At 48.0% G+C, this 69,948-nt stretch overlaps 3 protein-coding genes across 6 annotated transcripts; 1 reads left to right on the top strand and 2 right to left on the bottom strand.

The window, feature by feature from the left end:
• Positions 1–20,784: 20,784 nt before the first annotated feature.
• Positions 20,785–25,996, bottom strand: c47h2orf68 (chromosome 47 C2orf68 homolog). The gene is made up of 4 exons (XM_068023294.1): positions 25,560–25,996; positions 24,243–24,358; positions 22,617–22,783; positions 20,785–22,312 (listed from the first exon to the last, which is right to left on the bottom strand). Exons 1-4 carry the CDS (start codon positions 25,670–25,672, stop codon positions 22,184–22,186), a joined length of 525 nt encoding a protein of 174 aa, XP_067879395.1. The 5' UTR covers positions 25,673–25,996; the 3' UTR covers positions 20,785–22,183.
• A 2,109-nt stretch (positions 25,997–28,105) lies between these two features.
• On the top strand, positions 28,106–46,946 carry usp39 (ubiquitin specific peptidase 39). 3 transcript variants are annotated; one of them, XM_068023289.1, is made up of 13 exons: positions 28,168–28,497; positions 31,016–31,097; positions 31,678–31,772; positions 32,301–32,437; positions 33,444–33,596; positions 36,497–36,722; positions 37,375–37,449; positions 37,915–37,982; positions 39,253–39,441; positions 41,734–41,876; positions 42,403–42,538; positions 43,805–43,891; positions 44,479–46,946. In XM_068023289.1, exons 1-13 carry the CDS (start codon positions 28,440–28,442, stop codon positions 44,533–44,535), a joined length of 1,506 nt encoding a protein of 501 aa, XP_067879390.1. In that variant the 5' UTR covers positions 28,168–28,439; the 3' UTR covers positions 44,536–46,946. The 3 variants fall into 3 exon arrangements, with proteins under 3 accessions (XP_067879391.1, XP_067879390.1, XP_067879389.1); XM_068023288.1 differs by having other exon boundaries at positions 31,013–31,097; XM_068023290.1 differs by lacking the exon at positions 31,678–31,772 and having other exon boundaries at positions 28,106–28,497.
• LOC137357177 (prosaposin-like) lies at positions 45,890–60,709 on the bottom strand. 2 transcript variants are annotated; one of them, XM_068023292.1, is made up of 11 exons: positions 60,511–60,709; positions 57,240–57,373; positions 54,067–54,141; positions 53,665–53,790; positions 52,425–52,574; positions 51,940–52,032; positions 51,242–51,425; positions 50,402–50,550; positions 48,230–48,310; positions 47,735–47,845; positions 45,890–47,030 (listed from the first exon to the last, which is right to left on the bottom strand). In XM_068023292.1, the coding sequence occupies exons 1-11, from the start codon at positions 60,692–60,694 to the stop codon at positions 46,995–46,997; spliced, it is 1,323 nt and encodes a 440-aa protein (XP_067879393.1). In that variant the 5' UTR covers positions 60,695–60,709; the 3' UTR covers positions 45,890–46,994. The 2 variants fall into 2 exon arrangements, with proteins under 2 accessions (XP_067879393.1, XP_067879394.1); XM_068023293.1 differs by having other exon boundaries at positions 51,940–52,029.
• Between the last annotated feature and the right edge of the window lie 9,239 nt (positions 60,710–69,948).

The raw sequence follows: 69,948 nt of genomic DNA, 5'->3' as shown, positions 1-69,948 counted from the left end.
TGTTCTTGGTGGTACTGGTTGAAGGAGAGGAATTTTGCCTCAGGCATGGGAAAAACTCCCTGCTTTTCTTCGTGAAGTGCCATGGGATCTTCTCGGGTAGAGGACGGCTCGTCCGGCAAAGCAGCACTCGGAGTGTCGGCTAAATTTATGTGCCCAAGTGCTGCAGTGGAGCTTCAAACCACAATTACCGGAATAACTGAGGGGTGTGCCAACTGAGTTGAGCTGGCACTGTACATTTTTCAGACTTACCTCTGTTAATCTGTTCATTGTGTGTCGATGGTTTGATTATATGCGGGTGAAGGGTGTGAATTTGGAGTCTTAGTTGAACACTGAGAAGCAGACACTCACTGAGACTGGTGGTGGGTTTGGGTGAGGAGCTACGTGTTAGTAATCCTTTTACTCTGCACAATAAATGTGAAACTGAGTAAATATAGGCTCCAGCATTATCCTTCCATCACAAGCTTTCTGGAACTTAACAGCCTCCGTCTCGCACGATGAGGAGAGACCAGCTCACATATTGGCAGGTTGCATAACCTGGGAACTTACACGGCGGCCGGTGTCTCAGTTGTCTCCATTTCTTTCCAGCCTTCTTCCCGTTCAAAAAACCGCAGGCAGAGCCGAGCAGAAGGAGCTAAGTGTGCAGTGTGCACCCTCGCAACTGAACAATCTGCTTTGTGCCGATACAGATGAGCGCATGGAAAATGTGCTGTGGTGTAAGATAGAAAAACTTCAAACCAAGCTGCTTTCAGTTTCAGTGTGAGTAGAGTTTAAGGTTGCTCTTCGAGTTGCCGAGACGCGTCTTTAGTGCGAAATAAATGGATGCCAGGATGAATCAGATTCAACACCCTCTGAGTGAAGAAATTCCTCCTCATCTCAGTCTTAAACGGCCTGCCCCTTATTCTGAGACTGTGTCCCTTGGTTCTAGAGACACCAGCCAGGGGAAACATCCTGTCTACATCCACCCTGTCACGCCCTGTAAGAAGTTTGTAAGTTTCAATGAGATCGCCTCTCGTTCTTCCAATACAGACCCAGTTTCTGCAGTTTCTCCTCATGATACAATCCCGCCATCCCAGGGATTAGTCTGGTGAACCTCCATTGCACTCCCTCCATGGCAAGTATACCCTTCCTTGGATGAGGAGACCAGAACTGTACACAATACTCCCGGTGCGGTCTCACCAAGGCTCTATACAGCAATGCACATAGAAGAGGGGTGTTCAACCCTGCTCCTGAGCCCTGGCTTTTGAAGCCTAGGTATCTCATTCCTAGTTGTTTGTATGGAGGTTTTGGAAAGGGCTGTTACACTCCTAGATACAGCACAGAAGTCATCTCCTTGAAAGAGGCATCCGCTCCGTTGTTAATTACCCACAGCCTGCAAGTTTTCCCCATTCAAGAAGTTCCCTACATGGCAGCAGGACATCCAAGAGAAGTAGACGTGCAGGGCTTATTTGTTCATGGGATGTGGGCGTCGCTGGCTAGGGCAGAATTATTGTCCATTCCTAATTGCCCTTGAGAAGGTGGTGGTGAGCTGCCTTCTTGAACTGCTGCAGTCCATATGGTGTAGGTACACCCACAGTGCTGTTAGGAAGGGAGTTCCAGGATTTTGACCCAGCGACAGTGAAGGAACGGGCGATACAGTTCCAAGTCATGATGGTGTGTGACTTGGAGGGGAACTTGCAGGTGCTGGTGTTCCCATGCGCCTGCTGCCCTTGTCCTTCTAGTTGGTAGAGGTCGCGGGTTTGGAAGGTGTTATCTAAGGAGCCTTGGTGCATTGCTGCGGTGCATCTTGTGGATGGTACACACTGCTGCCACTGTGTGTCGGTGGTGGAGGGAGTGAATGTTTGTGGATGGGGTGTCAGTCAAGTGGGTTACTTTGTCCTGGATGGTGTCGAGCTTCTTGAGTGTTGTTGGACCTGCATCCATCCAGGCAAGTGGAGAGTATTCCATCACACTCCTGACTTGTGCCATGTAGATGGTGGACAGGCTTTGGGGAGTCAGGAGGTGAGTTACTCGCCTCAGGATTCCTAGCCACTGACCTACTCTTGTAGCCACAGTATTTATATGGCGACTCCAGTTTAGTTTCTGGTCAATGGTGACCCCTAGGATGTTGATAGTGGGGGATTCAGCAATCGTAATGCCATTGAATGTCAAGGGGAGATGGTTAGATTCTCTCTTGTTGAAGATGGTCATTGTCTGGCACTTGTGTGGCCCGAATGTTACTTGCCTCTTATCAGCCCAAGCCTGGATATTGTCCAGGTCTTGCTGCATATGGACACGGGCTGCTTCAGTATCTGAGGAGTCGCGAATGGTGCTGAACATTGTGCAATCATCAGCGAACATCCCCACTTCTGACATTATGATGGAGGGAAAGTCATTGATGAAGCAGCTGAAGATGGTTGGGCCTAGGACACTACCCTGAGAAACTCCTGCAGTGATGTCCTGAAGCTCAGATGATTGACCTCCAACAACCACAACCATCTTCCTTTGTGCTAGGTATGACTCCAGCCAGTGGAGGGTTTTCCCTCTGAGCCCCATTGCACTGGAGAGGGTGCAGAGGAGATTCACCAGGATGTTGCCTGGGCTGGAGCAAATCAGCTATGAAGAGAGACTGGATAGGCTAGGGTTGTTTTCCTTAGAGCAGAGAAGGCTGAGGGGGGACCTGATTGAGGTATACAAAATTATGAGGGGCATTGATAGGATAGATAGGAAGAAACATTTTCCTTAGCGGAGGGATCAATAACCAGGGGGCATAGATTTAAGGTAAGGGACAGGAGGTTCAGAGGGGATTTGAGGAAAACATTTTTCACCCAGAGGGTGGTTGGAATCTGGAACGCATTGCCTGAAGGGGTGATAGAGGCAGGAACCCTCACAACATTTAGATGAGCACTTGAAACACCATAGCATACAAGGCTACGGGCCAAGTGGAGGATTGTGGGATTAGAATAGTTGGGTGCTGTATGGCCGGCATGGACACGATGGGCCGAAGGGCCTGTTTCTGTGCTGTATAACTCTATGATTCTACGACTCTAGAAGAAGTCGTTAATGGGGAATGACGGAATGGAGTTTTTGCAATGTGTACAGTACTACTTTCTAATCCAGTGTGCAAGAAGTACAATAAGGGAGCATTTGCTACTGGATTTGGGAATAGGAAATTAACCAGCGCAGACAAGAGAAGTAAAAATAGAGGAACATCTAGGCATTAGTGACCATAATATCACATAATATGGTTTCGGATAATAATTGAGTAGGACATAATTATGCCAAAGAGGAGAGTAATAGATCGGAGAAAAGCTTGAGGAGCTGAGAATAAAACTTGGGAAAACTAAAACAACCTCTGTCAAATCTGCACTTAATTTTTCTCTGCTCTAAGGAGAACACTCCCAGGTTTAAAGTACTCCAGAGCACTGTTGACCATCCTGGTACCTCAATGGAACCGGGAAGTGTAGACCTGTCACTGGGGCTGGGCTTCTTCTTAGATGCTGACTGGCAGTTTCCCCGGGCTGGTGACTCTCGAACTAGGGATCAGAGTCTCAGAGGAAGGGGTCGGACGTTTGGGACTGAGATGAGGAGAAACTTCTTCACTCGGAGGGTTGCGAATCTTTGGAATTTTCAATCCCAGAGGGCTGTGATTGCTCAGTCATTGAGTCTAAATCAAGACAGGGAGACCCTTAAACGCAATGGTAGATCAGCACTTGTTACCCATCCCTCATCGCCCTTGACAGCCATTTCAGAGGGCCGTTAAGAGTCAACCCCGTCGCGGCGGGGTCTGGAGTCACATGCAGGCCAGACCCAGTAAGGATGGCAGATTTCCTTCCCGAAAGGACATTCGTGAGCCAGATGGGTTTTCGTGACAATCGACAATGGTTTTGTGGTCACCATCACTGAGACTAACTTGCTATTCCAAATTGTTTTTTCAATTAACTGAACTTATTCATTCATCGAATTTAAATTCCACCAGTCCTGTCTAACCTCAAGGCCATTTGAGCTGGCTGCCTCGAAAATGAAGCTAATAGCCTGAGCTTTTCAAAGTACAAATCACTGCATTCACTTCTGCCTCATTATTATCTACATCGTTAATCTTTCATTAACAAACCACAGACGTCCTCCGCCCTTATCCCACTCCCTGTTCCACCCTATCCTTTTCCAGATCCTGCTTCGGACTTGGCAGCAGCTGAAAGGCAGGTCAGTCAGGGATAAACTGTAATGGTGAATTTCTATGGGTTTCAGTTTTTTAATTCAAATATTCAGACCACGTATGGTTCCCCCCCCCCCCACCCTCACTCCAGGGAGATCGCGCCCAATGTCCCACCACGCACACGCCCAGCTTTGCGACCCGGACGTTGTCGGGCTCAGAGCTTGCAGGGGAAAACTCAGCCCACGGATTCAGATCCTGGCCGCGTCGGGGGCAGATGTGAAAGCTCAGAACAATTCTGCCTTTTACGATCACAAAGAACATGAGCTGCTTTTTCTGTCCGGGGACACTGTGTCCTGTGATAGCAACATGCCAGCAGCCTGTGTACTGCTGACTGGATTTCGTCTGGCAGGTACATTTAGCGATACAGCTCATTGCCCCTGCGCTGCGCCTGGCAGTCATCTCAGACTGGATTGTGAAGTTTAATGTTCCAGAAAGGTCACAGTTGCAAAGAAAGATTGCAGTCAGAAAACAGGACAAAGTGATAATGTATTTAGAAACATGCACTTTCATCAAGCACGGAGGTGGGGTGGAAATTGGATAAGGCAAGTAATCGGGCGCAGGGATTGCTATATTCCCCAATATTAACTGGGATAGTCTTAGTGAAAAAGACTTAAAGGGGGCGGAATTCTTAAAGTGCATACAGGAGAGCTTTTTGAGCCAGCACGTAGAAAGTCCGACAAGCGAAGGGGCAGTACTGGACCTAATCCTAGGGAATGAAGTCGAACAAGTAGTAGAAGTGTCAGTGGGGGAGCATTGCGGGGATAGTGACCATAACTCTGTAAGATTTACGGTAGTTATGGAAAAGGACAAAGATGGACTAGAAATAAAGGGACTGAATTGGGGGAAGGCCGATTTCAATATGATAAAACAGCATCTGGCCAAAGTGGACTGGGAGCAGCTACTTGTAGGAAAGTCTACATCAGACCAGTGGGAATCATTCAAAAAGGAAATAGCGAGAGTTCAGGGCCAACATGTTCCCGTAAAGGTGAAGGGTAGAGCCGATAAGTCCAGGGAACCCTGGATGTCAAGGGATATAGAGGATTGCATCAGGAGAAAAAAGGAGGTTTATGGCAGATTCATAGGGCTGAAAACAGCGGAGGCACTAGAGCAGTATAGGAAGTGTAGGGGGGGGGGGGTACTTAAAAAAGTAATTAGGAGAGCGAAGAGGGGACATGAAAAAACATTGGCGGTCAAGATAAAGGAAAGTCCCAAGGCATTTTATAAGTATATTAAAGGCAAGATGATCACCGGGGAAAGAGTAGGGCCCATTAGGGACCAAAGTGGCAATCTGTGTGTGGAGCCGGAGGACATAGGTGAGGTTTTAAATGATTATTTTTCAATTGTGTTCACAATGGAGAAGGACGATGTAGGTGTAGAGATCAGGGAGGGGGATTGTGATCTACTTGAACAAATTAGGGATAAACCAGGTAATTACAGACCTGCGAGTCTAACATCAGTGGTAAGGAAACTATTGGAAAAAATTCTGAGGGACAGGATTAATCTCCACTTGGAGAGGCAGGGATTAATCAGGGATAGTCAGCACGGCTTTGATGGGGGCAATCATGTCTAACAAATTTGATTGAATTTTTCAAGGAGGTGACGAGGTGAGTAAATGAGGGTAAAGCAGTTGATGTAGTCTAGATGGACTTCAGTAAGGATTTTGATAAGGTCCTGCATGGGAGATTGGTCAAGAAGGTCAGAGCCCATGGGATCCAGGGAAATTTGGCAAATTGGATCCAAAATTGGCTTAGTGGCAGGAGGCAGAGGGTGATGGCCGAGGGCTGTTTTTGCGCGTGGAAGCCTGTGACCAGTGGTGTACCGCAGGGATCGGTGCTGGGACCTTTGCTGTTTGTAGTGTACATTAATGATTTAGATGTGAATATAGGAGGTATGATCAGTAAGTTCGCAGATGACACGAAAATTGGTGTCATAAATAGTGAGGAGGAAAGCCTTAGATTACAGACGATATAGATGGGCTGGTAAGATGGGCAGAGCAGTGGCAAATGGAATTTAATCCTGAGAAGTGTGAGGTGATGCATTTTGGGAGGACTAACAAGGCAAGGGAATATACAATGGATGGTAGGACCCTAGGAAATACAGAGTGTCAGCGGGATCTTGGTGTACTTGTCTATAGATCACTGAAGGCAGCAGCACAGGTAGATAAGGTGGTTAGGAAGGCATACTTGCCTTTATTAGCAGAGGCATAGAATATAAGAGCAGGGAGGTTATGATGGAGCTGTATAAAACGCTAGTTAGGCCACAGCTGGAGTACTACATACAGTTCTGGTCGCCACACTATAGGAAGGATGTGATTGCACTGGAGAGGGTGCTGAGGAGATTCACCAGGATGTTGCCTGGGCTGGAGCATTTCAGCTATGAAGAGAGACTGTATAGGCTAGGGTTGTTTTCCTTAGAGCAGAGAAGGCTGAGGGGGGACCTGATTGAGGTATACAAAATTATGAGGGGCATAGATAGGAGGAAACTTTTTCCCTTAGCGGAGGGGTCAATAACCAGGGGGCATAGATTTAAGGTAAGGGGCAAGAGGTTTAGAGGGGATTTGAGGGAATTTTTTTTTCACTCAGAGGGTGGTTGGAATCTGGAACACATTGCCTGAAGGGGTGGTAGAGGCAGGAACCCTCACAACATTTAAGAAATATTTAGATGAGCACTTGAAACGCCATAGCATACAAGGCTACGGGCCAAGTGCTGGAAAATGGGATTAGAATAGATAGGTGCTTGATGGCTGGCATGGACACAATGGGCTGAAGGGCCTGTTTCTGTGCTGTATAACTCTGTGACATGTGATTAACCCGCACCTTTTCATAGCAAAGCGAGCAGCAATGCAACCTTTGAGCTGTGTGCTATTGCAGCTCATTGATAAGCATGACGCTGAGTGGAAATTGCACAACAGCCCAGAGAGTGGGCTCCACAGTCTTCCGATCTCGCACTGGAGGCCTTGGTGCAGGAGGTAGACAAGAGGAAAGAGGGGGCCGGGGGCCTTTCAGGAAGACATCACAAAGTTGGCAGGAGCAGGTGGCCGCCATGATTAATGCCGGCAGTCTAGTTCTGAGAATCTGGATGCAGTGCCGCAATGAGTTCAATGACCTCGCACGAGGCATCAAGGTCAGTGAATGCATCTTCACATGTATCCTTACAAATGAGCCTCACACACTGCTCCATTCACCTCACCACCCCCCTCACTCACTCACCCACCACTAGTCTCCGTCAAGCACAACTCATGGCCTCACCTCGCCCTTTGAGGGTGCGGGGCAGTTCAGAATTTGGCTGGCACCCGACATCATGGGGAGGCCCGCTACCCTGGCGAAGCCATCTGCGCCCTCCTCCGTGCTGCGGCTGCCTTCGCGCCCACCCCCCCCCCCTCTCGTGCTGTAGCCCAAAGGGGAACTACAACTGTACCTCCCATGACTGGGAGCAGGTGGTGTGCCCAGAGACCTTGCAGTCATAACCAAGGCTTTCTGCACGTCCAGCACAACCCCTTGCGGCCTTCACCAATTTTATTCAACTCCTCAAGACATCTATTACCTCCACAAACTCCAGATCTCCCATCTGGTTCCTTTAGGGAAGGAAATCTGCCGTCCTTACCTGGTCTGGCCTACATGTGACTCCAGGCCCACAGCAATGTGGTTGATTGACTCTTAACTGCCCTCTGAAATGGCCTAGCAAGCCACTCAACTGTCTCGTTCAACAAATGCTGGCATTGCCAGTCACGCCCGCATCCCATGAAAGAATAGGACAAAAAATTTAAATCATAAATTTCACGGTGTTGCAACAAGCCATTTAAACCGAAAACAAAAGGGAGGTATCTGGTTTCAAAAGACATTTATTGTACACTCAAAAACTATTGTAAAAAGCTGACTATGAACAGGCCACATTCTTTACTCACTGACGTTAGTGATTCAATGTGAGCATGGAGAGTCACATGCCTTAATCTGAGACATCATCTCCTCACAATGTGTCACTAAAACCTTCAGTAGGTCGTCCCGTCATAGTTTATTTTCACTTATCAAGCATCACCATCACCAAGCATTATGTTGAATGAATGTTTTTCAGATTGGAGGCCGGTGACCAGTGGTGTGCCGCAGGGATCGGTGCTGGGCCCTCTGTTGTTTGTCATATACATTAATGACTTGGATGTGAATGTAGGGGGCATGATTAGTAAGTTTGCAGGTGACACCAAAATTGGCGGTATAGTGGACAGTGAAGAAGGTTGTCTAAGGTTACAACAGGATATAGATCAACTGGGAAAGTGGGCAAGGGATTGGCAAATGGAATTTAATGCAGACAAGTGCGAAGTGATGCATTTTGGGAAGTTAAACCAGGGCAGGACATATACAGTGAATGGCAGGGCCCTGGGGAGTGTTGTTGAGCAGAGAGACCTTGGGGTGCTTGTACATAGTTCCCTGAAAGTGGCAACACAGGTAGACAGGGTGTTGAAGAAGGCATAATATGGCCTTCATCGGCCGAGGCATAGAGTATAAAATGGATACAGAACTGGCTCGGTCACAGAAGACAGAGGGTAACAGTGGATGGGTGTTTTTCTGAATGGAGGGATGTGACTAGTGGTGTTCCGCAGGGATCAGTGCTGGGACCTTTGCTGTTTGTAGTATATATAAATGATTTGGAGGAAAATGTAGCTGGTCTGATTAATAAGTTTGCAGACCACACAAAGGTTGGTGGAGTTGCGGATAATGATGAGGATTGTCAGAGGATACAGCAGGATATAGATCGGTTGGAGACTTGGGCGGAGAAATGGCAGATGGAGTTTAATCCGGACAAATGTGAGGTAATGCATTTTGGAAGATCTAATGCAGGTGGGAGGTATACAGTAAATGACAGAACCCTTAGGAGTATTGACAGGCAGAGAGATCTGGGCGTACAGGTACACAGGTCACTGAAAGTGGCAACGCAGGTGGATAAGGTAGTCAAGAAGGCATACGGCATGCTTGCCTTCATCGGTCGGGGCATAGAGTATAAAAATTGGCAAGTCATGTTGCAGCTGTACAGAACCTTAGTTATGCCACACTTAGAATATTGCGTGCAATTCTGGTCGCCACACTACCAGAAGGACGTGGAGGCTTTGGAGAGGGTACAGAAGAGGTTTACCAGGATGTTGCCTGGTCTGGAGGGCATTAGCTATGAGGAGAGGTTGGATAAACTCGGATTGTTTTCACTGGAACGACGGAGGCGGAGGGGCGACATGATAGAGGTTTACAAAGTTATGAGCGGCATGGACAGAGTGGATAGTCAGAAGCTTTTTCCCAGGGTGGAAGAGTCAGTTACTAGGGGACATAGGTTTAAGTTGCGAGGGGCAAAGTTTAGAGGGGATGTGCGAGGCAAGTTTTTTACACAGAGGGTGGTGAGTGCCTGGAACTTGCTGCCAGGGGAGGTGGTGGAAGCAGATACGATAGTGACGTTTAAGAGACATCTTGACAAATATATGAATAGGAAGGGAATAGAGGGATACGGACCCCGGAAGTGCAGAAGGTGTTAGTTTCGGCAGGCATCAAGATCGGCGTAGGCTTGGAGGGCCGAATGGCCTGTTCCTGTGCTGTACTGTTCTTTGTTCTTTGAGGCATTGAGTACGAGAGTTGGGACGTCATGTTACAGTCGTACATAACGTTGGTTAGGCCGCACTTGGAGTACTGTGTGCAGTTCTGGTCACCGCACCACAGGAAAGATGTGAATAAGCTAGAGAGGGTGCAGAAAAGATTCACAAGGATGTTGCCTGGTTTGGAGTGCTTGAGTTATAAAGAGAGATTGGATAGGCTGGGTCTGTTTTCCCTGGAGCGAAGGAGGCCGAGAGGGGACATGATAGAGGGGACATGATAAAATTATAAGAGGCATAGATAGGGTAGATAGCCAGAGTCTGTTTCCCATGGTAGGGGTGACTAAAACTAGAGGGCATAGATTTAAGGTGAGAGGGAGGAGGTTTAAAGGGGATCAAAGGGGTAAATGTTTCACACAAAGAATAGTGGGTATCTGGAATGAGCTGCCTGAGGAAATGGTGGAGGCAGGAACAGTAGCAACATTTAAGAGGCATCTGGACAGGTACTTGAATGAGCAAGGCATAAAGGGATATGGCATAAAGTATTGCTGAAAGTAGAGACATGTTGTGGAAACTTTTCGTCTTGCACTCATCAGGACTACCCGCAAGAATACCAGTGTAAGGGACAGCAACACTTTTATACTGCATACTTCCGACAGTATAAAGTTGTTGCTCTCCCTTACATTGGCATTCTCGCGAATTGTCCTGACGAGCGCGAGACGAAAAGCTTCCACAACATGTCTCTCTTTTCAGCGGCGCTCACGTTCTGTGCTCCCCAACGACTACTTGTCTGAATTCAGAGAAATCCGAGAGTTCCCCCATTTCGGCATCCATTGCTTCTTAAAAGTTTGGGGGAATTTTCGCCTCCATGACTCTTCCCGGAAGTCCACTCCCTAAGTCTGCCGAACATCAGCCTGAACTCAATAATAAGAGGGGGGGGGGGGGGGGGGGAAATGACAAAATGACAAGGTCAATTGTTGCCTTAGTGATGTTATCAGAGTGTTTAATACACCCTATCCAACCTCGTCTCTCTCTCTCTCTGTCTCTCTGTCTGCATCGTAAACAGATTTAAGCCATTCCAGTTGGTTTAGCGCCTTCACTCAAATAACAGGGGGAGACGGTTTGCCCCAACTTGTTTGTGAATCAACCCTGTGTTTACCTAATGAGAGAGATGTAATGATGAGTTGGCACTTTAATAGCGTGTACTTGACTTTGCTTTAAGTGACCTGGGGCACCGAGTCACATGATGAGCTGTTCTCAAACAGGTCATGCTTCAGCTCTGTAGAACATTAAGGCCTTTGAAGACATCTTTATTTTCGTCAAATGCTGGAAGTAAGGCCAAACATACCCAATTCATCCTCCGAAGGGGTTAGATGTTTGTGTCGAGCAGAGGGGGTCTCGACCTTTTTGTTTCTGAGGCCCCCTCCCCTTCACTCCTGTAACACAAGAACTTACTGTACGAGGAATCAGTCACACAATTAAACTTATACTTCCTATTTTTGTTTGACTTGTAGCGAAACATGTTGCTGACAATTCGGTCGATGTGTCGAGGTGTCTTTAACAAGTGCAGGTGCATTGTCATGTCAGTTATGTTAAAGGATTGTTGGTGAGGTTAGTCAACTGTCTCCGTGAGGTTAGTAGGATGTCACTGTGTGCTTGGTGCTCTGTCTCTGTGTCCCCCATCAAACACTCCCAGGACAGGAACAGCACGGGGTTAGATACAGAGTAAAGCTCCCTCTACACTGTCCCCGTCAAACACTCCCAGTTCATAAAATTACAACCAGGAAACAGGCCATTCAGCCCCAGCCTATGTTGGCGTTTACCCTCTCTACGAGAAGACGTTCTAATCCCATATGCCCAACCGGCTCCAGTATCCCTTCAACCCCCCCTTTCAGTTCCAGCATTGGGTAAATAACACAACAAAGAGAGGAATATATTCATGTATCCCCTACAGCAGATGCAGTCTGTTGATTTTAACTAAGCTCCTGTTTCTGAGACAAGGATCTGCCTCAGGGACATGGCTTGCAATTGTAACGCAGGTCTGTTGATTGGCTGGAATTGGCTCTCTCTCTCACTCAGCGAAGGTGCTGCAGTTATTTATTTACAAATGTGCTTACCTTCATCCCTCATTGGGACGCTGGCCAAGGCAGCTGTAAGAACCTCTGGTCGACAAAGACCAAAGGTTGCAGTGCGTTCAATCACATTAATGACGGTTTACCCAGAATTTTTGGATGCCAGCGTTTAGCTACTTGATAACTAAACGTTGAATGCATTGTGCACTGAAAAGCAGTGAGGCCATTAGCTGCGCAGACTCTCCTGAAAGTAAGATGTAAGATTAGCTCAGAAGAGTCATAGAGTCGTACAGCACAGAAACAGGCCCTTCGGCCCACCGCGTCCATGCCGACCATAATGCCTATCTATACTAATCCCACCTGCCTGCATTAATTCCATATCCCTCTATGCCTTGCTCATTCAAGTACCTGTCCAGATGCCTCTTAAATGTCGCTACTGTTCCTGCCTCCACCACCTCCTCAGGCAGCTCATTCCAGATACCCACTATTCTTTGTGTGAAACATTTACCCCTTTGATCCCCTTTAAACCTCCTCCCTCTCACCTTAAATCTATGCCCTCTAGTTTTAGTCACCCCTACCATGGGGAAACAGACTCTGGCTATCTACCCTATCTATGCCTCTCATAATTTTATCATCTCCCCTCTATCATGTCCCCTCTCGGCCTCCTTCGCTCCAGGGATAACAGACCCGGCCTATCCAATCTCTTTTTATAACTCAAGCCCTCCAAACCAGGCAACGTCCTTGTGAATCTTTTCTGCACCCTCTCTAGCTTAATCACATCTTTCCTGTAGTGTGGCGACCAGAACTGCACACAGTTCTGTGCCTCACCAATGTTATGTACAACTGTAACATGACATCCCAACTCTTGTACTCAGTGCCTCGGCCGATGAAGGCAAGCATGCCATACGCCTTCTTCACCACCCTGTCTACCTGTGTTGCCACGTTCAGGGAACTGTGTACTTGCCCCCCAAAGTCTCTCTGCTCAACAACACTCCCCAGGGCCCTGCCATTCACTGTGTATGTCCTGCCCTGGTTTAACCTCCCAGAATGCATCACTTCGCACTTGTCTGCATTAAATTCCATTTGCCAATCCCTTGCCCACTTTCCCAGTTGATCTATGTCCTGTTGTAACCTTAGACAACCTTCTTCACTGTCCACTATACCACCAATTTTGGTGTCATCTGCAAACTTACTAATCATGCCCCCTACATTCACATCCAAGTCATTAATGTATATGACAAACAACAGAGGGCCCAGCACCGATCCCTGCGGCACACCACTGGTCACCGGCCTCCAATCAGAAAAACAGCCCTCCGCTACCATCCTGTGCCTCCTATCACCAAGCCAATTTTGTATCCAATTTGCTAGCTCACCCTGGATCCCATGTGTTCGAACCTTCCGGACCAGCCTACCATGCGGGACCTTGTCAAAGGCCTTGCTAAAGTCCATGTAGACAACGTCCACCGCCCTGTCCTTGTCAATCCTTGGTCACCTCCTTGAAAAGCTCAATCAAATTCATGAGACATGATTTCCCACGCACAAACCATGCTGACTATCCCTAATCAGACCATGCCTTTCCAAATGCATATAAATCCTGTCTCTCAGAATCCCTTCCAATAGCTTTCCCACCACTGATGTAAGGCTCACCGGCCTGTAGTTCCCTGGCTTATCCCTGCTGTCCTTCTGAAATAAAGGCACAACATTAGCCATCCTCCAGTCTTGCGGTACCTCACCAGTGGCTAACAATGACACAAAAATCTCTGCCAGGGCCCCAGCAATCTGCTCCCTTGCTTCCCATAGCATCGTAGGATACACCTGGTCAGGCCCTGGGGAGTTATTCACCTTAATGTGCTTCAAAACCTCCGACACCTCCTCCTTTGTAATGTTATATCAAGAATATGAGGTCACAGTCTGAAACCTTGGGTTGCCCTCAGAGCCCCTTGAGAAGCGACAATGACATTACTCTTTCATTTGCTGTTCTCTTTCATGATGTTGGGAGCTCTCTGGTACCTCAGCGTTCTTCATATGGGCGTCTAGACAGTAAATCAGCGGCTATTTAAGCATCACAGCTGAGTCAAGTCCTGCCCTCACCTGACAACTGCACTGCACTCACTTTCCAATTGTAAAACATCTGCTCACTGGCCTAAGATCAGATTAGGCATTAACCCTGGGATTTAACTATTTAATTTGGCTCACTGCCTTAAAGCCAGCTATGTTTTCAGGGGAGCCCCTTAAGTATTACTTGATTGCAATCTCGCATGGGAGGGTTTGTTTTTGTGAATTACATGCTCATTCCACTGAAGGATATTTGTGCTGTGAATGGAACCTGTTTCTATTTAATGTCAGGCACATATTGTGGAAACGGATATTCCTTGCTGGATGGTTAGATACAGAGTCAGGGTGCTGATTGGTACAATCCCTCAAACAGCAGTGAGATAAATGGGCAGTCGATCTGTTTTGATGCTATCCGCTGTGTTTTGCCCATCACATCCGCCCTCACTGACCTGCACGGGCTGCCTGTTCCCTGTCTAAAAGCCTCACCCTCGCCTTCAAACCTGTGAACGCCTGCGTTCAGGTGCTGCGGTGTTGATGCCCATTCAGAGAACAATGTTTGGACGAGTCTGTGGTGAGACGCCTGTTCTCGCCTCATTGTAGCAGAAAGACTGTATTTCCCTTGAAGTAAAAAGTGGACAGGGAATGCGTGAAACCATTCTGAGTCATTATTGCATTGCAGCTGCTGCTATCACATCCTGTTGTATACACAATCTCACTGGAACAAGGCAGCGGTAGATTAGAGCCAGTCAGCCAATGACAGTGGGCCATGTGAAAGTTGGAAAGGTCCTCTGTTCTCCTTTTGTGTTTCTCTCCGATTTCTCTGAAGTCGTTCATTTTGCTAGGAAGAACACGGAGATACAATGGAACATAAAGGGCACAATTCTAAAGGGGGGGGAAAGGGGCAGAGAAGCCTGGGTGTATATGTGCATAAGTCATTGAAGATGGCAGAATAGGTTGAGAGCGTGGTTAATACAGCATACAGTATCCTGGGCTTTATCAATAGGGGCATAGAGTACAAGAGCAAGGAAGTTATGTTAAACTTATATCAGACACTTGTTCGGCCTCAGCTGGAGTACTGCATCCAGTCCTGGGTGCCGCACTTGAGCCAGGTACAGAATGGGGAACTAGTCATGTCTCCCCCAGGGCATCACCCCACCCCTTGGTGCAGGGCAGATGGCAGGGAGAATGGGCACTCGGCACCCAGGCTTTTGACCCCACCTGGCGTCGTGGGGACTCCGCCGAAGGTGGAGCTGCCCGAAGATGACCGGAGCCGCAGGGGACTCCGACTCTCCAGGCGGATGGTCACAGAGATCTGTGCCCGCATCGCCGAAGAGTGCCCCAGGTGCGGGGCATCGTCGATTGCGCCCATCAAGGCACCCAGTGAGCTCCATCAACAGGAAGGGCCTCCACTCCCTCAACGTCCAACTGGTCTGTGGCCACAACGAGAGCTTCCTCCATGTGTGCGCTCGGTTTCCTGGCAGGTGCCATGACACCTTCATCCTCCCGCCAGTCCAGCCTGCCTCAGATCTTTATTCCAACCCCCCAAAGTGCATGGTTGGATCCTAGTGGGCACGGGAAATCCCTTGAAGAGATGGCTACTGACCCCTCTACGGCAGCCCCAGACTGAGACACAGAGGCGATACGACCAACGCCACCCACTCAGCAGGACAACCATTGAGCAGGCTTCTGACGATGCAGTTCCAGTGCCTGGAGCACTCTTGTGGCACCCTCCAATACCCTCTTGCAAGAGGTCATTGTGGTGCTCCGCTGCACTCTCCATAACATGGGCTGCCAAGAGAGGAGCGGACCTTGGGGATGGTGAGGCCCTGGAAGGCGACAGCTCATCGGGGGGAAGAACAGGAGCAGGAGGCAAGAGAGGAGGAGGAATTGGAGGCGGAGGGAGATGACGCAACTGTGCCAGCCCCCTCAAACTGGGCCTGTGCCCACTTAGTCGGGCAAGAGCGACACTGCCAATGATCACCGTGGCCCTCAATTTCTACCCCAGTGTTTCCTTCCGGGCCTTGGCGAGACCGCACCTGGAATATTGTGTACAGTTTGGGTGTCCTTACCTGAGGAAGGCAATACTGGCCTTAGAGGGAGCTCACGGACGTCGACTGGACTGATTCCTGGGATGAGGGGATGGTGCTAACAGGGGAGATATCGAGAAGACTAGGCCTGTATGATTGAAACATCGAAAATTCTGAAGGGGCTCGACAGGGTAGATGCTGGGAGGACGTTTCACCTGACTGGGGAATCTCGAACACGGGATCACAGTCTCAGAGTAAGGGGTCCGCCATTTTGGACTGAGCTGAGGAATTCTGTGAATCTGTGGAATTCTCTACCCCAGGGTGCTCAGTTATTCAAGAGTGAGATCGCTAGCTTCTTTGGATACAAAGGGAATTAAGGGATAGTGCGGGAAAGTGGAGGTGAGGTAGATGATCAGGCATTATTGAATGGTGGAGCAGGCTTGAGGGGCCGAATGGCCTACTCCAGCTCCTATTTTCTTATGTATTTATATTCTATTCTTATGGGTGGAAAGCAAGCAGTGCATAGAGGTGCGTCTGGTAGGATAGGCCATTTGAGGATGCATTCACTGACCTTCACCACTTGGGTGAGGTCATTGAATTTTTTTTCCGGTGCTGTATCCAGATCCTCGGAGCTAGACTCCTGGCGTTGAGTTCCATGGCCATTTGCTCCCATTGCCTTCTGAGCGCTTGGCTGTAGGGCCCTCCTGGCTCCCTGCGGAATGATGAGCTCTCTCCACCTCCTGCACTCAGGCCTGCATCTCATAGAGCCTTCTCTCTCTCGCCTGCTTTGGTTTCTTCTTTCGCAGAGACTCTTCCCCAACCTCGCACCCCACCCCACCACTAAAGGCCTTATCAAATTACCCCCCCCCCCTCCATATCCCGTGTTACAAAAAAATGCCTCTCCCTTCATAAATCTGGTTCAAGCTCGACCAGTGACTGGTACTGTCAGTCGAGCGCCGAGGCACTTCTGTTTCGTGTTGAGCGCAGCACAAACAGCAGTGTTACAAGTGCTCAAATGCTGTTGTTCCCCCGATGTTGAAAATCTGTGATCAGAATGAGTCACAGTTAAATACTATGCAGATAAGGCTGGGAAGTTGGAGCCCAGTCACTCCTGTTAAACACACACACACACACAGACACCTGGAAGAGTGGGTTCTGGTTCAGGGCTACTGGTTTCACAAGCACGGCACTCATTGGCAAAACCTTTATGGTGTAAGACTCTTAAACAGGGGGTCTCACTTCCCTCTAAGGTTCTGTCCCCCGCACTGAGTACCAATCGCACGAAACAGACTTTGGATACAATTTCCACTTTACATGGAACACCTTGATGAACTCACCAAGCAATAGTATAGAATTACAACACCAGTTGCTCAGTAGACCTGCGCAGAGGAGTTCGTTCCCGGGTGGTCGGGTCTGCTGAACGACATCTCCTGCACGACTTCCTGCGACAAAGCAAGTCGCACTTCACAGCTGCGGCAACTGAGCTGTGGGTTTATATCCCTTTCTGACCGTGGTGCCTTGATATATCTCGATTGGGTTTCAGTGTCGTATCAATCCCACCCTGGCTATGCAAGACCACCTGCATGTGGTCATATCCTGCTCTCAGCAGGGGGAGTTCTTCAGTGCATGCCACCCATGGATGTGATATCTGCATCTTGATAAGGTAAAGATGGAAACCATTCATACATATTTCAGAAGTTCATTGTCCCTGAGTGTGGTTGTAGACAGGCTGTTTGAGGTTTTAACAACCCAGGCTACCACATTAATGGAAGCAAAATACTGCGGATGCTGGAAATCTGAAACAAAAACAAGAAATGCTGGAATCACTCAGCAGGTCTGGCAGCATCTGTGGAAAGAGAAGCAGAGTTAACGTTTCGGGTCAGTGACCCTTCTTCGGAACTGACAAATATTAGAAAAGTCGCAGATTATAAACAAGTGAGGTGGGGGTGGGGCAAGAGATAACAAAGGAGAAGGTGCAGATTGGACCAGGCCACATAGCTGACCAAAAGGTCACGGAGCAAAGGCCTTTGCTGAGTGATTCCAGCATTTCGTGTTTCTGTTTCAGATTTCCAGCATTTCTTGTTTTTGTACCACATTAATGGCATGTTCTGACTTGTCTGTCTATGTGTGTGTGTGTTTGTTTGTTCTTGTTCATTTACATTGTCATTTATTTGTAAAAATTCCAACATGCACCCCAGCGATGATGTCTTTGGTCAGAATTCTTCTCCCTTTGTTCCGATGTCCTTTGCCTCCATGTTCTTACCACCTGGTGAGCTCCACACTGTATGGCGATTAGGAGGGAGAGCCCCCCAGTGTATTTTCTAACCCAGGAACCCCCTGCTATCACCACCATGGCTAAGAACTGAGCACCGATGACTGAGGTTTGGAAGTGCTTGTCATACAGAGTGCTGCTAGATGGACTCAGGCTCCCAGTGGCTGAAACATGCCATCTGGTGCACATGAAAGTATCAGCAGGTTCAGTCTGTTTAAAATGAAATAGGAACAGTGGGTTTGGAGGCAGGGAGAGCATATAAGCGGGCGGGAGGGTGCTGGGGAGGGGGGAGCCTGCCACCTTCCCGCTCCTGCCAAAATGAAGTCCGGGGCAGGAAGCCATGTGAATGGGCCTTCCCGACCTGCGAACGGGCCTTCCCGCCCTGCCACCAATTGAGCCCCTTAACTGGGCAACTCCGCAGTGGCTCAGCTAAAGAGCTGCCGGGCTCCTTGATCCTGTGGAAGACCGATTGGCACTAGATAGGGCGGGCCTCCCACAGAAGAGACATCCTGGTAAACCTCCTCTGTACTCTCTCCAGGGCCTTGATAGCCTTCCTAAAGTGTGGTGCACAGAATTGTACACCAATACTCCAGCTGAAACCGAACCGGGGATTGTAAAGGTGTAGCATGGAATTCCTTGTATTTTATTAATAGACTGAGTGGTCTACCGTGCATTTGACTATCTTTTCCTGGTAACTTATTCCACAACTCAATCACTCTTAGGCTGAGCAAGTTACAGCCAACTTACCTACTCCTCTGGGATTTAAACCTTCATCAGAGTAAATCATCTGTCTGGATCAGTTTGGTGAATTTCCTTTCCTAATCTTAAAAATGTAAATTCGGTCATCTTAAAGTCTTTCTTTTTCCAAAGAAAACGAACCGTCAATATTTTCCTAGAAGTTAAATTCCTGATATCTGGATTCATTTCTGTTCCTATCTTCCTATCTTTACGATAAGGCGACTAGAACAGTACTCAGTACACCCACAGTGCTGTTTGGAAGGGAGTTCCAGGAATTTGACCCAGTGACAGTGAAGGAACGGCGATATAGTTCCAAGTCAGGATGGTGTGTGACTTGGAGGGGAACCTGCAGGTGGCGGTGTTCCCTTGCGTCTGCTGCACTTGTCCTTCTAGGTGGTAGAGGCCGCGGGTTTGGAAGGCGCTGTCGAAGGAGACTTGGTGAGTTGCTGCAGTGCATCTTGTAGATGGTACACACTGCTGCATCTGTGCGTCGGTGATGGAGGGAGTGAATGTTGAAGGTGGTGGATGGGGTGCCGATCAAGTACTGGAGGGTGTCGAGCTGCTTGAGTGTTGTTGGAGCTGCACCCATCCAGGCAAGTGGAGAGTATTCCATCACACTCCTGACTTGTGCCTTGTAGATGATGGAGAGGTATTGGGGAGACAGGAGGTGGGTTACTCGCCTCAGGATTCCCAGCCTCTGACCTGCTCTTGTAACCATAGTATTTATATGGCTGGTCCAGTTAAGTTTCTGGTCAATGATAACACCTCAGGATGTTAGAGATGGGGGGGGATTCAGCAATGATAATGCCATTGAATGTCAAGGGGAGATGATTAGATTCTCTCTTATTGGAGATGGTCATTGCCTGGCACTTATGTGGCGCGAATGTTACTTTCCACTTATTAGCCCAAGCCATAGTGTTGTCTAAGTCTTGCTGCATGCGGACACGGACTGCTTCAGTATCTGAGAAGTTGCGAAAATCATCTGCGAGCATCCCCACTTCTGACCTCATGTTGGATGGAAGGTCATTGATGAGGCAGCTGAAGATGGTTGGGCCTAGGACACTACCCTGAGGAACTCCTGCAGTAATGTCCTGGAGCTGAGATGATTGGCCTCCAACAACCACAACCATCTTCCTTTGTGCTTGGTATAACTCCAACCAGTGGAGAGTTTTCCCCCTGATTGCCATTGACCTCAGTTTTGCTAGGGCTCCTTGATGCCACACTCAGTCAGATGCTGCCTTGATGTCAAGGGCAGTCACTCTCACCTCACCTCTGGAATTCAGCTCTTTTGTCCACGTTTGGACCAAGGCTGTAATGAGGTCAGGAGCTGAGTGGCCCTGGCGGAACCCAAACTGAGAGTGAGTGAGCAGGTTATTGGTGAGTAAGTGCTGCTTGATACCTTCAGCGACACCTTCTATCACTTTGCTGAAATTGGGAGACTGATGGGGCGGTAATTGTCCTGATCGGATTTGTCCTCCTTTTTGTGGACGGGACATACCTGGGCAATTTTCCACATTGCCTGTGTTGTAGCTTCACCAGGTTAGCACCTCGTTTTTCGGTATGCCTGGTGCCACCAGTGAAGAACAGCACCAAGACTGAAACGAGCAGCAAGGAAGACACACAAAACAGGACCAAGTGGTTAGGTGTTCAGAACTTTGGGGCATATTTGACCCGAAGAGGGGCTTCGACCCACATCACTGCGGCTGCCCATTTCCACCTCCATAACATTGCCTGATTTGGCACACAGGAGATGAACTTCAACAGAGTGACAATGCAGGAGCGGGAGAGTGTGTCAGACAGTGCATATGGAGGAGTGTTGACCGTTCTACAGACGGGCACAATATGCGAACCTTTTAGAAACATACAAAGTTTATTTAACGTACGGCAGAGCGCTGGGGTTACCAAACAAATGTATACCAGAACAGTTTTCTATCGGCTCAAAATCCACCATAACCAATTCCGCCCAAAATTAAAAACAAAGTTTGATACAATGGCAAGGAGGATAGAAGACACTGGGTCTTTGTGGATGTATGGCGCCTGTCACAAACTAATTGTGTCCCCCAATGGGCTATATACATTATTCCACTCTGAGAAACACTCTTTGCATTCTTCACATCTTCAGTGTTTGTACGATATGAATGGATGAGCTTATTTCTCATTGTGACCTCCTCAAATTGTCAGGGCTGATAATCTAATGGCGGGAGCCCATTCTTTGTATTGTTGAGCATGGGGAACTAAGCACGCCTGACGGGTGGCGTGCACCCCAACATAGCTGCGAGCCTGCACACAAACTGCATAAGGCTCAGTAAATTTGCGAGAATTTTTTAAATGATGGATCTTCCCGTGTTGCAGCTTTTCCAAAAAAAGGTTCTCCAGCCTGTCCCCACTGCCACCTCAATACCTCTGTACAATGCCTAGCCCCATCCTCCTCTCTCAGTATTTGACACGTGGCACGCAGCCCTTTAATAGCTGCTGCTGCCCGAAATTCTGCTTCCTATCAGCTCCTATTTCTTGGGGAGTGGCAGAAACTGAAGTGAGTGAGACGGCCTCCCCTTGTGGGTGAGGGCAGTTCGCTCGGGACCAGCTTTCGCATCGACTTTGAAACACTGTTAAAAATTTAAACAAGCAAACACCAGGCAGAGCTATTCCAAACGTGGTAGCTGGATTTAACCACACACAGTGACCATAAAACCGCCCCCTTACGCTGCACCGTTTCGACGCGTTATTCAAGGGGACAGCCTCCGTGTTGCTGACGCTAGCAGTCAGCCGTTCAACGAAAAGTACCCGGACTCTAACTACATCATCATCCTTTCTCTCCGACACCAGACCGAATTGCAGAACGGAATAGCGTAGAAGTCCAGCTCGTGCTTTCTCTGCGAAAGTGGGAATCTTGCTCAGGAATACTGGCACCGGCCAAGATTGTGAACAAACTCGACGTAAAATGAAACCCTAACACTTTTGCGTCCTTAATTGATTTCCAATATTGCATGGCCACGTTTATGTTTGTTTAAAACTGTGCACAGTCAATTGTCTTAAATATATACCACGGTATTTGGCAGTTTGTTGAACATTGTGTTGTTTCCTTCAGGATGTTAAGTTATGGCCAACTCTCTTTCCTGTTTTGCTTCCCTCTTTCTTGACCAAGGTCCCTGCAACAGCAGGTGTGGCTCCAGGACCTCGAATCTCTCCACACTGGAAATGGGGGGAAAAAAAACAACACAACACAAAAAAGCAAAACTGGATCGCCCAATGAAGCTGCAGTCACACACAAGGTTTTGAGATCCTCTTTTCGATCTCCTCCTGGATCCGCAGTCTCAGTGCTTCCTGCATTAAAGGCTCCAGGCTGTTTTTAGTCCCAATTTTCTCTGCCACTGTCTTGGGGTCATCGCCCTGTAGTGAGAGCAAAACTTAACGTCAGACACTTCTTGTTCCTGCCTCCCGTGCTTCTCGCGCCAGCTTTGGGAGAAGGCCATTCGGCCCATCATGGCTTTGTGCACAGGCACTTTCTAGCAGGCATGGGACAGCAGTCACCATCAGGTCAGGGGGTCCGGGCTTATCCTTCCCCTCCTCAACTCAGGCCAGCTGCTGATCTCTAACCGTTGCCCCGGCAGAGATCAGGCCTGGCAGGTATGTGCTTGGCACAACTCGGTACACTGGGCAGTGCCAGCGCTTGCGCCCCATTTGGCGAACTTACTTGATGAATAACGACTGACGTGACAATGTTGTCATCGGCTTGGTAATCCAGACAGAAGAGTTCCGTGTTCTCTGGCTCCATCACGGGATTCTGGGGCTCGGGATCGGTGCCGGAGCTACTTTCATTTGACTCCTCACCCTCAAACCCCGAGGAATTCTCCGCTCCGTCTGCAAAGGAAACCACAGGCGAGGTTGGATTGATCCCGTCTCGACAAAACGCCACTCCTTCAAATCTGTTTCTCCCGTTTCCTCGCCTTCCCTTCCCTCCTGACTGAGGTACAGATCCATCAGCAGCCTTGCTCCCACGTGACCTACTTAACCACGAAGCCATTCGCCTGACATTCATGCTCATGCAATTCATACCAGGGGTCGGTGGGCAGTGACCAGGAGAGAAAATCCTTCGCTATTTTATCCATTCAGTAACCCGGAGGCTGCCTCCGCTAGATTACCTTCTAACTGACATTTCCCTTTGCATTAATATCCTACGTTATAATTCCCTCTGTGGAGTGTTGCCTGTAACTGATGTTATGAAAGGTGATTCCATTTGTTTTTTGAGGATCCGTGTTCAAAAGATTGTGGAAATTGGTTCATTTGAGAGACTGAAGCGATTCCATAGACGCTGGGACTTGTATTTTTTTTTTAAAAAAGGGTCACTGGAAGGACACTTGGGAATTTGTTTCAAAACAAACACTTACTGGAAGAGACAATGAAGACTAAATAAACATAAGGAGCCTTGTTGGCCGTTGCAGTAGTTTACAGAGAAGTCACATGCCTAGGTTTATGGTGGTCAGGAGCTTTGGGCTTTCTGACTTGGGGCGTGGACTGTTTTGAATGTCAGTTGGGGTGTAAACCTGCTAAGATAGAGAACCACCACAGCTCATCCTTTTCCATCTCTTTGAGAAACCCTGCAAATCCAGTGTGAGGACCGGAGAAACAGACGCAGCACTTCTCCTGAAAAGCCTGCCAGACTAATCCTCAGCATCACCTGAAGAGAACTGCTCCTGAAAGGTCCCGGTGACAGCCAGCTACATGTATACCTAGAGGCCGGATAAAAAAGCCAGCTGGGAACATTCCACATCTTATTCTTTCTCTTCACTGTAATTGGCATGACAATTGCGAAATGGAAGGGTTGTGAAGAAACTCATGATAGTAGGTATTGAAGGAAACTGATCTCCCTTGCAATGTTTGTATTTTTTGGTGCTGTTTGAAACTGTTTGGCAATGTAATTTTTACAGATTTTTATGAATAAAGTATATTTTGGAAATTAAAAAAAAATCTTATTCTTTCTCTTCAAGGATTTGACCAAAGTAATTTTTTTTGTCCTTTTGTAAAGTGATCTCTGCAGAGAAAACTACTTCATTTTTCCTTTAACCAGTGTATGTGTGTTGGGTTTATTTAGAAGGGCACTTTCATATTTCAACCTGTGTGTTCATAATCCTTGCATCTTTATCAAATAAGTCTTGTTTTATAATAAATTAATACCTTTGCTGTGGATTGGCTGATTTTATTCTTAAACTGAAACAAGTATAGAATTGGCCGTATCAGTAACTGGGTAAAACATTTAAATGTATGTTGTGATGTATGCTCTCCTCCAGCCTCGGTGGTGACACTAAGAATCTGTACTTACTCCTGCGTCGCGGATGGTACACCTGCAGGTCAGGTTTGCGAGGGCGGATTGGGGCAGGGGTCTGTCTCTTCTTCTGCCTCTCCTTTGCCTGTCTCACCTCCTTGTCATAATCATCTCTAAAAGAGACAGTCAGAAAGCTCTTAATTTAGTCCTCTCTCCACCACTTTGCTTCTGTTATACAGTTCTGCTGTAGCACTCAATCTGATACCACGTCTTCTGGCAGCAGGTCCGGACTGTGACAGAATAATTACGAGTGCAACCCAGTGAGGGACGAGCTCCCTTTGCCACTGGCACAGCCACACAATCAGCGGTGAGCTTATCAGGTTAACGGTGGGGGGGGCATTGCGATTTTCCGTCCGTAATGTCACCGGATAGGAAACCAGGTCACGTGCGCCCACAATGCTGTGCAAAGCCCCAGGGAAGTAACAAAATGACGCTCCTACTGTCAACAAATTCAAGGCCAGTTAACCTCCTGACTCTCCGATACAGTCTTACTGAATCTACATTACCAATCTTTAAAATAGTGGTAAAGCTGCAAAATAATCGCAGACTGTGAAGGCTTGGGAACCACATTCAATGCTTCATCCATGTCCCCCGCTGATTTGCATATATCTCCAGCTCCCGATATTAACAGATCGTGGTGTTAAGATTAAGGATTTCGCCACAATAAAGGAATAGGGGCCCTGCCCAAACTTTCAGGCTGACAAGATGGGCACTAATGGTGAACTGGTAACAAGGTGGGTATAAAACGCAGGATATTCACTCATTACGGTACAGAAGGAGGCAATTCGGCCCATCAACTCCATGAGGCTCTCTGTCGAGCAAGCCAGTCAGTCCCATTCCTTGCTCTATCCTTGTAGTCCTGCAAGTTTATTTCCCTTGAGTGCCCATTCAGTTTCCTCTTGAAATCATTGATCGTCTCTGCTTCCACCACCCACCGCCCTCCGTAGGCAGCGAGTTCCAGGTCATTACCGATCACTGCGTAAAAAAGTTCTTTCTCACATTCCTCCCTATCTCTTGCTCAAAACTATCAATCTGTGTCCCCTCGTCCTTGTAGATCTGATGGGCATTTATTGTCAAACACCCAATATTGACCCTCATGCACAACTCCCACCCCTACTCATCGCTGATTGGTCACTGCGGGGAGCTCTCATTCCTCATTGGTTGACAACGCTGTCAATCAGGCAACCTGGCAACCGCCCCCTGGGTGGGCCTCTTGCTTCCTCATAGGCTACTCTACCTGTCAATCACCCCGCCGCTTTCCGGTTTCTCCGTACCGGTTGGCCCGGCCGTACCGGCGAAGTCGTGGACACCAACCTGGCGATCTGGTTGCGGCGGATGTGGTGGACGAAGCCGTGGCTCATGTCGAGCCGGGCGGATTTCGCCGCCGTTTTGTCCCGGGAACCGGAGCTCTCGTCCTCGAGCTCCATCCAGGCCGGCGTCCGCCTCTGGGAGCGGAGGGGATGGACGACCAGCCGCTAGCCCGGAGTGTGTTGAACATGCTCAGTGACTGAGCTTCCACAGCCCTCTGGGGTAGACAATTCCACAGATTCACCACCCTCAGTGAAGAAATTCCTCCTCACCTCTGTCTTAAATGGCCTTCCCCTTGTCCTGAGACTGTGACGCCTAGCCAGGCTCACCAGCCAGGGGAAACATCCCATCTAAAACCCCACAAATTTAGCAGAACACAGAAAATGCTGGAACACACAGAAAATCCATCAGTTCAGGTCGTAATCCAGAGATTATTCCCCCTGAGGTTCTGCTTATTAACTTGGACTCACACTGCTTCGTTCTAGCTATGTCCTTGCTTCTGACACCGACCACGACGACTGGATTCTTCTTCCACTCCCAAGCTCTTCTCCAATTGCTAACACATTATTCTGTAATATGGATATACAGAGCCTGTTACAGGGTTCAACATAAGGGGGCTAGAACTCTAGAGTGTCTGTCCTGCCAATAATTGGACTGGTTTGGGGTTTAAAGAGGATCCCGGGTTCGTGGGCTGCTTGTTAGAGTAACAGTGACCAAAATGAGCCAGTGTCAAATTCCATTTGCAACTTAAACAGACCCTTGGTCTGCATCGGCAGGAAGGAAGATTTCGGAGTTAGACTTTTATGCTGAGACAGATTTTAGACCCATTTAAATGTGTAAACGCTGTTTATGTTTGAACGACTTGCATTCATCTAGCACCCTTTCACATCCAAAGGTGTTTCGCAGGAGTGTAAGCAGCCAAAAATTGACAAAGTCAAAGAAGGAGATATAAGCGAGGTGACCAAAAGCATGATCAAAGAGTTAGATTTTCGGGAGCATTTTAAAGAAGGAGGGAGAGGCAAAGAGCTGGAGGGAGGGAATTCTGGAGCTCAGCGGCTGAAAGCACGGCCGCCAAACGTGGGACGAGAGGAGTGCGGGATGGCAAGGGCCAGGTTTTATTTATTTATTTATTTAGAGATACAGCACTGAAACAGGCCCTTCGGCCCACCGAGTCTGTGCCGACCAAGAACCACCCATTTATACTAACCTTACAGTAATCCCATATTCCCTACCACCTACCTACACTAGGGGCAATTTACAATGGCCAATTTACCTATCACCTGCAAGTCTTTTGGCTGTGGGAGGAAACCGGAGCACCCGGCGAAAACCAACGTGGTCACAGGGAGAACTTGCAAACTCCACACAGGCAGTACCCGGAATTGAACCCGGGTCCCTGGAGCTGTGAGGCTGCGGTGCTAACCACTGCACCACTGTGCCGCAATCTTCTCCCTCAATCTGTTACCCTCCCTCACTTCATCACTGACACCTGCCCTTAGAGGCCACATCACTCATTCAGTAACCTCCCCCCTCACCCTGTGGCACCTCCCTTCCTCATTGTGTGACCCCTGCATTGAGGCTCCTACTCTCATTGAGTCCCCTTCTCCTTGCGATCCATCCCGTGCCCCCCAAATACTGACTCCTCCCCTAACAGACGTCCCGACCGCTCTAGCCCTACCACCCTTTCGGAAGCCCCTACTTTTCTCCCTTCCCCTCTGAGGGCCAACCCCTCATTCAGCTCCCCTCTCACTCTGGGCCACCCCACCCACTCACTCACTCTCTCTGGGTCACCCACTCACTCGCTCTCGGGGGGGGGGGGCAACAACCCATCCACTCACTCTGGGGGGGCACCCACTCATGCACTTGCTCTGGGGGGGGGGGGCACCAACCCATCCACTCACTCGGGGGGGGGGGCATCCACTCGCTCTGGGAGACAGGGCACCCACCCGCTCGCCCTGGGGGGCAGGGTACCACTCGCTCTGGGGGGGGCACCCACCCATCCACTCTGGGGGCACTACCCCAGCCACCTCACTGGCCCCCTCCCCCCCCGCCCCCAGCCTGCCCCTGCCCCTCACCGAGACTGCCTTCCTGCCCCTCCCCCTCACTGAGCCTGCCCCCTTCCCCTTCCAGCTCACTGAGCCACCCTCCCCCCACTGAGCCCCTCTGGAAGAGTGCAGAGTTCCTGGAGGAGGTTCCCGAGCTTGGGAGGGTTTCGAACACGCAGATAAGAATTTTAAGATCGAGGCATCGTGGACCGGGAGTCAATGGAGGGCAGTGAACACGGGGGCAATGAATGAGTGGGACTTGTGAGTTAGAATAGGGGAAGCAGAGTTTGGATGAACTTCAGTTTATGGAGGGTGGAAGGTGGAATAGTGTTGGAATAGTCGAGTCTGGAAGTAACGAAAGGCGGGACGGAGAGAGAGAGATGATGTTACAGAGGTGGAGGTAGGGGAGATGGTGACGTAGTGGTGAACTAGTCATCCAGAGACTTAAGCCAATGCCCAGAGGTCACGGGTTCAAATCCCGCCATGGTAAATTCAATGAATTAAAAAATTCAATTCATCCATAACAGAAAAACGAGAATCGAAAGGCTAGTCCCGGCAATGGTGCCATGAAACTTTCATCGATTCTTATAAAAACCCAGCTGGAAATCTGCCATCCTTACACGGTCTGGCCTACACGTGACTCCAATAAAAACATATTTCAAAACTGAAGAATATTATTACGAGGAGTACAGGATGAAAGCAGAGTTGAAATGTGTCGCCTCTCCCAGGCTGCCACTCACATGACCCGTGGACTATTTTTTTGTGAATGACCGCAGTGATTGCGAGTTCAGGGCGCCTGCGCAGAAACGCCGGGGAAGCAGGCGGTCGGCCACCCTGACGGCCAATGATGGCGGCGTTGAAGCGGGAGCTGGATAGCGGGGATGAGGCGGACCTGGAGCCAGGTACTGGGAGCGGGAGGCGGACTCGCCGGTACCAGGGAGAAAGGGGGTCGTGAGCGCCGGGTCAGCGGTTGCCGGGACCTGGGCGCCGGGCAGTATCTCCCCCTCCCCGCCCCCGGTCGGCCCTTGTTCCAGAATGTTTTCCGATCCGGGGCCCCAGCACCGGGTTCGCTGCAACTCCCGGCGCGCCGGCGCAGTGCCACCTGGCCTGGGGGGAACGGGACGGGACTTGCGCCGGCGCAGTACCACCTGGCCTGGGGGGGGGAAACGGGACTTGCGCCGGCGCAGTGCCACCTTGCGCCTGGGGGGGAACGGGACTTGCGCCGGCGCAGTGCCACCTTGCGCCTGGGGGGGGGTGCGGGGGGCGGTTGGAAGGGACATGCGCCGGCGCAGTGCCACCTGGCTCTGGGTGGGGGAGGTTGCATTGGTGCAGTGCCACCTGGCTCCGGGAGTCTTGCACACCTGGCTCAGGGTGCACCCTTGCTGGCGCAGTGCCACCTGGCTTGGGGAGGGGGCCTGCGGTCGCACTGGTGCAGTGCCATCACATTAACTCACTGTGTGTGATGCTTTTGCGAGGTGTGGTAAGCTGTGACTCAGAAACCAGTTCTGTGTTTCCCTTCTTCGGTCCCTGACCGGTAGCAGCCGGTTTACCCAGCCGATATAGTGTTTGCTTGGCGAAGCTGTAATCTGTAGCACAAGCTCATTAATGTTGACCAGGAGTCCCAAACCCCCTGCCCTTCTCTTTGATAAATGCCATGCGATCTTCTAATAAGAGATGAGATGGGGCAAATGGAGCATGTTTCATTGGGGGAGCATTTGGGGAATAGCGATCACAGTAGACATCAGGTTTCGAGTAGTTGTGGAAAGGGAGAAGGAAACAAAAAATCAAGTGTAAAAATACTTAACTGGAGGAGGGGTAATTTCAGTTAGTTAAAAACAGATCTATCCCAGGTGGATTGGAATCAAACATTTGTCGGAAAATCTGTAATTGAACAATGGGAGGCTTTCAAAGAGGCGATTGTTCAGTTACAATCCCAAGTGGGGGAAAGGAAGAGCATCCAAAGCAATAGCATCTTGGATGACTAAGGATGTAGAGATTAAAATGAAACTGAAGAAGATTTGCGATTCATGTAAGGTTTTAATACAGTTGAGAACCAAGCTAAATACAACAAAATGCAGAGGAGGTTTTTCAGACTGGAGGGGTGTATACGCTGGTGTTTCCCTGCGGTCGGTACACTGCTCTTTTCAATCTATATTGAAGACCTGGATTTGGGTATACAGGGCATAAGCTCAAAGTTTGCAGATAACACAGACTTCAGGAATGTCATAAGCAATGAGGAGGATAGTAAGACTTTAGGAGGACATAAACTGGTGAAATAGGCGGACACATGGCAGATGAAGTTTAATGCAGCGCGGTGTGGGGTGACACATTTTGCTGGGAAGAATGAGCAGAGGTAATATGAATTAAATGGTGCAATTTTCAAGTGGGTGCAGGGTGCACTCAATGATGGTGCTCTTATCTCTGAGTCAGCGTGTTGTGAGTTCAAGCCCCAGTCAGGGACTTCAACGAATGTCATACAGACCGCACCCCTCCAACCCCGCCGCGACCTGCCCAGAATGAGGCATATTAATTTTGTCATGTGAATATTGATTTTAAACTGTTGCAGGTGTGAGGAAATGACTTGTTAAACAGATCAGCCGTGGGTGGAAAAAACACTTGTAAGCTAACACTCAATGCTTGGAGGGACAAAAAATTTAACCCACAATGGACTTTGAGCACCAGGTATTGTGTGTAAGTAGAGGCTAAGACAAGAGAATCCACAAACACATGTGGTCAGACCAGCTAGTCACATGACTAACCTGCTTGGCAACCTGGGTTTTTCTGAATTGTACAAAGAGTTTTGAACTAGAAAAGACTGTTTGCTCCTGGAGTGAGAAGACCTCTCCTGTCTGCTCCCATCTCTTTCTCGCAAGCCTCTGAACCCACTGAGGACACATGAACTTCAAGAGAGAAAAGTCTCCTACATTGAACAAGGTTTAAGAAGAATAATGGGCCCCAACGAAAAGCAAGACCTACCTACAATCAAGGACTCTACAGCGAGTTCGAAGAACAGTAACCAAAACCATCTTCAGATATTGCCTGAAACTTTTCCACTTTATTTCTTCTGCTCTTTTCTGTCTCTATCTGCACGTGTGTGTCCTCTATGCATGCTAGTGTGGGCGCATCGCATATCCATAGGCGTTAACCAAATACGAGTTTAAGTTTAATAAAGTTCAACCTTTTTTCTTTAAACCTAAGAAAACCCGTTTGGCTGGTTTCTTTGCCTTATAATTGGAAGTTAGTGAACAAGGATTCACATCTGCTTGTTGTAAATCTCACCCCACCTTGCAGTTTGTAAATTGGCTGCCAGGTTTTCTTACATTACAACAGTGACTACACTTGGGAAGTAATCTAATTGGCTGTGATATGCATCAGGATATCTCAAAATGCTCTATTAATGTACATTCTTCTACCCAGTAGCTTCAAAGATTGCGAGAATTCATGATCAGGAGGAGGAGGATGATCGAAGCAGACACTGCCCCTATCTGGACACTATTAATCGGTGAGCGTGAGCCATCTTTGTCTCCTTAGAGTCTCCTATACTTTTTAAAAACAGCTACTGGGTGTCATACTCCAGTTGAGGCTGAACCAATGTTTTATACAGGTGTATCATAACTTCCTCCTTCTTGTACTCCCTGCCCCCTGAGAGAGAAGCTGCAGGATGGCTGATGTGGTGAATGGAAAAGTCTCACCGCTGCAGCAAGCAAAGCTGTTCTATGGCTCAGACTAAGTGTACATGGACCAGGAGACGACTGCCCTGCTTTTCAGTTAGATTACGGCTAAGCTGGACCTTGGTTCCCACATACCGTGATGTCGTTGTCTGCGCCTTGAAAGTTCCAAGTATGCCCGCTGGACGTCAGTCCAGAATTTAGAGTCGGAGCTCCCGTTTCCGATCATCGAGCAGCTTCGAACCTGATTCAGAGGCGGGATTGCTACAACTAAGCTATTTAATTGTACTGTCGTAATCTGCGTGTGTTCATGGGGGCAGCGTAGAGGGAGCCCCTTTAGGGGGTACTGAGATCTTATTTACTGATTGGATGACATTCAAGGTCTGACAGCCGTTTGTCGATTTCTGTAAACAGGAGCGTGCTGGATTTTGACTTTGAAAAGCTGTGCTCCGTCTCCCTATCCCACATCAATGTCTATGCCTGCCTAGTGTGTGGCAAATACTTCCAAGGTAAGGTTACTCTCCAAAGCTTTGACAGTTTCACAGATTACAGTTCCGTGACCCACCTTCTGGTAGCGACAGCATGGTTACGGACAGGATTTCAGGAGCTGACGCTGTTGGTCTCTTGTCGTTTGACTTGAGTCTGCAAGCATCCTTTTACTGACTCTGTCAGACTGAGCATTGGTTGTAGAGATTTTTGTAAGGAGGGTGTCATTGCTCTCTGTGGGAGCTTGCTGTGCGCAAATTGGCCGCTGGATTTAATCCTGGCACGCAGCAGTTGGGAAGGGGGTTTAAATTGATCAGGTCTATCCGTTGTAGTGGGATTTTTTGATGGATGTTTGCTCGACAGGCAATGTCTAGTTTGGCTGAGATGCTCTTTGTGGTTGAACTGCCGTTCAACCTTTGCTTTCTGGGCTCACAGGTGAGGGGTGGTCTCGTGGGCAAGGCTGGTGCCCATGGTACCGCACCCTAGAGTGAGTCGGTGGGGAGAATAACAATGATGTACGCTTGACTGGAAGTGATTTGTTTTTTTCTTAGGACGAGGCCTGAAGTCGTATGCAAACATTCATAGTGTTCAGGTTGGGCACCACGTCTTTCTGAATCTACACACATTAAAGTTCTACTGCCTACCAGACAATTACGAAATCATTGACTCCTCCCTTGAGGACATCACGGTAAGTGTCTGGCACCAGAGAGCAGGGGTCTGTGAAAGTGGCTTCCCACTTTCTTCCCCTCCCACTCTTTATCTGAAGACTTTGACTATTGCTGCGATACAGTTACTTTGGCCCTGGATGTTCTTCAGTACGACATCTGTGTGAGCCGGAGTGCGAATTTTGCAAGACTTTCTTTCTTCTTTTTTTATAGTTTCTCCCTTTCTGTGAAGCTTGTGACATGCTTGGGGTTACAGCTCCACAGGTGGAATAGCCAGCCAGGATCTTGCCCAAGTAACCAATCCTCGCGGGTTACGCCCCGCTCGCAGAGTGCTGACCACTTGACCCTGTCCTCACCTCATGACTGCTAGGTTCTGGTCAGCGGACAGGCATCCCGAACTGATTCCCCCTCAGCTGACTGGCACCGAGAGCAGTTCAAGAGTCCCTAATCCTGCTCAAACTGAAATCAGTTAACTCGGCAAATACGCCAAGCTCTTTATCTGTGTGCTTCTGTTACTCACGGAGCCACTGTGGGAGGCAAAATGACTGATGTTTCGCTCTTTCTATCTATGTGCAGCTAGTTCTTGTGTTACCGGAGAGTATATCAGGTTTCAGTAAGTATACAGGCAGGTGGTGAGGGCTACATGACAAGTTTTTCATTGGCCCAAAGGGCTATAAAGGTCTCTGTGAAATGGAAGTTGGTTCTTTCACTCAAGAAATCTCCAGTTTTCTGGGAACGCCTTGACTGAGAAGATACAAGCATCAATCATAGCGGATAAGCAGATCCTGTTGCGGCCTTGCACTAGTGGTGCTTCCTGTGCTAGTTTTCAGGAAACCCTCAGCAAGCCCTCACTCCTGCTGTTGTGAACTCGCATTAGATGATGGCCCTTCACATTTGGCTGTGCTATTTGAGGGCCATCCCTTTCAGTAATATTGAACAGCGCTGTGTTGTGTTTTTCATTGCGTCTGGTGCTTGAATTGCTCCCTGTTTTAGTGAGTGAGGAGTGTAATAGTCTCCTCTGTTTTCCAGTACGTACTGAAACCAACCTTCATGAAGCAGCACATTGCAAACCTGGACAAACAGTCCAAACTGTCTCGGGCCTACGACGGGACCACCTATCTGCCAGGAATTGTAGGACTCAACAACATCAAGGCCAACGACTATGCTAATGTGGTGCTGCAGGTAAGGAGATGGACATTATGAATGATGCCTGCTCTTGGCTGCTCAAGGCAGTGATCCGCTGAGCCGTGAGAACAGTTGGTTCCAGGTTTGATACCTGGCCTGTGTTGAGTTGGCTGTTATCTGGGAATGCGACAAATACCATCAGTATGCCTTCAGAAAAATCGACCTGGACCCTTACACCTGATTATAATGTTGAACCCACTGGCCAGTGCAAGTATAAGGAGGTAGGACGAGGAAAGGTTCAAATTAGGTGATGTCCTCCCCATTCAGAGAGCCTGCCTGCGTTCAGCTATGACAAATGGATGTGGAAATGTACTCTGCCGAGGAATCAGGATATAATGGAGAGGAAGGTGTAGAACGGGGTGGAAAAGGGAAGAGTAAATTGCAGCTGCTGTGCATGTCGGCAATATGGCAGAAAGATGAGTGGGACATGCTTGAGGGTTTGCGTTAAATTTTAGAGCTTGTTCTGCCTCTAATTGGGCAATTAACCTGCTACGACTTTCTTTTCCATGCTCTCTTAGACATCTCAAGGACTTCACCTGTCCCTGCTTCTGTTTCAGACTCTGTCTAATGTGTCTCCTTCACTGTCCCTGCTTCTGTTTCAGACTCTGTCTAATGTGCCTCCTTCACTGTCCCTGCTTCTCTTTCAGACTCTGTCTAATGTGTCTCCTTCACTGTCCCTGCTTCTCTTTCAGACTCTGTCTAATGTGTCTCCTTCACTGTCCCTGCTTCTCTTTCAGACTCTGTCGAATGTGTCTCCTTCACTGTCCCTGCTTCTGTTTCAGACTCTGTCTAATGTGTCTCCTTCACTGTCCCTGCTTCTCTTTCAGACTCTGTCTGATGTATCTCCTTCACTGTCCCTGCTTCTGTTTCAGGCTCTGTCTAATGTATCTCCTTCACTGTCCCAGCTTTTGTTTCAGACTCTGTCTAATGTGTCTCCTTCACTGTCCCTGCTTCTCTTTCAGACTCTGTCTAATGTGTCTCCTTCACTGTCCCTGCTTCTCTTTCAGACTCTGTCTAATGTGTCTCCTTCACTGTCCCTGCTTCTGTTTCAGACTCTATCTAATGTATCTCCTTCACTGTCCCTGCTTCTCTTTCAGACTCTGTCTAATGTATCTCCTTCACTGTCCCTGCTTCTGTTTCAGACTCTGTCTAATGTGTCTCCTTCACTGTCCCTGCTTCTCTTTCAGACTCTGTCTGATGTGTCTCCTTCACTGTCCCTGCTTCTCTTTCAGACTCTGTCTAATGTGTCTTCTTCACTGTCCCTGCTTCTCTTTCAGACTCTGTCTAACGTGTCTCCTTCACTGTCCCTGCTTCTGTTTCAGACTCTGTCTAATGTGTCTCCTTCACTGTCCCTGCTTCTCTTTCAGACTCTGTCTAATGTGTCTCCTTCACTGTCCCTGCTTCTCTTTCAGACTCTGTCTAATGTATCTCCTTCACTGTCCCTGCTTCTGTTTCAGACTCTGTCTAATGTATCTCCTTCACTGTCCCTGCTTCTCTTTCAGACTCTGTCTAATGTGTCTCCTTCACTGTCCCTGCTTCTGTTTCAGACTCTGTCTAATGTGTCTCCTTCACTGTCCCTGTTTCTCTTTCAGACTCTGTCTAATGTGTCTCCTTCACTGTCCCTGTTTCTCTTTCAGACTCTGTCTAATGTATCTCCTTCACTGTCCCTGCTTCTCTTTCAGACTCTGTCTAATGTGTCTCCTTCACTGTCCCTGCTTCTGTTTCAGACTCTGTCTAATGTGTCTCCTTCACTGTCCCTGCTTCTGTTTCAGACTCTGTCTAATGTGTCTCCTTCACTGTCCCTGCTTCTCTTTCAGACTCTGTCTAATGTGTCTCCTTCACTGTCCCTGCTTCTGTTTCAGACTCTGTCTAATGTGTCTCCTTCACTGTCCCTGCTTCTGTTTCAGACTCTGTCTAATGTGTCTCCTTCACTGTCCCTGCTTCTCTTTCAGACTCTGTCTAATGTGTCTCCTTCACTGTCCCTGCTTCTCTTTCAGACTCTGTCTAATGTGTCTCCTTCACTGTCCCTGCTTCTCTTTCAGACTCTGTCTAATGTGTCTCCTTCACTGTCCCTGCTTCTCTTTCAGACTCTGTCTAATGTGTCTCCTTCACTGTCCCTGCTTCTCTTTCAGACTCTGTCTAATGTGTCTCCTTCACTGTCCCTGCTTCTCTTTCAGACTCTGTCTAATGTGTCTCCTTCACTGTCCCTGCTTCTCTTTCAGACTCTGTCTAATGTGTCTCCTTCACTGTCCCTGCTTCTCTTTCAGACTCTGTCTAATGTGTCTCCTTCACTGTCCCTGCTTCTCTTTCAGACTCTGTCTAATGTGTCTCCTTCACTGTCCCTGCTTCTGTTTCAGACTCTGTCTAATGTGTCTCCTTCACTGTCCCTGCTTCTCTTTCAGACTCTGTCTAATGTATCTCCTTCACTGTCCCTGCTTCTCTTTCAGACTCTGTCTCATGTGTCTCCTTCACTGTCCCTGCTTCTCTTTCAGACTCTGTCTAATGTGTCTCCTTCACTGTCCCTGCTTCTCTTTCAGACTCTGTCTAATGTGTCTCCTTCACTGTCCCTGCATCTCTTTCAGACTCTGTCTAATGTATCTCCTTCACTGTCCCTGCTTCTGTTTCAGACTCTGTCTAATGTGCCTCCTTCACTGTCCCTGCTTCTGTTTCAGACTCTGTCTAACGTGCCTCCTTCACTGTCCCTGCTTCTCTTTCAGACTCTGTCTAATGTATCTCCTTCACTGTCCCTGCTTCTCTTTCAGACTCTGTCTAACGTGCCTCCTTCACTGTCCCTGCTTCTCTTTCAGACTCTGTCTAATGTGTCTCCTTCACTGTCCCTGCTTCTCTTTCAGACTCTGTCTAATGTGTCTCCTTCACTGTCCCTGCTTCTCTTTCAGACTCTGTCTAACGTGCCTCCTCTACGGAACTATTTCTTGGAGGAAGAGAACTACAAGGATATCAAGCGGCCTCCAGGCGACATCATGTTCCTGCTGGTGCAAAGATTTGGCGAGTTGATGAGAAAACTGAGGAATCCCCGGAACTTCAAGGCTCACGTTTCCCCACATGAGATGTTGCAGGCTGTGGTCCTGTGCAGCAAGAAGCGGTTCCAGATTACTAAACAGGGTGAGCTAGTGAGCCATTAGTGATGAAGTCAACGTTTTCCAGTCAGTTCGGCTTGACCAAGCTTTGTGTTAAGGAGACGCTTATTTCTGAATTGTGGGGGTGGTGTTACTTATTTACTGGAATGGGGTAAGTATTCAAGTGGAACCTTTTTCGGGATTACCTCCATTATTGCTCGACTTCAAAGGTGGGCTGCCTTCGGGCCTAGAGAGAAGGGTTAGTGAGTCTGATCCTCTGGGGAGTTTAAATCAGCTGCTGCACAGAAGTCATTCACTCCTGAGTGCTGGACTTTTCTTTCTAGTCATGCTTCGGTTGGCACCACTCTTGCCTCTGAGTCTCAAGGATGTGGGTTCAAGTACGAACTCGGTGCACGTTAGGAGCAGTTTAAATCAGCTTTAAAAGCTCCTCACTCACACTCCAGTGTTCGAAGTTTCAGAATAATAAGAGGGTCTTTCATGTGCAAATGTCTGGAAACCGGACATAGCACATAATGGATTCCTCTTTGAAGGGCAGTGTTTGTCTTGAGCTCTCTTCTCACTTCCAGCTGTCCGAGTGTTTCTGTTTTAATTTCAATGTTCTCGAATTAGACAGTTACTTCAGTAATTCCCAGAAATGTTAGCAGCCGATGGTCACAGTGGAATTTTTGCTGTCGCAGGTGATGCTGTCGACTTCCTCTCCTGGTTCCTAAATGCACTCCACATGGCACTCGGAGGGAACAAGAAGAAGAAGAGTGAGTAGCAACAGGAGCTGGGCACTCCTAACCGTGTACACAATCGTCGCGTTCCCCCACAGTTCAGAGGGGCACGCTGTGAAAATTTCACCCATGCCCACCGCCTCACTTCACTGCAATGCCGGCGTCACTCCTGTGGAAATATATATCACTTTCGGAGTCTCGAGAGGTTAACACAACCCGGTCGCGTAGACGGCGATAAGCTTACCGCCTAGTTCTGGAAGCGCTGCCAGATGGCCATGTCTCAGTGGTTAATGCAACAACTGATGACCAAGGTCCTGGGTTCAATTCCGTGACCTGTGCTGAGTTTCAGCTCATCTCGATGGAGCCGCCTTCGGGCGAGGGAGGGGAAAAATGATCCAGGGTCCTTTTGTAGTGCAGAGCCCCTGGTGACTCTGGTCTTACTGTGGTCTTTCTCTCATTCTACGTGGTTCCTTAATGTTGAAACGTATTCCTTGTTTGCAGCCATTATCAACTGTGTGTTTCAGGGATCCATGCGGATATTTACAAAGAAGCTGCCTCCGCCAGACCTGGTTAGTTCCCTTCGTTGTCATTGCTGCTCTCTCTATTGTGTTTTTTGCTTTTCCTTCTCTTTTCCTCTGGTCAACAGGACAGGACAGATTGTGACTCTGGTGAGCTGTGGACGGATCCCCGGGAGGTGTGGTTCAGGAGTTCACAGGCTCCTCTTGGCAGGAGCAGTGGCAAAGCTGAGTGCTGCAAGAACACAGCATCGCAGATGGTGGTGTTGTCTTTGCAGTCGTTGCGGGGGTTAAGCTCACAGGCTTCTCCTGGTTTTCACCCCTGGCCACCATTAGTTTGATGTTTTCAGGTGCAGTTCCCCTTCTAACCACATGGTGGCATCAAGTCGCCAGTAATTTAAATCCCGACTGGTTCTGCCAGTTTCATAAATTGAACTGGTTCTAGTTTAAAACTTCCGCTTTTTAAACACTTTTAAAAATTCAAACCTCCTGAAGGTTAATGCTGGGAATGGAGAACGTCTCCGGTTAGCATCAAATACTTCCAGGTCAGGTACAGCACGGGGTTAGATACAGAGTAAAGCTCCCTCTACACTGGCCCATCAAAACACTCCCAGTGCAGGTACAATTGCAGAGTAAGGATCCCTCTTCACTGCCCTATTAATCTCTCTCGGGTCAAGTGCAGCACGGGTTTGATGCAGTGTAGAGCTCCAAAAGGAGTAAGTTCAGAGACTCGTTCTGCAAGATTTCATTAGCATTTATTCAGATTTAACTCTCAGGTCATTGTTTATAGTCAGGCAGAACTTACTTAGCCAGAGGACTTTGGGATTGTGGAATAAATTACAAGGGAAGGTCATTATGGATGCCCTGATGAACGAGTTAGATGGACAGAAAAGGAACTGATGGATGGTTTGGAAAGGTGGGTCGGTGGGGCTGACATCACAAAGACAGGCCGAGTGGCCTTTTCCTAATGATCGAAAGTTATGTGTTGAGAAGTAGTGGACAAGTGGCTTGCATTTGATTGATTTTTCGGAGTCAGGAAGATGGCAATGAGGCAGGCGCACCTTTTAAAGGGGATCCGAGCGATTCCAGCAAGCCTGAGGGAATGATTTAAAAACCTGCCCATCACCTTGAAAGCTGAGCTTGCGTCCTGTCAGGATTGATGGATGGGTGGAACAAAGGTTCCACCTGCGACTGTTCAGCCTGCGGTCATGCAGTGAGCAAGGAGATTAGTCATCTGCCAGTAGGCCTGCCCTGCTCTTCAAAACTTTCATGAAATTTCTAGTTCCAAGCTTCCCTTTTAACTGTGCTTATATCCTTTACACAGACGCCGGAGGAGAAAGAGCAACTGTTGGAAATGGAGGAGTTCAAGGAAGCCATGACAGAGTCCACCTTCTTGTACTTGACCCTCGACCTTCCCACAGCCCCTCTCTACAAAGACGAGAAGGAGCAATTGATCATTCCACAAGTCCCGCTTTTCAACATCTTGGCAAAGTTCAATGGCATTACAGAGAAGGTGTGCAGGAAAATGAGTCATGACTGAATATTCTTAGCAAACGGAGCCGAATTAGTTGAACTACTCACTCATGGGATCCAGGGTGAGCTAGCAAATTGGATACAAAATTGGCTTGCTGATAGGCGGAGGGTGGTAGTGGAGGGTTGTTTTTCAGATTGGAGGCCGGTGACCAGTGGTGTGCCGCAGGGATCGGTGCTGGGCCCTCTGTTGTTTGTCATATATATTAATGACTTGGATGCGAATGTAGGGGGCATGATTGTTAAGTTTGCAGATGACACTAAAATTGGTGGTATAGTAAACAGTGAAGAAGGTTGTCTAAGGTTACAACAGGATATAGATCAACTGGGAAAGTGGGCAAGGGAGTGGCAAATGGAATTTAACGCAGACAAGTGCAAAGTGATGCATTTTGGGAATGTTAAACCAGGGCAGGAAATATACAGTGAATGGCAGGGCCCTGGGGACTGTTGTTGAGCAGAGGGACCTTGGGGTGCAAGTACATAGTTCCCTGAAAGTGGCAACACAGGTAGACAGGGTGGGGAAGAAGGCATATGGCATGCTTGCCTTCATCGGCCGAGGCATTGAGTACAAGTTGGGACGTCATGTTACAGTTGTACATAACGTTGGTTAGGCCGCACTTGGAGTACTGTTTGCAGTTCTGGTCGTCGCACTACAGGAAAGATGTGATTAAGCTAGAGAGGGTGCAGAAGAGATTCACAAGGATGTTGCCTGGTTTGGAGGGCTTGAGTTATAAAGAGAGATTGGATAGGCTGGGTCTGTTTTCCCTGGAGCGAAGGAAACTGAGAGGGGACATGTTAGAGGTATATAAAATTATGAGAGGCATAGATAGGGTAGATAGCCAGAGTCTGTTTCCCATGGTAGGGGTGACTAAAACTCGAGGGCATAGATTTAAAGTGAGAGGGAGGAGGTTTAAAGGGGATCAGAGGGGTAAATGTTTCACACTAAGAATAGTGGGTATCTGGAATGAGCTGCCTGAGGAGGTGGTGGAGGCAGGAACAGTAGCGACATTTAAGAGGCATCTGGACAGGTACTTGAATGAGCAAAGCATAGAGGGGGGTGGAATTAATGCAGGCAGGTGGGATTCGTATAGATAGACATTATGGTCAGCATGGACGCGATGGGCCGAAGAGCCTGTTTCTATGCTGTACGACTCTACCTGCGCAGCAGAGATTGCCATTTCTATCAAAGGATTGAACAAATGTCTACTTCTCGCAGTTTACTGTGCTAACCATGTGTTTAAAAAAAAAAGCATTCGGTGACCATGCTGTTTCAGTGCTGCTGCATACTTGAGTTGTATCCATTTATTAGGTGTCAGGCTTGGCTCTGAGTTAGGAGATCATGGGTTCAAGCCCCATTCAGAGACAGCACAGAAGCAAGCCATACGGCCCTTTGTGTTCGTGATAGCACTTTTGAAAGAGCTATCCCATTAGTTTCACTCCCCTGCTCTTTCCCCATAGCCCTGCCAGTTTCTCTATTTTTTTTTTTAAGTGCACATACAGTTCCCTCTTGAAATTGACTGTTGAATCTGCTTTCATCTTTATTCCAGATCACAACAACTTGCTGCGTTTTTAATTTTAAAAAAACTCATTTTCCCCCTGGATTTTTACCAATTATCTTATATATGCGTCCTCTGATGACTAAACTTTGTGCCAATGGAAACAGTTTCTCCCTAGCTGCTCTCTTAAAATCCCTTATAATTTTGAACGTCTCTACTAAATCTCCCCTTAACCCGCTGTGCTCTAAGGAGGACAAACCTAGCTAACTCCAGACTCTCCACATAACTGAAGTCTCATCCCTGGTTCCAATTTGGTCAATCTCCTCCAAGGTCCTGACACCCTTCCCAAAATGTTATCCCCGGAACTGAGCAAAATACACCAGCTGAGTCCTAAGCAGTGATTTGTAAAGGTTTACTATAATGTCCTTGCTTTTGTACTCGATACCTCTATTTATAAAGCCCAGGATCCTATATACTTGTTTAAAATTGACCCCATAGTCTAGGCCGATACTGAGGGAGTACTGCACTGGTCAGAGGTGCCGCCTTTCAGATGACACATTAAACTGAGGCTCTGTCTGCCGTCTCAGGTGGCTATGAAAGAATCCATTGCTCAGTTTGCAAAGGGCAGAATGTTCCCTTGCTGAGTAAGGATGGAGGTGGGTTTCCTTCTTTCAAGGACATTCCTCAAAAATCCTGATTTTATTTTGAAGGACTCTACAAATGCAAACTCCTCCTGGCTGTTCAGGTACTGCAGTAAACATTCTTCCTGTTTTCTACAGGAGTATAAAACCTACAAGGAGAATTTCCTGAAGAGGTTCCAGCTGACGAAACTCCCACCTTACCTCATTTTCTACATCAAGAGATTCACAAAGAACAACTTCTTCATCGAGAAGAATCCCACCATTGTCAACTTCCCGATCACGTAAGCTGTGTACACTTAACCTTTACTGTTTACAGCTTTACTGGGTGCAGTTCCACCGGCAGCACTTGGCTATGTGCTCATTCTAAAGGAATGTTCCCAGGGTGGCACAGTGGTTAGCACCGCAGCCTCACAGCTCCAGCGACCCGGGTTCAGTTCTGGGTACTGCCTGTGCGGAGTTTGCAAGTTCTCCCTGTGACCGCGTGGGTTTCTGCCGGGTGCTCCGGTTTCCTCCCCACAGCCAAAGACTTGCAGGTTGTTAGGTCAATTGGCCATTGTAAATTGCCCCTAGTGTAGGTAGGTGGTAGGGGAATTGAGGGAAGGTGGGGATATGGTAAGGAATATGGGATCAATGTAGGATTAGTATAAATGGGTGGTTGATGGTCGGCACAGACTCGGTGGGCTGAAGGGCCTGTTTCAATGCTGTATCTAGTAATGGAGCCAGACTGAAACAGTCTGCTTCCACCCCAGCCCAAGGGGTGGAAACGTAGTGATAAAATTGACTTGTTTGTTGAAATGTGTGCTTCAGGAATGTTGATCTGAGGGAATACCTGTCTGAGGAGGTTCAGGCCACACACAAACACACAACCTATGACCTGATCGGTAATGTGGTGCATGATGGGAAGCCGGGCGAGGGAGCGTATCGGGTCCACGTGCTACATCATGTGAGTATGCAGAGAATGAGGCTCTGACAGTTCCTGGCATTTCTAAAAATGCCAGCGATGGCTCCGCAGGGTCTGGCAGCATCTGCGGAGAGAGCAACAGAGTTAACATTTCGGTTTGGTGGCCTTTTATTTCAGATTGCCAGCAGCCGCAGTATTGAGTTTGACTGGCCCGAGGAGACGTAAAAATGTGATTTCGACAAATAATCGTCGCACAGACACAGTGAGAGGAAGGTGGATCGTAATTCGACAAAACACAATCCATAAAAGCCACACACCACCGCACAATAAAAGTCTCGCGTTAATTTGCATAATTCTAATCATTCATCTCACTTCCAAATTTTCTTTCCTCCTTTTTCTTGGGCTGCTGATATCCAGTACTTTATCAGTTGCCATTGTTTGTTTATGAGCATCGTGCAATAATTGACAGGATTGCTGAGCTTTCGTCCTTGTTTTTCTATTTCTTCTCCGAATGAGGGTCACACTTGACCTGGTGTTACTTATTGCCCGTCCCGAGTTGCCCTAAGTCAACCACAGATTGTAGGGGCTGGAGTCGCAGTGGCTAGTTCCTTCCTGAAGAGTGTTTGTGACCCAGACTGGTTTTGTGACGATCTGACAGTTTTCGTGGTTGTTCATCCCAGTGTCAGCTCACAAATTACCAGGCCTTTTCTTTTCACTTGTTTCATTACGCGATTTGCTGAGGTCTGAAGCTTGGACACCTAGACTACCATATCTTACATAGAATTGCTTGAAATATACATGACCTGTGGACTTGTCTCACAACTGTTAGTGTTTTGCATTTCATGATCCCTTTGCTCCTCCACCCCACTTGGCATATTTCCCAAGTACTCTACGATCTGTTTTTCTGACCAAAATGCAATCGCCCATTCTTATCTATGTTGAAATTCACTTGCCAGTTGTGTGCATATTCTTCAAGTTTACAAATGTCTTGAAATGTGATGCAGTCCTCCTCGGTGTCGACTATCCCTCCCAATTTGGTGTCGTCCGCAGATTTAGTAATTTGATGTCAAAGTCTTGATTGTTACTAATCTCTGCTTTCTCCCTTTTAGCCAGTCTCTGTAAGAGGGAAGCTGATGTTTTGTTGGGACCCTTTGACCTTGTAGAGCACTCAGCAAAGCGAAGGGAATAACAATAGCTAGCAGTCGGGAATGTTTCTGGACCATTAAACTCATAGCTGCGTGTTTCTGTAGATAATTACCCTATACTGTTGACTTGAATCTGTTACAGCCTCTGGTGTAATTCTTTCAGGGCACAGGGAAGTGGTATGAGCTTCAGGATCTACAAGTATCTGACATCTTGCCACAAATGATCACCCTGTCCGAGGCCTACATTCAGGTTGGTATTACCAGTGGCAGTGTGAGATACATAATGCTTTCCTGCTACTGCGTGAGATGCAAACATTTTGTCCGATATCAAATTGGCAGTGAGGAAATATTAACAAGCACGCTCTGCTTCCTTAAATCTGGAGACCAAAACTGTACACAGTATTCCAGGTGTAGTCTCACCAAAGCCCTGTAACAATTGTAGAAAGACCTTGTTTTTTAATTCTTGCACTCCAGTCCCCTTGCAATAAAGGACAGCAGGCCGTTTGCCTTCCGAATTGCTTGCAGTACCTACATGCTAACACCCTGTGTTCCTTGTACAAGTACACCCAAGTCAGTCTGAACATCAACATTTACAAGTTTCTCACCTAACCCATCAGTTCTTGCAACTATATACACCTTGTCTAAAAGGCTACTGAAACTGGACTGATGCACCAGTGGCGGTGGGATTATCATGTGTGCTGCTGTTGCTTGAACCCACATTTATAAGTTGAATAATGCGGGAGGTTAATAATGTGACTCCTCTGTTAATGTTAGAGTGAGTAAGCCAAATATCTCCTGGCTCTTTTTAAAAAAAAAACTCTTTGGTTTCACCAACAGATCTGGAAGAGACGCGAAGACAGTGATGAAAGTCTGCCCAGTCAGAAAGGAGCATGAACCGGGGCAGGGGGAAAATTCGCGAAAGATAGGCACTTTGCCCATTGTTAGCGGGGACTTACTCGGGTCGACCTGAAAGATCTCGGCAATATTTAAAGCTAAGTCTGACAGTAGCCTGTAAGCTGAACTGTTTGGGAAGTGCGGATCACACTGATATCACAATGTATTCAGACTGATTAGCCAGCTGTCTCGATGGGTCCGCAGGCCGCAAGATCTCCAATGCTGACTTGAAAAAGTTTACAGTAACTTCTCAGCCAACTGACTCCGGCGGGGGGGTGGGTGGGGAGGGGTGTGTGTTGCCAGGAATATTTTCATGGAAATGACTCGTTTGAAAGAATGCAATTCTCTGATGTGCTTGGGGATGTCACCGACTCATTTAAACATCATTCCCCCCCCCCTCCACTCCCCCGTTCTCAGCTTTATCTGTGCATTCTGTTTGTGGGACCCTTGGGGGCATTATTCCCCCAGGATGTTACAAATCGCATTGTGTTTCTCTTACCTTGCTTCTTTTTTTGTCCAAGTGTAAAAACCGCCTGTGACGTTTCGGCTGCCGTTCATTCAGATTGCTGCAAAGCTGGGAGCCGCTTGACTCTGTATCACTACAGAGGGGCTTTGCTCCTCCAGATTGCAACAACTGGCCAAACAGTTTTGTCATAGACTAGGAATGTTGGTGTGCGTGTGTAAAATCCGTCGGCCATACTCTTTGACATGTCCTGTAGAACAATGATGAAGTGGGATTTGACTTTTGGAATAACCCGTCTGTTTCCTGAATGTTGCAACATCGAAGGAGGGCAGTCTCAGGGTTCAGTTTTATTCGGATTAGAGTTTGAAATAATTCTTCCTGTTCCGTTTTTATTTTAGAAAATTGTATAAGTAAAATATTTCACTTCTGAACAGCTTCCCCAATTATTTTCAGCATTGCGTGTCAGTTCGGGGTAAATATAATTCTCATTGAACGATTGTGGCTGGTATCAGGCAACTGGTGTTAACGTTATGTGTTGGTTTTACGGTGTTACTGCTTTTGATCGGCGTGTGTGAGGCTCCCTCTTCAGCCTGAGAATAGGACATGCGTCATGTTAATTGAGGGTTTGTCATGAACTACCTTAGAGGAATAAACACAAAATGTTGCACCCTTTGGTTTTTAAAATGCTAACTTTCGTGTTCCTCCCACTCACTGTCTAGTGAGGTGTGTACATCAACTATGTACGGGAGTGGGTGTAGTGGGATGCTCACCACAGCTGAATCGAATAGCCTGCTGATGCTCAGTGTTGAGCCTTGCACATGATAGCTCACTTCAGTAGCCATTCAAGAAGTATCAAAAGACGTGACAATGAATCACATCAATTCACATAAGTATGTTGGTCAAAGTTTATTAAGCAAACAAAGCATGGTTTTAAAGCACTTTAATCTGATGAATACAGGCCAAACTGACTCCACACATGAGCTACGGCAGATTAGAAAGCAAGGAAAGGATGATTGATCATAAAAGTTAGTGAGTGAATTCAGATCGAACTCAATGGTTAAAATTCTGTCTCGATCGCTTTATTAAAAAAGAAGTGTTTTTTTTTTCCCCCTCTTGAAATCTGCAAACTTGTAACTGGTCCTAATAATGTGGTTGCTTGACCGTGTCTGGATAGAAGTTGACAGATGTCACGGGCTGCAGTATTATGTAGAAAAGAAAGGCTCGGCCTTGTCCCATCTCAGATACTTCTCCAAGTTGCTCACATGCAGTGAATTGCTTTTTAAACTGCACTGATTTTTATGTCGGCAAACCTGTTTTAACTGAAAATGTTAACATTTCCCGCTCACAGACCCTCAACACTTGCAGCAACCAACACTTGGAATTGTTTCACTCCCTTCTTACTGTTTGTGGGCAGCACTGTAGCTGTTAAACACAAACAATGGGAAATACTTTCACAGGTAACGGAAAAAAAAAATCCCAAGATATATTACAAAGCTTCCATCTTCTATCATACGCACTACCCAGGGAGAATATTTCTCTCGCCTCTTCCATCCAGTGGACACTTTGAGCTGTAGGTAATGCTCGATTCCTAATCTTTAGCTGAATTTATTTTTAAAAAAAGTATTAAATCAGCACTTAAATTTAAACTCTTGATTCATGGAATAAATGTAATTAAAATGCTCATGTCGTACAACAAGTCAACAATCCTAATCTGGAAGGATCATCATTTAAAAGAACTTAGTAAGGAAGGGACAGCAAGGGTTAACCAGTCATTGCAGGACATTTCACAATTAATACAGCACAGCCCCCTGTAGTTATCACAACTGTAAGAGCATGAAACTACTGAAAAAAAACACACACACGGCATGCAGCAAGACAGAAATACTAGTGCTAATCCTGAAATTAAATTTCTAAGCAAAGATACTGCAACGACTTAAAAAAAACCAAATGAAACAATACTCCGCCAGGGATGCTTTCTTTAACTTGCAGGATGGCTTTAGTTCCAGACGTGCTTCTTACAGTGTTCGACAGCCTAAAAAAAAAAAAGCCAAAAATACTAAACATGAGAACTCTTTACATTCCTAAAATACAGAACAGATTTCTTTCGGAGGACATAACTCTCTCCGACAAATCTTGTGAAACCAAATCGTTTCTCAAGCTTGAGGGAAGCGAACGACCGCTTCCTGATTTAGCCGGTCAGCTTCCCTTTTCGACCGCGATGGTTCACCTTGCGCAGAACCCCAGGTGCAAAAAAAACCAGAGCGTGGCCCAGATTGGGTACTGGTTTTAGCAGCGGCATAACTGCTAGTTGCTGCAACCTGGTGTCATTGCCTTGGTGCAACCGTTCTGCAGATTTAAAAAGAAATCAGTGTCTTAACTAATTGAGGTGCCAGACAAACAGCACACTTTGGTGGGGGGGGGAAAAAAACAGAAAGCTGAAGTTCTGTTTGGTGTTGAGAATTTAGCAAGTGCACATTTGCGCTACCTGTGATAACTGGTGTGAATAGTTATATATGAAAGTGGTCTTTTAGTGTCATGCCAGGGGTTAACCATGATCTCAGTGTAAAGGGAGAGTAGTTCTAGCTTCACCCAGTTTTGTGGCCTGTACAAAAGACAGTAATAAATCTAGCACACTGCTTTGAAATAAGGTTTGACGGCAGATGACAATCTGTTGTCCAATAAATCTTTACCCGCTGCCACTCTCCATTCATTACAGAGGGTTGAAGTCATGCTTACATTACACCGTGTGGCAATTTCCAGGTCCTTGCACCAGTGTGCTGGTCCCCAGGTGCACTCATTGACTCCAAGCAGGTGGACGTACTTTTTTCTTACACAGATATCCAGTTCCTGCAAGTAAATACACAAGGACACAGGTTGAGGCCGATTCCTGAATGTTTGCGCCGCTCCCTGAGAGAAAGGGTAACAGAAGGCTTTTTACAAGACGGGAAAGCAGTGCTTTCCTCAACTTTCTTCCCTCGTGGCTCTTTGCAGTCGTACAGCTCCCAGGCAGTTGGCTGCTATCCGATGCCCTGACAAAGTGCCTATTCTTCATGGGAGCTTGAAGAGATTTGTCACCAAGAGTGTCTGCAAAAATTTCGTCTCAACAAAGAATAGCTAAACAGAACAGTACAGCACAGAAGGAGGCTATTGAACCCATTGAGTCTGCGCCAGCTCTTTGCATGAATTCCCAGACAGCTCAGAGAACGAGTGTGCTCTCCTTCAGACACTTACCGCACAAATATCTTTTCCCTCCTGCGACTTCTGAAGAAGAGAGCCGAGCTGGGGTTTATAGGAGTGGACAAAGTCTTCACACTATAAGAAGCAGATTGAACAAAAAAAGAACACAAAGGAAAAAAAAAAAATCAGCAATCCCATTCTGATAGATTTGAACACTTCCATTGGTGCAATGTTTGTCACATCTAAATGATTTACCCAATGGAGGCGATATGGAAACACAAAGCAAGGGAGAAAAAGCAAAGCAACAACAACTATTATATACTGTATTTATATAGCGCCTTCAACTGTAATAAAATGGCGCTTCACAAATGTTATAAAGCAAAAATTGACATTGAGCTGCGTAAGGGGATATCAGGACACGGCTAAAAGTTGGGTTAAAGAGGTAAGTTTTAAGGAATGTCTTAAAGGAGGAACGAGAGACCAGGGGTTTAGGGAGGGAATTCCAGAGCTTAGGGCCCAGGCGGTTGAAGGCACGGCCACCAATGGTGGAGCAATTAAAAATCGGGGATGCTGGCGGTTAGAGTTAGAGGAGCGCAGATGTCCGAGTTGTGGAGTTGGAGGAAATTACAGAGGCAGGGAGGGATTTGAAAAACAAGGATGAGAATTGGGGGGAAAAAAAAGGCTTTACTTAACAGGGAGATAACATTGTTCAAAGAACACATGGGTGAATGGGACACAGTGCAAGTAAGGACATAGGGGGACACAGTTTGGGATGACCTCAGGTTTACAGAGGGCAGAATGTGGGAGACCAGCCAGGAACGTGTTGGATTCACCAAGTCTAGAGGTAAAGGCACGTGAATGCTGTGTTTTTAGTTGATGTCGATGAGGGGCAGCGTATAGATGAGAAATGTGAGGGGGGGGGGGAGGGGGTGCAAGGATAGATCCCTGGGGGAAAAGCACCAGAGGTAACTGTGTGGGAGTGGGAAGAGAAACCATCCTGACTTGGAACTATATCGCTGTTCCTTCACTGTCGCTGGGTCAGTATCCTGGAACTCCCTTCCTAACAGCACTGTGGGTGTACCTACCCCACATGGACTGCAGCGGTTCAAGAAGGCATCTCACCACCACCTCCTCAAGGGTAATTAGGGATGGACAATAAATGTTAGCCTAGCCAGCGACAGTCACACGCTGAGAATCTAAACCACAGTCATGCAAGTGTGAAGCAAGTTCCTGAGCGTTTGACTGTTTTTAGTAGTGTTACCTCGAACATGGTTTCACTTCCTTTTTTTTCCCCACTTTGTTCTCCATTCAGTTGCAATTGAGAAAGTGGCTGCATCATGTGATAGCACTTTCTACACCTGCTGTTCCCTGGCTGTATCCTTTGCCTGGACTTCCTTCAATCGTCCGGGTGCACTTTGCACATAATGGAGCAACTGGGAAGTACTCTTGCTGAACCTTGGCTGAGCTCATGAGGGGGGGAAGAGTTGTGCTTCAATAAATGAAGTGCAAGAGAGATATTCCTCTGGCTCGTGCCACGTTTTTGCTCACCTTATTGAGTGCATTGGTAGCCCGAAGTCAGCTGTTTGGAGGTATACGGTAAATGGCAGAACCCGTAGGAGTATTGACAGGCAGAGGGATCTGGGCGTCCAATATATTCAAGATGGCGCATTGACAACACTCTGGGGGTAGAAAACTCCAACGATTCGCAACCCTTAGATGAGGAGGAATGACTTCACTCACAGTCCTAAATGATCGACCCCTCATCCCAAGACCGTGCCCCCATGTTTTCGATTCCCTGACCAGCCGAAACAATTGCTCAGTGTCTGCCCTCTCGAGCCCTTTCAGAATCATATGCATCAATGAGATTGCCTCTCATTCTTCTAAACTCTAGAGAGTACAGGCCCAATTTACTCAGCCTCCCATTATGGGACAACCCTCTCATCGCAGGAACCAAACTTGCTGTACCGCCTTCAATACAAGTATCCTTTCTTAAATACGGAGACCAAATCTGCGCACAGTACTCCAGGTGTAGTCTCACCAAACCCCTGTACAATTGTAGCAAGACCTCTTTATTCTTGTACTCCAATCCCCCCCCCCCTTACAATAAAGGCAAACATGCCATTTGCCTTCCCAATTGCTCGTTGTACCTGCCCCCACCCCTTCAACTGATCCCACTGCTGGCAAAGTCCAGGGGCTCCCTTTCAAATCTCTCTTGCGAGCACTCACCACAAAATGGGAGACCGCGGACAAGGATTTGCAGCCATCTGCCAGCAGTGCATCCACTTCGGTGCCGTTCCTCCGAGCTGAGCCCAGGTGGCGCACTATGTCCTCACACGCGCCACAGGATATTCCAGCCTTCAGTTCGTACAACGGCACTGCATTGTGGAGACGTGGGAGAAATTCATATTAAACAGCGTGGAAAGAGTTTGAACATAAAAGTATCCTGGAAAACAAGAAATGGATCTTTTTAAACCTATCACCCCAGCATGAACAACACCCAGTCGTGCATCCTACGACTGACGGCCCCGACCCACTGATTCAGGCAGTGAATTCCAAACACCCACCACCATCTGGGTGAAAAAGGTTTTCTTCATGTCCCCTCTACTCCTTCTTCCAATCACCTTAAATGTATGCCCCCTGGTAATTGACCTCTCCGCTAGGGGAAACAGGTCCCGGTCCTTCCTGTCTACTCTATCTAGGCCCCCTCATAATTTTGTACACCTCAATTAAGTCACTCCTCAGCCTCCTCTGCTCTCGCCTATCCAAGCTTTCCTCATAGCCGCCTGGCAACATGCTTGCAAATTTTCCTCTGTACTCTCTCCACAGCATATGTCCTTTCTGTAATGTGGTGACCAGGACTGTAGGCAATACTCCAGCTGTGGCCTAACCAGCGTTTTATACCGTTCCAGCATCACATCCCTAATTTTGGATTCTATACCTCGGCCAATAAAGGAAAGCATTCCATTTGCCTTCTTCACCACTATCTCCCTGTCCTGCCACCTTCAGGGACCTGTGGACATGCACTCCAGTTTTGGGTTATAGATTCCTGGTGGTTTGGATACGAACCTGAGCTCCCATCTTCCTTGATGAAGCAGAGGTGAAGGGCAGCACACACAGCATTGGGTCCGATTTTCTCGAACAGCATGTCAATGGCAGCTTTGCCATACGTTTCCACAAAGTTGTGGCATTTTGAAGAGTATTTGTCTGGCAGATAGGAGCAGATTTGATTGAGCAGTTGGATGATAGCTGCCTGAGAAGAAATAGAGTGACAAGTGAAAAAAAAAACATCGCAAACAAACATCCATTCTTCACAGTTGCACTTCATAGAATGGTCACAGCACAGAAGGAGACCATTCAGCCCATCGTGTCTGTGCCAGCTTCGGGGTTTCAGTTCCTGTTTGTTCCGACATTATAGCCGAGTGATCCATACAAACCAGGAATTCCCAGTCTGTGCTGATTGAGCTCAGCAAGTTTTTAAAAAAAGAATTCATTCACAGGAATATGGCTCGTGCATTTCAAAGGACATTTTAAGAGTCAGCCATATTGCTGTGGGTCTGGAGTCACATGTAGGCCAGACCGGGTAAGGATGGCAGATTTCCTTCTGTAAAAGGAAATTAGTCAACCAGATGGTTTTTTTTGGAACAATCTGGCAGCTACATGCTCACCATTACGGATACTAACTGGCCTCTTTCTGTCTTGTCCTGTGCATTTTATTTCATACTTGTATGTAATCACTTAGGTTTTATCCGGATGCTGTAACCCACCTCGGTTTTTTCCTTGGGCAAGTATTCCTGCAGCTTCTTCACGATAAGCAGACATAAAGTGCACTGGGGAAGGCTGTCAGCAAGCGGCTCCTGCTATGCACAAATAAAAGGTCATTGCAAACCACTGTATATTTTAAACCTCTGCTCAAGTGGTGAAGACTGTTAGCGCTGGGAATGGACTGCTTTGATCCAGGTACGCCCACGTCTAGTGCAGTACAAGTTAGAAGCTGGGGCAAAGCTCCGTTTATTATGTTCCACCGTACGTGCCCAGCTGCATGTATCTGCCACGCCTATCTAAGGTAAGAAACCTACCATTTTCCACGAGGCCGAGCCACTCAAGTTCCTTAACACACCAGTCTTTTTACAAGATTTTCCAGACAACTCCAGAAAAGGGTGACTTCACAATGGCCAAATACCCAATGTCAAATCAAAACTCAATGCCCAAAGCTGCAAGTCCCGGTTCCTAGTCTTTGAATTGATCTTACCTGGTTAGGTTTCTGGCCTGCAGTGTTCAGCCGGGAGTAGTCGACCACACTTGGCTCGTCCTCGGGGATGGCATTGGAGAGAACCTCCTGAGCAAGGATGGGCTGTAGGGACTTGCACAGGCCCAGAGCAGCACACACCACGTCTGGTTGCTGGTGGAAAACCAAAAGCACAAGGAGGATGAGAGAGAGACGGGTGCAAGCGAAGCCGGACTGCACCAAGCAGTTGCTCCCATTCCCCGTTGGGACCGACTTCTCAACATCATCTATTTCGAGAAGAGTTGGGCGGTTCTTTAAGTTGCGATTGCCTGAGGTTTGGGTGGGGTGTGGGGGGGGGAAGGGAACGTTCAGAAAAGATTGATATTTTTTTCCCCTCCCTAATTGGCCTGGGTTTTTTAAAATCTTATTTTGGCTGAGACAAGTATAGAATTGTGATGTTCATGGTCTCAGTTGTGCAGAAGAGCTGGAAGAACAAAACAAGATTCCTTTCTCCATCTTTGCTCGTCCGTTCAAAAGATGGATCTTGCAGAATAGGGAATAGTGTTAACTCTTCCTCTCCGTAGATGCTGCCAGATAGGGTGACTATTTGGGACGGACGGACAGCACACCGCGTTCTGAAGCCTACGCTACACAAGAGTCAAAGTGGTCAATGGGGAGATGTTTGTGAAGCTGCCTAATGTTGGACTCAGTCTGCACAGTGCATTTTGACAGCCTGTAACTCTAGGAAAGGGAGAATGGAGCATTTGCAAGCAACGCTGGCTGGCCGTTGACCCTTTCAAATCGCTTGCCTCTAACTGAATGACTAATACAGGCAGTTGTGGCTTTGCTTTGACAAGACAGCATCTGCAACAGTGCTGGGCTCCCCCAGTGCTGCAGTGCGGTAGCAGCCCAGACTCTAAAGGCTCAAGTCTTGGGAGGAGGGTTTGAATCTACAACCTTTTTGCCTGGAGGGATGTGAGCGATGTCAGTTTAGAGATTTGTATTAAATATAGTCTTGCCCCCCCCCCCCCCCCCCCACCCTCCACGCCCACAGAGCAGAGATTAGTGGCAGCACAAAAGCACAGCTTAGCTTCAACTTCCCATTTCAGCTTTCTGGCAATAGCAGAAGCTGAAGTGAAAGTAACAGGCTTGCCCCTCCCCCCCCCCCCCCCACCCCCCCCTCACAAGCATGCAGGTTGGGTTCCAGCCTTGTGACTCCATTGTGTAATTCCCACACAGCACCATCCGCATTCGGAGTATTTACCAATTCGTTCTCCAGAAACTGAATTATTATGGGCAAGTAGGAGTCAACGTATTTGTTGCATTGGTCAGAAAGCTCTTTAACTGGGATCAAATCACAGCCTTTGTGCAAAGCATCTTTCACGGCATCCTGCAAAAAGAAAGAGAAATTGGATGACCGACCGTTGGGGAACATACAGTGCAAAAAGCAAACCGCATAAAATACACAAAACAGTCCGCACCGCAAAAAAAAACAAAAGCGACATCTCAGGTTTAGCTGGCAGTTGGATTGAAATCCATCATATTCGAGCGTCTCCAGCTCAACCTGGGCGTGAATGTCAACTCCGAGGCACGGCTGAATATTTCACGTTACCACATTTGGCGAATGGATTTCTCTCATTCCCGAGCCCGAGTATTGCTGCAATACCTGAATGGATTTGTCCTTCACTATATCCGCGATCTGCCCAATGACCTTTTTGCACACTTCGCAGATGTCACTTGCCTTGAAAAAAGAAAGAAACAGAGAAGGGATTTGTTGGCGTTGTGGCTAGTGATGGACGTGGTCCTGGTTTGCAAATGATCAAGAAACATTTAAATGAATCCCCCACCTCCCCCGAAGTTATCTCCCAGCTCCTCTCCTTACGAGCACCGGGTGTCTGGGCTCCTTAACATATGAGCCAAGGCCGTGAGTGCCAGTGGGCTGTTTGACTGTTGTGGCATCACAACTGAGCCCAATCCTGTTCTCTCTGAACAGCCAAACACTAAAAAGGAATAGGGAGGAATGTGCTTCTGTGCAATCCCACAACATGTCAGTGCCCTTTCAGTGCTTTGCAACCAATGGGGTTACGTTTTGAAGTGCGGTCACTGTTAGTTGGGAATACATGGTGATCAAATGTGCTCGGGTAGCATTACCGGATCGCACGTACTTTTCAGGATAGTGAGGATCCCTGGCTGTTTTTCACCAAGCCAATTCTTTGTGTGAAAAATTTACCCCTTTGATCCCCTTTAAACCTCCTCCCTCTCACTTTAAATCTATGCCCTGTAGTTTTAGTCACCCCTACCATGGGGAAACAGACTCTGGCTATCTACCCTATCTATGCCTCTCATAATTTCATATACCTCTATCATGTCCCCTCTCAGCCTCCTTCGCTCCAGGGAAAACAGACCCGGCCTATCCAATCTCTCTTTATAACTCAAGCCCTCCAAACCAGGCAACATCCTTGTGAATCTTTTCTGCACCCTCTCTAGCTTAATCACATCTTTCCTGTAGTGCGGCGACCAGAACTGCACACAGTACTCCAAATGCGGCCTAACCAACAGTTATGTACAACTGTAACATGACGTCCCAACTCTTGTACTCAATGCCTCGGCCGATGAAGGCAAGCGTGCCATATGCCTTCTTCGCCACCCTGTCTACCTGTGTTGCCACTTTCAGGGAACTATGTACTTGCACCCCAAGGTCTCTCTGCTCAACAACACTCCCCAGGGCCCTGCCATTCACTGTATATGTCCTGCCCTGGTTTAACTTCCCAAAATGCATCACTTCACACTTGTCTGCGTTTAATTCCATTTGTCAATCCTTTGCCCACTTTCCCAGTTGATCTATATCCTGTTGTAACCTCAGACAACCTTCTTCACTGTCCACTATACCAGGTCCTTATACAGTTTCAAAAAAAGGTGTCTCACTTTTAAGACGGAGATCAGGAGGAAATTCTTCTGGCAGAAGGGTCGTGAATCTTTGGAATTCTGTTCCCCAGAAAGCAGTGGAGACTGGGTCATTGAATATATTCAAGGCTGAGTGAGACAGGAATGTGGACTTGAGGTTACAATCAGATCAGCCATGATCTTATTGAATGGCGGAGCAGGCTCGAGGGGCTGAATGGCCTACTCCTGCTCCTAATTGGTATGATCCTGTGAGAGGTCAGGCTAACTTTGACCTCACCAGAAATGAAAAGACGCCAAAGGCAAAATTACTGCCTGTGTTGTTGGAGTTGGATAAAGGGTCAGTGCGTGGGGAGGTGGGGGTCAGAGTGAGGTCAGTGTGTGTGGGAGTTGGGCACGATTTCAGTGCTTAAACCGGTAAAAAGGAGAAGTGAAACCTCGAAAGTGATGTTTGACTCTGAAATAAAAGTCTGGAAATACTCATCAGTCTGGCCACATCTGCGGAGGGAGCAACAGACTTAACGTTTCAGGTCTAGAAGAGGTGCAGATGGGAAGTTTGACTCTACGTTCACCATATTCAAATGCGGGCTTTGTTCTCACATTTGTTCTGTGGGGTGGGGGGGGGGGGGGGGGGAAGCATAAACCACAGGTGAAATGTTAAATACTAAACCAGTACAACGTTTCCTTTTGAAATATCGTTTGTCTCCGCTTCCACCACCCTCGTGGGCAGCGAGTTCCAGGTCATTACCACCCGCTGTGTTAAAAAAAGTTCTTCCTCACATCTCCCCCTGGCATCTCTTGCCCGAAAACCTTCAATCTGTGTCCCCTAGTCCTTGTACCAGCTAATGGGAACAGTTTTTGTCTACCTTCTCGAAACCCGTCAACCTTGTACACCTCTATCAAACCTCCACTCAATCTCCTTTGCTCCAAGGAGAACAATCACAGCTTCTCCAACCTAACCTTGTAGCGAAAATCCCTCATCCCTGGAACCATTCTGAGAAATCTCCTCTGCACCCTTTCAAAGCACCTGGAGAAGTCAAAAGGTGAGGATGAAAAGCACTGGTGTATTCCTAGGAGGTGGGTAGTCGTGCGGACAGTAATTGGTGGTGGTGTGGGAGGAATGGGACGGGATTAACATGGTAAAATTCAGTTGCTTTCCCCAGAGATTAAACAATAAACAATCCATTAGCTTAGTTTAGGGAATCGAGAAACACTCACACCCGTTATGTCGGAAATCCTTTGGATCTCTGTGAAGGCCCGCTGGGACGCAGACTGGTGTTTACAATGGGGAGTACATTTCAAAATTGAGAACTAAATAGAGGCATTCAGTACATGAAGGAGGAAGTGATGATACACCTGTATAAAACACTGGTTCAGCCTCAACTGGAGTATTGTGTCCAGTTCTGGGCACCATACTTGAAGGATGTTTGAGGCAACACCAGTTAAAGTCATACACCCGGACATATTGCAGTAGAATGCTTACTGACCCCCCAAAAGGAATCAATGGCAGATTTGAACGTGTAAAAATACATTACGAAGAAGCACGAACCAGAATTATAGAAAGGTTACATCACAAAAGGCAGCCATTCGGCCCATTGTGTCCGTGCCAGCTCTCTGCAAGAGCCATTCGCCTCGCCCCACTCCTCCGCCTTTCCCCCCGTAGCAGGAGTAGGCCACTCGGCCCCTCGAGCCATTCAAGGAGATCGTGGCCGAGATGCATTAAATTCCATCTGCTGCATGTCTGCCCAGTCCACCATCCTGTCTCTGTCCTCTGAAAGTCCATCGCTATCCTCACAGTTCACAATGCCTCCCAGTTTGGTGTCAAACTATTAGTTATGGGTCTGCTAAATGACATTAAATATCAAGGGGGCGCCATTTGGTGTGGAAGAGAACTCTCTTGCACCCATGTCACATTAACTTTGTCACGAGACGACTTACCGCTTTAGGCTGGCTCCATATGGTCTGCACACAATACTGCACTGCTCTGCACTGGGTAGCAGTCTTCAGGTCCTGGCACCAGTACACTGGCCCTTCAGCACATGCTTTGTCCTTCGGGTCAAAATTGGCCAGAACTGAGAGAGAGAGAGAGAGATACCAAAAACAGAGATGGTCACTGCCTTGCCCAGTTTTACTGACCCGCCAACTTTCTCCCATCCTGCCCTGAAAGGGGAGAACTTGTGCTGGAGCGCAGTAGTCCTGGTGCGATTCCAATCTCCAATCAGGGGAACCTCCTTGCCTGTAAGGCCCACGTTCATTTTTAATAATAATAAAAAAAACCCCTGAGGCAAAATGAACAGTTGAAATCCACATGAGAATGGCGCTGCAGATCAATACATGTGCAGGATATTCGATAGAAAGTGCAGGAGGTAAGTAATGGGGGCCGGGTGGGAAGTGCTGACCATTATCAAAATGGTTTCCATTGATCTTGGTCCCACTGCCACAGAAGCGAGGCTGCAGTGAAAGTGGCCTTGGAAAGGAGCAGCCTTTGTAGCTGGTGCACCTTCTCGCTGTATCCCTTTGACTTACAGGTAAAAGCCACCCCTGAAAAGTCCCTCATGGGACCAATCCTCATGGACCTCTCCCTCACGTGAATTCATCAATCTAGCAATCCCAGTGTTCAAAAGGAGAACATGCACGTATGTTGTGTCTCTACCTGCAACCCACACTTCAAGCAGGCTGGCCCTCGGAGCATGCAATCGACGAATTAATGTTTGTTGCTGCTTGTTGCTGTGTCGGTCTACGGCATGTGGTCAGAATGATCAGGGCAAAGCTTGCGAATTTACAGTGACGGTCAGGGGTAGTGGGAGGAGCTCGGTGTTTATTGGCAGAGGTGGGGAAGGGGCCCGGTTATCCTTGCAATGGCAGTGTTTGTTTCTAAGGTGGACGTTGCCCTGCTTAAATACACATGAAACAATAAAGAACAGAGGAAAACATGTGGGTGATGTATTACTGCTAACATCCTCCCCCCCCTCCAACAGAAGTCTGACCGCTAAGAGCTATAAGTGAAGATCACCAGAGGAGGTGATGGCGCGACACATATAACCAGAGAGCTGTGGGTGTAGTTCTCGTTCAGCTATAACAAAAACCCCAAGTTTTCTTTGGATATTACTTGTAGTCCTGCGAGTCTTGCAATACTGCATGGAGCAAAGCAAAGGAACAAGTAATATTACACCTTGGACTGAGTTACCGTTCTGGGACCCACATGACTACTCCATGGGCTTGACTTTATCCCTTGGCAAAAGGCAGGCTGAGCTGCTTTTAAATGCCCCTAAACATACCACTTACAGATTTCCCTACGCCCACAGCTGCTGGAATTTAAATTCAATTCTTTAATAAAATCACTTGGGTAATAAGTAATGTGGAATTGAAAGCTAGTTTCGTGGCACGATTACTGAGATGAATACCAATTGTCGTAAACACCCATCTGGATCACTAATGTCAAATAATGGGAGATTTATAAATATATAAATCGATAAATATCTAGAGTTTTATAGAATGAGAGGTGATCTCATTGAAGCAGACAAAATTCTCACAGGGCTCGACAGGGTAGATGCAGGAAGGAAGTTTCCCCTGGTTGGGGGGAGCCTAGAAGCAGGGGACACAGTCTCAGAACAAGGGGCAGGCCATTTAAGACAGATGAGGAGGAATTTCTTCACTCAGTGGGTGGTGAATCTGTGGAATTCTCCACCCCAGAGGGCTGTGGAAGCTCAGTCACTGGGCATATTCAAGACAGAGATCAAAAGATTTTGAGATATTAAAGATATCAAGGGATTATAGGGATAGTGCAGGCATTGAGATAGAAGATCAGCCATGATCTAGTTGAATTTACAAGCAGGAGTGGCTTTCCTGCAGTGTTAGTACTGAAACAGGAAGGGTCGGCATGGGTAACAGTTTGGTACGAGTGGATGATTTTCCCCCTTCCGCTGAACTGATTGTGAGAGTCCACTCCCCCATGCACTGATGCATTGAGATGTGGAGCCGAGGGCGTGCACTGACCTATTTTCGACGCCAGACTGAAACAAGCCTTCTTTCTGAGTAGCGTATGGCCAGAGATGTGAGCACTACACGACACAGAGGCTTTAATTTTCTTTCATAATGTAGGACCCGTCACAGTGGAAAGCTCGTTTTCCATGACCTCTGCCCTCCTGTAACAGTGAAACTGAAGGGTACAGTGAGAAGGGAGACTGTACCTCATTATAGTGTGCTTTAATGAGAACAGTGTGGGGGTTCCAGCTCCACGGAGCTATCCCTGGAACCATTCTGGTAAATCTCCTCTGCGCCCTCTCAAGGACCCTCACATCCTTCCTAAAGTGTGGCGACCAGAACTGCATGCAATACTCCAGTTGGGGCCCAACCAGAGCTTTATAAAAAGGCTGCCCTTGCTTTTGCGTTCAACAGCATGATTTATCAAGCTCAAGATCCCAAATGCTTCGCTGACCACTCTCTCCAGTACGTCCTGCCGCTTTCAAAGATCGATACACATGCGCCCCCCCCCACCCCCCCCCCCCCCCACCCCCCAGGTCCCTCTCTCCCTGCACACTCTTTAGAACTGTGCCATTACGTCGATATAGCCTCTTGCTATTCAGGATCTTGAACTCCCACAGAGCAAGAGGCCAATTATTCCAACTAGCATCTTAATCGCGCCGTTAAATAACAGAGTGCGGGAAGTCCACACTTTGTCACTGCTGAGAAACCCTAGATGTAGGCTGAAGGCCAGAGTGCTGGATGCTCTCCCTGTGGCTGTGCCACCCCCCCCACCCAAAAAAAGAACTGAAACTGCCGCAGGAGCCAAAAATAAATAAACCAGCTGTAATTTTATAACCCAATACTTGCATTCAGAGCACAGTTTCAGACCACTGTCCTCACACACAGAACCAGTGCATTGAGCTGTTGCCTCTGCCCCATTATAATCATTAGGGATGCAACCTTGTGGCTTGTACAGTCTTCCAACTGCCCTGGCCTTCATACTGCAGAGCCATCCTCCAAGGGCAAGACCAGGGATAAGCACTTGGGCGTACATAATGCAAGCTGGTTTTGCAGAGGCGGGGCTCAATCACAGTCAGTCATAGAGGTAAAACTAAACACGAGATTACAATTTCAGCACAAAGTCACAAACACTGACTGGCAGTGAATGGGCACAAGGCCCTCTTGTCAGTGTGTGTGTGTGTGGCTCCCGCAGTAAAGCATTACACAGCAGCTAACACCTTACCTGGGGAGAGGCACAAGGAGACAAGGATCACAAAGACAGCCATCTCTCGTTTCTTTACTGCATAGAACACACCAGCTCTCACTGTTATAGCCGGAGCAACCCGGCCCGGCGGCCAATCACAGCACAGTGAGTGCAGCAAAAACAGGAAATGCTCGTCCAGTAGCGACCGATGTCTTGCCTTCATTCCCGGCAGCTGATGTCATTTTATCCCCAGGGCTGCTGTCTCTTAAAGCCGTACCGCCTTTCAATCACACCATTAGAATTGAGATTGAGTTGTTTTGGAGGCAGTGGTGTTAAAGCTTGCACTTATAAGTCAGCACTTATTCTGATAGAAACATAGCAAATAGGGGCAGGAGTAGGCCATTCGGCCCTTCGAGCCTGCTCCGCCATTCATTATGATCATGGCTGATCATCCAACTCCTGTTCCCGCTTTCGCCCCATACCCTTTGATCCCTTTAGACCCAAGAGCTAGGTCCAACTCCTTCTTGAAAACATTCAATGCTTTGGCTTCTCAGAGGTTCGACGGTCGATGTCGGAGAGTGCCCCTCCAAAACTTGTTGATTTTTCTTTTGGCAGTGGGTTCAAATCCCATGATGGCAGCCGGTGGAATTTAGATTCAATTAATCAATAAAAATCCGGAGTTGAAAGCTACTCTCCGTAATGGTACCCCGAAACTATCATCGATTGTCGTCAAAACCCATCAGGTTCGCCAATTCCCTTTAGGGTCTGGCCTACATGTGACTCCAGACCCACAGCAATGTGGCTAACTCCTAACTGCCCTCTGAAATGGCCCAGAAAGCCACTCAGTTCAAGGGCAATTGGGCGTGGGCAACAAATGCTGGCCTCGCCAGCGACATTCATATCCCATGAAAGAAAAAAAAGGTGAATGCGTAGCAGAAGAGAGGGCTTCAGATTCCTGGGGCATTGGGACCAGTACAAGCCACACAGTTTGCACTGGGATGGGGCTAGATATCGCTAGATTTGGGATCTGGGAGCGCATGGTCTCAAATCCTTGAAGGTGACAGGGCAAGTTGAGAAGGCAGTTAAGAAAGTGTATGAGATACTCGGCTTTGTCAATAGTCTAATTAAAAGCAAAAACATCGGAAGTTATGCTAAACTTTTACGAATCACTGGATCGGCTCCAGCTGGAGTATTGTGTACAATCTGGGCACCGCGCATCAGTAGGATATTTGCATCTTGGAGAGGGTGCAAGAGAGGTTTAACAAAATGATACCAGCGATGAGGAACCTAATAGAGGTTTTGAAATTATGAGGGATTTCGATAGAGGAACGAGGGAGAAACAGTTTTGGTCAGTAACCAGAGGTCATAAATTCAAAATAATTGTCCAAAAAAGGCAGGAAGAATAAAAAAGCAGAGTATTACCTAAACGGAGAACGACTGCAGAATTCCAAGGTGCAGAGGGATCAAGGTGTTTTAGTGCATGAGTCTCAATCGGTTAGTATGCAGGTACAGCAAGTCATAAAGAAGGCTAATGGAATGCTATCCTTTATTACGAGAGGAATTGAAAATAAAAGTAAGGAGGTTATGCTTCAGTTATACAGGGCATTGGTGAGACCACATCTCCAATACTGTGCGCGGTTCTGGTCTCCTTATTTAAGGGAGGATGTAAATGCGTTGGAGGCAGTTCAGAGGAGGTTTACTAGATTGATACCTGGAATGAGCGGGTTGTCTTATGAGGAAAGGTTGGACAGACTGGGCTTGTTTTCACTGCAGTTTAGAAGAGTGAGGGGAGACTTGATTGAAGTTTATAAGATCCTGAACGGTCTTGACAAGGTGGATGTGGAAAGGATGTTTCCTCTTGTGGGTGAGTCCAGAACTAGGGGGCACTGATTTAAAATTAGGGGTCGCCCTTTTAGGACAGAGATGAGGAGAAATCCTTTCTCTCCGAGGGTTGTGTCACTTTGGAACTTGCTGCCGCAGAAGAAACATGTCTTTCCAAGGATGGTTAGATGGTGGAATTTCCTGGCACAAACCTTGATGAAGTAAAGTCTTGTTAGCTCTTTTAATGGAGAATGAGATAGACATGTGAAAAAGGAATATTAAAGGGTGCTGGGTTTGAGCGAGATAGCAGGACTAGCTCCTGTGTTAGAAACAGCGGTGCAGAGCTGTTTCTGTGCTGTAACATTCTGCTTCTGGGTTAGTAATCTATCCTATGCTGTGTTATAAAGAAAGATGAAGCAGCTAGACTGCAGAATAGTTGGATACTTTACTTTCACTGTTTGTCTTTCGTTCTGACAGTAACAGATTTCTAGCAGTTTTGTTTGAATAGTTATTACTGTCGTGGCTGTGTTTGGACTGGGTTTGTTGTGCACTGGGTCGGTTTGCACTGGATGTGTTGTGCACTGGGTGTGTTGTGCACTTATGTTGTACATTGGATGTGTTTGCACTGGGTGTGTTGTGCACTGGGTGTGTTGTGCACTGGGTGTGTTTGCACTGGGTGTATTGTGCACTGGGGTGTGTTTGCACTGTGTGTGTTGTGCACTGGGTATGTTGTGTACTGGGTGTGTTAGCACTGGGTGTGTTGTGCACTAGGTGTGCTTGCACTGGGTGTGTTGTGCAGTGGGGTGTGTTGTGCACTGGGGTGTGTTTGCACTGGGTGTGTTTGCACTGGATGTGTTGTGCACTTGTGTTGTGCACTGGGTGTGTTTGCACTGGATGTATTGTGCACTGGGGTGTGTTGTGCATTGGGTGTGCTTGCACTGGGTATGTTTGCATTGGGTGTGTTGTGCACTGGGTATGTTTGCACTGGGTGTGTTGTACATTGGGTGTGTTTGCACTGGGTGTGTTGTGCACTAGGTGTGTTTGCACTTGGTGTGTTGTGCACTGGGTGTGTAGTGCACTGGGTGTGCTTGCACTGGGTGTATTTGCACTGGGTGTGTTGTGCGCTGGGTGTGTTTGCACTGGGTGTGTTTGCACTGGGTGTGTTGTGCACTGGGTATGTTGTGTACTGGGGTGTGTGTGTACTGGGGAGTGTTTGTACTGGGTGTGCTTGCACTGGGTGTGTTGTGCACTGGGTGTGCTTACACTGGGTGTGTTGTGCACTGGGTGTGTGTGCACTGGGTGTGTTGTGCACTGGGTGTGTTGTGCACCGGGTGTGTTTGCACTGGGTGTGTTGTGCACTTGTGCTGTGCACTGGGTGTGTTTGCACTGGATGTGTTGTGCACTTGTGTTGTGCACTGGGTGTGTTTGCACTGGGTGTGTTGTGCACTGGGTGTGTTGTGCACTGGGTGTGTTTGCACTGGGTGTGTTGTGCACTGGGTGTGTTGTGCACTGGGAGTGTTGGCACTGGGTGTGTTGTGCACTTGTGTTGTGCACTGGGTGTGTTTGCACTGGGTGTGTTGTGCACTGGATGTGTTGTGCACTTGTGTTGTGCACTGGGTGTGTTTGCACTGGGTGTGTTGTGCACTGGGTCTGTTGTGCACTGGGTGTGCTTGCACTGGGTATTTTGTGCACTGGGTGTGCTTGCACTGGGTGTGTTGTGCACTGGGTGTTTTGTGCACTGGGTGTGTTTGCAATGGGTGTATTGTGCACTGGGGTGTGTTGTGCACTGGGTGTGCTTGCACTGGGTGTGTTGTGCACAGGGTGTGTTTGCACTGGGTGTGTTCTGCACTGGGTGTGCTTGCACTGGATATGTTGTGCACTGGGGTGTGTTTGCACTGGTGTGTTGTGCACTGGGTGTGCTTGCATTTGGTGTGTTTTGCACTTGTTGTGTTTGCACTGGGTATGTTGTGCACTGGATGTGCTTGCACTGGGTATGTTGTGCACTGGGTGTGTTTGCACTGGGTGTGTTGTGCACTTGTGTTGTTCACTGGGTGTGTTTGCGCTGTGTGTGTTTGCGCTGGATGTGTTGTGAACTGAGTGTGTTGCGCACTGGATGTATTGTGCTCTTGTGTTGTGCACTGGCTGTTTGCACTGGATCTGTTGTGCACTGGGTGTGTTGTGCACTGGGTGAGTTTGCACTGGGTGTATTGTGCACTGGGGTGTGTTTGCACTGGTTGTGCTGTGCACTGGGTGTGTTTACACTGGATGTGTTGTGCACTGGGTGTATAGTGCACTTGTGTTGTGCACTGGGGTGTGTTTGCACTGGATGTGTTGTGCATTGGGTGTGTTTTTGCACTTGTGTTGTGCACTGGGTGTGTTTGCACTGGGTGTACTGTGCACTGGGGTGTGTTTGCACTGGATGAGTTGTGCACTTGTGTTGTGCACTGGGTATGTTTGCACTGGGTGTGTTGTGCACTTGTGTTGTGCACTGGGTGTGTTTGCACTGGGTGTATTGTGCACTGGGTGTGTTTGCACTGGGTATGTTTGCACTGGGTGCGTTGTGCACTTGTGTTGTGCACTGGGTGTGTTTGCACTGGTTGTATTGTGCACTGGGGTGTGTTGTGCGCTGGGTGTGTTTACTCTGGGTGTGTTGAGCACTGGGTGTGTTTGCACGGGATGTGTTGTAGACTGGGTGTGTTGTTCCCTTGTGTTGTGTACGGTATATGTTTGCACTGGGTGTGTTGTGCGCTTGTGTTGTTCACTGGGTGTGTTTGCACTGGGTGTACTGTGCACTGGGGTGTTTTTACATTGGGTGTGTTGTGCACTGGGTGTGTTTGCACGGGATGTGTTGTAGACTGGGTGTGTTGTTCCCTGTGTTGTGCATGGTATATGTTTGCACTGGGTGTGTTGTGCGCTTGTGTTGTTCACTGGGTGTGTTTGCACTGGGTGTACTGTGCACTGGGGTGTTTTTGCATTGGGTGTGTTGTGCACTGGGTGTGTTTGCACTGGGTGTGTTGTGCCCTTGTATTGTGTACTGGGATGCATTTGCACTGGGTGTGTTATGCACTAGGGTGTGTTGTGCACTTGGTGTGTTTTGCACTGGATGTGTTGTGCACTGTGCACTAGGTGTGTTGTGCACTGTGTGTGGGTCAGTTTTCATGCGTGCACTGGGTGTGTTTGCACTGGATGTGGTAGTGCTGGGTGTGTTGGGCACTGGATGTGATTTGCACTGGGTGCATTTGCACCGAGTGTGTTGTGAGCTGGGTCTGTTTGCACTGTGTCGGTTTGCACTGAATGTGTTTGCACTTGGTGTGTTTGCACTCGGTGTCTTGTTCACTGGGTGTGCTGTGCACTTGGTGTGCTGTGCACTGGGTCAGTTTGCACTGGATGTGTTGTGCACCGTGTGCACTGGACGCGTTTGCACTAACCCTCCTCGCCCTGTCTGCACCCTTTGACACAGTTGACCACACCATCCTCCTCCAATGCCTCTCCACTGTCGTCCAGCTGGGTGGGTCTGCACCCACCTGGTTCCATTCTTACCTATCTAATCGTAGACAGGGTATGTTATGTGGGTTTCTGCCTCTACCACCCTTTCGAGCAGTGAGTTCCAGACTCCCTCTGGGTGAAAACATTCCCCCTCAAAATGCCTCTAAACCTCTTACCCTAAATCTATGCCCCCGGCTTATGGATCCCTTAACTACGGAGGAATAGGGCGTGTTTGATACAGTTCCAGCATAACCTCCCAGCTCTGATATTCTGTTCACTGGGAAGCCAGTTGTGTCAGTGATGCTCAAGGCTGCTGTGCTCTTGCAATATGTCGTTTCACCACCAGGTGGTGACCTCTACACATTGTGGTGGGGGGGTTACTGGGTGCCAGCACACAATCCACTGCACTTTGTTCTTTAGCCACACGGTGGTATCAGTGAGCTTTGTATACGAGCCAGTGCCTAGCTTTGTATCAGTTTAAGATGCTGGCGGGAGTTTCGCTGGCACCTTGGAGTTTGTACACCAGTCCTCCTCCATGCTTGCTGTTTCCCCTGCCTCTGGTCCTGCTGTACATGTCACTTGCTGCTCTCTGTGGCCAAGTGGCCCCATTGTGTAACTACATACCGTTGCAGTCCATGTCTGCGTTGGCTGTTCGACTGGAGCCATATATAAGTGTCCCGTTTCCCTTCCCTTTCCTTTTATATTCTTCCTTTATAAATGCTTAACCTGACTCCCTGTTAAATGATTTTACAACCAGGGAAGGAGCCGATTGGTTAGAGTAGCTGGCAGGTGTTTCGACTTCATAGTCTAGAAAGCAAAGGCATAGCAGGGCACCTCAGCCCCGTGGAACGCCACGTGGGTAAGTCCTGGGCGCTCCGCGGGGTCGGGACGACCACATGTGCAGGAAGCGTCACCAGCTACGGCAGCCCGAGCTCCGGTGTTTACACATAGATAGCACCTGGAAATTCCTCTGATGAGAGACAGAGAGGTTTAGGGAAGGTGCTCTTATAAAAGGTTGTCACTGCACTGGTTGTAAACAGACTCTCCCCGGGATACAGTTCCCCAGTTTTTAATAGATGAGGGAATCAAGGGTTATTGGAGGGAGGCGGGGGGGGGGGGGGGGGGTGGTGCAGCAGGAAAGCACTGGGGAAACCAGCGTTACAACAGCATATTTGCGAGAGAGAGCATTAAGATGTGGGCAAAACATCAAGTCAATTCAGAGGCAGCCCCTCACAGAATGAGATTTGTTTTCGTGTTGGTTCAGGTTGATTCGTGCATTCTCTGTAGCAGTGCTGTCCCCTCAAACTGTGTAATGCGAGAACCTGACTCGAATCGCAGGAGATAACCGTTTTGCACTGACTACACAGTATTGAACAGGACGTCGCGCCCAGGCCCCCTCAAGGCCTCCCGGGCCCTCAGTCGCTTTTGCCTGCAGGCAGGGTTAATCAAACCGTTTCCAGTTGTTACACAACATCAGCCATAATCGGAAGGCCGTGCATCTTGAGTGAAGGTCTCCTGCTGTGGCGTACACTGTAGGTTTGTCTACACTGGGGCCTAGGGACCATGCTCCCTGCTGATATTTTTAATAGAGAGATCACATAGTACTTGAGGACGTCCCCTTCCCTACAGCAGGCTGCATCCTAATGAAGGTGATGTAATGGAGCCGAGAGATAGAGGAGTGGAAATAGGCTCCAATTAGTTTGTTTAGTCCCCCCCCCCCGTCCCGCTATCGGGTTGCGAGCTGTGTCTGAGGGAGTGATAAGGTGACACAGTGATTCATGGCTTTCAAAGGCTTTTGTCTGCGGCTGTGCTCGATCTGTGTACACAGAGCTGGGACAGAAAGAGGACAAGCCGCACGCAGCTCGGGGCCTTTCCACGTTCGCTTTCGCTGCCAATTTTTCAGGCAGCGGTTTTGGACGCAGGGAGCAAAGGCCACGGCATAATACTGCTTCGAGCGGCAGGAGGCCTGAGGCAGGCTGGGAGGGAGAGCGGCCTAGCGACGCAAGCCTGAGGCCCTCCCAACGCTTTTCCTGTTAGCTCCCCCTTGAGCACAGGAGCCCCATAACATCAAGCTGTTTGACAGCATAACATCGTTTACCTAGAGGGGCCAAATGGCCTTCAGGGGGCCACACCGAGCTTCTCAGTCGAAGCAATGGGCAACCCTTTGGAGTTCCCACTCCTGACCGCTGCTCAGTGACTCCTGCTGGACGTGCACATGTGTGGATGTCAGCCGAGGGCAAGATTGGACCCACGTCCAGTTAAATATGCGGCCGACGCACATTATCTGGGCTCACTCGCGAAGAGCCAAGAGGTAGTGGCTCACAATCCGGTCGGATTCAGTGACCTTCAGGGGAATCGGACAGATTCAAAAGGAATAGTAGAAAAGAACACTGCATAATTGTCGCTTCACCGGGGGGGCTCCCCCGACACGGTGCTCCTAAGCGGCACCCCCACCGACGCACGCGCTTCCGAAATCCTAACCGTGAGATCAAAAAGAAAGCACTGTAGCTTTAAGATTGCATCTTAGATAGACACAGAGTGGTAATATGGTAATTCCGAAGTGTTGCAAAGGAATGTCATTGCAAGCTTAAGACGGCTGATGATGGATGGCGGTGATGCAGGCTTGAAATTGCGCGGAAATATTCCAGGTCCATCAACTCCCTCCAACCTTCTGATGCAGTTTTAACGGTCCTCTGCATCCGAGAGGGGAAAAAAAAAACTCATAAATGCTGTTCTTCTCAGGTAATTGACTTTTTTTTTTTGCAAGAATTCTCAGTTTCCCTATAAAAAAGAAAATTCATTTCAAATTACTAATCTAATGTCATCATTATGTTTACTAAGCATGGATGATGTATATGAGAGATGCTGCCTTGCTCCTGAGTGCTTAATGATGCATAAGATTAAGTCTCGGGCTTCAGCTGTGCTGTGACTCCCTTCTGGTTCCCAGGCTGGCAAGGCATCCCGGGAAATCAAGGTAGCTTGCTGCTGTGCAGGGTTTTACCTGCGTGTGTGTGTGTGTGTGTGTAAAAATACACACAGCTGTCACCATTCCGTCTCCCTTCCATTGATCTCTCCGCAATAAATCAGGGTCAGAGCTCCACTTAAAACTCAGACTATACAATAGCTAGACTACAGCTACAACAGTTATGCTATGACAATACAAAGCCCTGGTTGGACCACGTCTGGAGCACTGCGGGCAGCTCTGGGCACCTTCGGAAGGATGTGTCGGCCTCAGAGGGAGTACAGTGTAGGTTTCCCAGAATGATACCCGCACCGCAAGGGTTAAATCACGAGGCGGGATTACCTAAACTAGGTTTGTGATCCCTGGAATGCGGACGGTTAAGAGGTGACTCGATTGAAGTTTTCAAGATTATACAGAGCAACTATTTCTGCTGGTTTGGAAGTCTAGGGCTAGGGCGGGGGGAGGTGGTGCGGGCGTAGTCTAAAAACCAGAGGCAGACCTTTCAGGAGTGAGATTAGGAAACACCCACTAAAAAGGTTGCGCTGTTTGGAACTCTTTACCCCAAACGGCAATTTGATGAGCGATCCATTATTCATTTTGTATCTGAGATCAATCGATTTTTGTAAACCAAAGATATTGAGGGATAAAGGCGGGTAATATGGGGTTCCCTCACAGATCAGCCACGGTCTCACTGAACGGCGCGGGACAAGCTCGAGGGGCTGAATGGCCCCCTTCTGTCCCGACACAGCCCTGTTTGCTGGAAGCCTCCCCTCCTTGTCCATTCTTCGAAACTGCAGAGAGCATATGCCCAATTTACCCGCCCTCTCACCACAGGGCAACCCACTCATCCCAAGAACCAATCTCGTGAACCTTCTCTGCACTGCCCCGAAGGCAAGTACGTTTTTCCTTAGGGACAGAGGTCAGAACTGTACACGGTTCTCCAGGTATTGTATTCATCATCCAGACCTCTCTGTGAAATCCACTGCAGGGAAGCAGCGGTTTTTTTGTTTCTGAGATGTGAAAAAAAAGATAAATTACTGAGGGTTTTTGATCTTTCTTGCTTGTTCATTATGCAGGAGGTACGCTACAAACTAGTCCAGTCCACAGCCCCAACCTTTACTCAAGCTGAACTCGCTATGAAAATCCAATATGTGTCTGTGTAAATGCCTTGTACATTGTCCCCTTGTCTCTATAATCATTTCATCCCA

This window comes from Heterodontus francisci, chromosome 47 (genome assembly GCF_036365525.1).
Source record: "Heterodontus francisci isolate sHetFra1 chromosome 47, sHetFra1.hap1, whole genome shotgun sequence".
NCBI lineage: Eukaryota > Metazoa > Chordata > Chondrichthyes > Heterodontiformes > Heterodontidae > Heterodontus > Heterodontus francisci.
Note: the sequence above shows the minus strand (reverse complement) of the source record. Positions and strands in the feature narration are given on the sequence as shown.

Bases quoted from the DNA above. Each gene is read 5' to 3' on its own strand.
- LOC137357177 (XM_068023292.1), bottom strand. From the start codon at position 60,694: ATGAAGGCAAGACATCGGTCGCTACTGGACGAGCATTTCCTGTTTTTG. The intron at 52,033-52,424 runs GTAAGATCAATT...ATTTGTGCATAG, and splicing joins CAGGCCAGAAACCTAACCAG to CAGGAGCCGCTTGCTGACAG. The intron at 50,551-51,241 runs GTTCGTATCCAA...TCCACAATGCAG, and splicing joins CAAGGAAGATGGGAGCTCAG to TGCCGTTGTACGAACTGAAG.
- c47h2orf68 (XM_068023294.1), bottom strand. From the start codon at position 25,672: ATGGAGCTCGAGGACGAGAGCTCCGGTTCCCGGGACAAAACGGCGGCG. The intron at 24,359-25,559 runs GTTGGTGTCCAC...TGTCTCTTTTAG, and splicing joins CGCCGCAACCAGATCGCCAG to AGATGATTATGACAAGGAGG. The intron at 22,313-22,616 runs GTAAGTTCGCCA...CTCTCACTACAG, and splicing joins CGTCAGTCGTTATTCATCAA to GGCGATGACCCCAAGACAGT.
- usp39 (XM_068023288.1), top strand. From the start codon at position 28,440: ATGATGGCGGCGTTGAAGCGGGAGCTGGATAGCGGGGATGAGGCGGAC. The intron at 31,773-32,300 runs GTAAGGTTACTC...TTTTTTTCTTAG, and splicing joins GTGTGGCAAATACTTCCAAG to GACGAGGCCTGAAGTCGTAT. The intron at 41,877-42,402 runs GTAAGCTGTGTA...TGTGTGCTTCAG, and splicing joins ATTGTCAACTTCCCGATCAC to GAATGTTGATCTGAGGGAAT.